Source organism: Ictidomys tridecemlineatus, chromosome 3 (assembly GCF_052094955.1).
Source record: "Ictidomys tridecemlineatus isolate mIctTri1 chromosome 3, mIctTri1.hap1, whole genome shotgun sequence".
NCBI classification, from domain to species: domain Eukaryota; kingdom Metazoa; phylum Chordata; class Mammalia; order Rodentia; family Sciuridae; genus Ictidomys; species Ictidomys tridecemlineatus.
The window spans coordinates 167,747,546-167,819,634 of record NC_135479.1 but is presented as its reverse complement, the minus strand read 5'-3'; the positions used below and the strand labels follow the sequence as shown (position 1 = coordinate 167,819,634).

The window sequence follows — 72,089 nt, the reverse complement described above, 5'->3', positions numbered from 1 at the left end:
TAACATTTTCATGTGTTTTCCTGCTACCTTTCTTTTATATTTATATGTACTTACTTATTTGAAAATTAGAATTATTCTGTATATAAAACTCTTTGATTTGTTTTTCACATAGTATTTTGTATTTATTATATCATTTTTAAGGATTGTACAATATGCCATCATATGGATGATCAGCATTTGCTTACACATACTGATCTTTAGGTATTTTGCTTTAGTCAATATTGTATATGATTGCAGTAGACATAATTATATGTGAACCTTAAGTTTCTGATTATTTCTTTCTGGTAGATTTAACATTTTTAGAGGATAAACATTTAAGAGTTTCATTAATCCATTATCAAATAATTTTTCCTCCAATATCTATGATAACCATTAAAGCAATTAGAATTCAATTTCATTACATTACAGAGAACACTGAATATTATCATTTTTTAATCTTGCTATATTATTAAGCAAAATAAATAATCTCACATAGTTGTTTGAAATGATAGTTAATGATAGTTCTCTGATTAGTAATGAAGGCAGAAATTTTTGGTATATTAAAAAATTGCTTTTTCTTTGAGAGTTTTGTTTCTGCCATTAATCTATTTTCTACTAATTATTCCTATTTGTTTTTATAACTTTGTATAGAAAAAACTAGAGAAATAGTCTAATTACTACAAATAATCTCCAAATTTGTATTTGACATTTTATTTTTTCAGATTTTTGAATATATATGAACTTAGCAATTTTAAACTCTTAGAATATCTCACATTTCTTTTAATAGCATTTAAGCTTTTTATGTACGTAAACAGATAAATAATTTAGCATTGCATTAATATGTGGTATTAATAAATAATCTACAAGGTTTTTAGAGCCCCCTCTCTTTTCCCTCTTCCTTTATATCTCCGTCTTCCCTGTTTTAACTTATTGTACTTTCCCTACTCATACCCTGGTATTAAACACTTTTTAAATAACCCTCCTTTTCCCTAAAGCATTTAATTTTACCATATATTCCAATACTATTAGAGATAATACATTACTTAGAACAAGCAAATAAATGATAAAATAAATATAGCATAAAATTTGCCATTTTATCCATATTTGACTGCACAGTTCAATGGTATTAATTACATTTGTAATTGTCGTAAGTACAAATATCACTATTACTCATATCCAGAACTTTCCCATCTTTCCAAATTGAAACTCAGTAACCATTAAAACAGAGTTCCCCGTCACATCTCCTCTGAAAATCAACACTTTATATTCTATTTCTATGAATTTACTCTTATGCCTACTCTTATGCCTTGTATAAATGAAATCATAAAATACGTTTTCTTTGTATCTGCCTTATTTCACTTAGCATGAAGGTTCATCAATGTAGTAATGCATTAAAGTTTTATTTTTTAAAGAATATTTGATTTTATATGTATACCACATTTTATGCATTCATTTGTCTTTGGACATTTAGGTCATTTCTACCTTTTAGCTACCATGGACAATGAACACTGATGGACAACAATAATCTTTTAAACAACATTGCTGCAGGGGGAGCACCAGGAATTGAACTCAGGCCCATTTGATCACTGAGCCACATCCCCAGAGCTATTTTGTATTTATTTAGAGATAGGGTCTCACTGAGTTGCTTAGCACCTCACCATTGCTGAGGCTGGCTTTGAATTTGAGATCCTCCTGCCTCAGCCTCCCAAGATTACAGATTACAGGTATGTGCCACTGAGCTTAAACAATATTCTTAATCACCATATATATATTATCATTAAACTTGTTTAGAAATATAATATGAACTTCTGACAAATAACACATGAATCAGCTTTACCCAACCATTATAAAGAAGCATTTTGCACTGTTTATGTTTCTCAAGAATTCAAAGGCATCTTTATGCATTTAATCATAAATTTCCTTGAAAATAGGCTGGGAAAATGTTCAGTAAGTGAACAAAGAAGTTTTAGACTGGAAACATGGATTCTTCCTCAGAACTAGGCACTCACCAAAGTCCAGGTGAAATGTGGTACTATTATGAAAGATGCTTCTCTTCCTTTGAGCCAAAGAAGGCTGAATTGTGTTTGAGGCTCATCATAAACTAACACCTTATTTCCCACTTTTTTCTCAGAAGTCAGGAATGGTTAAAGAAAATCACACCATGAAAAATGAGTTTGTCCTCACAGGATTTACAGATCACCCAGACCTGAAGGCCCTTCTATTTGTAGTGTTCTTGACCATCTATCTGATCACTATGGTGGGGAATCTAGGGTTGGTGGCCTTGATTTTTACACAGCGTCAACTTCACACACCAATGTACATCTTTCTGGGCAACCTGGCTCTTGTGGATTTCTGTTGTGCCTGTGCTATCACTCCTAAGATGTTAGAGAACTTCTTTTCTGAGGACAGAAGGATCTCCCTTTATGAATGTATGGTACAATTTTATATTCTTTGCACTGTGGAAACTGCAGACTGCTTTCTTCTGGCAGCAATGGCCTATGACCGCTATGTGGCCATATGCAGTCCTCTGCAGTATCACACCATGATGTCAAAGAAACTCTGTGTTCAGATGACCACAGGAGCCTTCATAGCTGGAAACCTGCACTCCATGATTCATGTAGGTCTACTCTTTAGGTTAGCTTTCTGTGGGTCTCATCAAATCAACCACTTTTACTGTGATATTCTTCCTTTGTACAGACTCTCCTGTGTTGACCCATATGTCAATGAACTTGTGCTCTTTGTCTTTTCAGGCTCTATTCAAGTCTTCACTATAGGTAGTGTCTTAATTTCTTATGTCTACATTGTTTTTACAATTTTCAAAATGAAATCTAAAGAAGGAAGGGTTAAAGCCTTTTCCACCTGTGCCTCTCACTTTTTATCTGTTTCATTATTCTATGGATCTCTTTTCTTCATGTATATTAGACCAAATTTACTTGAAGAAGGAGATAAAGATATACCTGCTGCTCTTTTGTTTACAATAGTAGTTCCCTTACTAAATCCTTTCATTTATAGCCTGAGAAATAAGGAAGTAAAAAGTGCCTTGCAAAAAATTCTGATAAAGATAACAATCTCAAGAAAGTTTAAACAAATGACCTCTACTGTAACTTAATGATTTAGATGCATCAAAACCTTCCACCTGAGAACACACAGGTAAAATTCATAAATTGGATATAAGTTATTTATCTACCATAATAGATATCTTGAACTCCCTCTTCTGGGTCCAGAGGAAATCAAAGGGCATAATTTTTGTTCTTCGGACGACACACACAATACCAGTAAATGCGGAGTTTTGTTTTCATGTCCTTAACAGGAGGTCTCTCTTGTTCATAATCTCCCAAATTTCTCTGAATGTTTCACTGTCACCCATCTCCATTTAGAGGATACCCCCTGAGAAGTTAAGTCTCAGAGTCCAATCCCAGCAAATAACACCTCTTCCCTCTGATGTTCCATTGTTTCTAACTCACTGAATCTTTAATCCCAGAATGATACCTCGATTGTCATTGTCATCCTGCTCTGGCCTCCACATCTTAATTTAGCAGTAAATCCACACTGCTCTTGCTGCTGTCTGAAATGGTAGGAAAGGTACTTATTCAGAATAGAATCATAGACTGGATTTATCTGAGAGTTATTGGTGTAAGTAGGAAAAAAAACTCACAAAATCAATCCTTTTAAAATATTGACCAATATTTTATAGCAAGTAGAGAAAAGCAGAGATTTATTTAGGACTTTAGTTTCTTGAAAATAAAAATAAAATACATGGAAATAAATATTTATCTTGTATTTAATCAATGGTTTTAATAACAAATATGGATTAAAATAATGAATGGATTAAAATTTTAAAAATTAAAATAATGAATGAAGTGTCAAGTATTTTCCTGAGTATTATTTTCTAGATTAAAGTATACTAACTTGATAAAAATTTTAATTTCAAGAAATGATAGTAATAGTAATAATAATATTGGGTCAAGTTTGTAAAAATATTCAAAGGTTCCTCAAATTTTATCAAAGGTTCCATTTATTCCTTTTGGTATGAATTATTCTCTATTGAACGTCTTACATTTGTTTCTTTGTTTTTTATTCACTTTGTTTTTCTAACTCTACCAGACCATTTATTAATTGGATTGTACATTTTGTTCAAGTAGTTCTCCAATGCTACTTTCATTAACATCAAAATATCTGTTCAATCTTTGTAAAAATCACTTGCTACTAAATTTCTGTAATGTTTACTATTAATGCTGAAAATCAGTAGGCAGCACATTTCACAATGAGTAAAGGTAGATACCAAGGTGAAGCAGGGAGGGATAGTTAAAAGCAAAGTAATTCTATACATGGTCAGTTTATTCAGGAATATTCATGTATTATGACAATTCTCACACATCCATAGCAGCACTGTCACTTCAGAGAATGGTATTTTGTGGGCTATGTGGTGAAAATCACCCTTTGGCTGATCAGTGAATATCATATTGTTTCACTGTATATGCAAAGATTAGTACTTGAACTACTTAGTAGTTATTTCTAATGTTGCTAACACTATCTTCTTACATTTTAATTATTGGAGTTTTACTTGAATCCTAGCTATTTCCTGTTATCTGGATGAATTTTCAAGTTATCTTGGTATTCAGTTTGGTGACCCTGAGAATATTTATTCTGCATACTCATCTATAGACTCCCCATTTAACTCCCTTCCAGATCTTTCTTCTTAGGAAGGAATTAGTCTCCAATTCAGTGTAGAAAAAGTGCTCTGAAATTGGCATTGCTTGGGGCCAAGTCAGTGAGCCTATCTCATGACATAAGTTTAAATACCATAGTGATATTGATGAAGCATTAGGGAGGCAGAATATAATGACAGTCTTCCATTCTTCTCTAAAGTCATAATTCTAGAGCCACAAACTGTTGAAACTTTAATTCTTCAGTTTAATATAACTCTCAGATTACATTTTTAACCTATCTAGATGAGACTGTGTTTCGGAGTAGAGAAAAATGTCTTTTAATGTGAACTTATTCTTGTATTAGATCAAATAAAAACTTCATTCCACCCTCTAATTTGCCATTCCACGTGTCTTTCAAAATTTTAAAACTAATATAGTCCTGAATTATTTCTATAACTTTGAGTTATCAATTTATTTATTTAAACAAACTTTTAACTAAATGTACATGTTATTTTCTATTTATTTTTTAAAGGATAAGCTTGATATTGGATTCGATTAATTCAGTCCTTCATAAAATATGTACAAAACTATCTGTATGACATGCAGTGACAAAAAAAGAGAGGAAAAGAGGTATGCTATGATATGAGCAACAAATTTACACAATAAATAAACAATCTTTATTTTAAAATATTTTATGTTCACTCAGATGGAGCAATAACATCCAGGACATATAAAGAACTCAAAAAACCTTAATACCTCAAAAAAACCAAATAACCCAGTTAATAAATTGGTAAAAGAACTGAACAAACAACTCACAGAAGAAGAAATATAATCAATCAACAAATATATGAAAATATGTTCAACATCTTTAGCAATTAGAGAAATTCAAATCAAAACTTCACTGAGATTCCATCTCACTTCAGTCAGAATGGCAATCATCAAGAATATAAGTAACAATAAAAGTTGGCAAGGATGTGGGGGAGAAGGTACACTCATACATTGCTGGTGGGACTGCAAATTGGTTCAACCAGTATGGAAAACAGTATGGAGACTCCTCAGAAACCTTGAAATGGAATCACCATTTGACCCAGCTAGCCCACTCCTCAGTTTATACCCAAAGAACTAAAAATCAGCATAGTACAGTGATGCAGCCACATCAAGATTTATAGCAGCTCAATTCACAATAGCTAAACTATGGAATCAGCCTAGATACCCTTCAACAGATGAATGCATAAAGAAATTGGTACATATACACAATGGGATATTACTTAGTCTTAAAGAAAAATGAAATTATGGCATTTGCCAATAAATGTATGCACCTGGGGACTATTATGCTAAGCAAAATAAAAAATCCCCCTAATACAAAGACCAGATGTTTTCTCTGATATGAGGATGCTAATTCATAATAAGGTGACAGGGGGAGTAGAGGTATTTTGGACTAGAGAGAGGGGAGAGGAGAGGGTATGTGGGTAGGAAGGCAGTAGAATGAATGGAACATTATTACAACCTGTATAACTCCACATAATGTACAGCCACATGAATGAGAATTTATACTCAATTTATATATGCTGTATCAAAATGCATTCTACTGTAATGTGTAACTAATTAGAATAAATTTTAAAATATATTAAATTAGACTAAATATTAAAATATATTAAATTTTAAAAGGATCACACTTAAAAATATGTTATGTGTATACATTTAATAGTTATATTCATAACTTCATTTGATCTTCTATACTTCATGAGTCACATTTAGAAGAGGTTGTATCTTTCTTCAAAAATTTACCTTTTATTAGTATCATCAAAACTTTACTTCATAACTTTACCGGTAAACCTTGGACTGATGAATAAACAACTTTCAAAAACTTTCCAAAGAGAATTTTACATGTACTTTAAAAAATATTTGTAATGATTTCATTTATAACAACTCTCTTACAACAAAAGCAACCTATTTGTAAATATTCTTAAGCAAAATATTTATTACTTAACTAATCAAACTATTAAAAAGCAAACACACAACCTACAACTCACACAAGGATCTTTCCTTCTTTACTGTGCCTAAGCCAGTACCATGCAGTTTCTTACATACTAGTTTCTTACATACTAGTCTTTTTTAGTCCTTCAAAGTCCCTTAGGGCCAATCTCTGGTTTATGCTGCTTTTTACCATTTCCTTATGAAACTGAATAGGAAAAGTTCAGGTTGATAATGCAAATTCTTCCATGTGCTCCCCTCTTACATTTTCTGGAAAGTAATAGTTAAATGGCAGTTCCTATTTTTACCCCAAGATTGACTGTAATACATGAATACTCTCTTGTTTTCCTGACTGTTCCACTGTTTTATGTTTTTAAACATCCTTAATCAAATCAGAATATGTTTTCTTTCATTTTTGTTTTTGTCCATATGTGTAAGTCTCATTCTTTCATTCAGCCAACCTGTTTTTGAAATTTACAATTGAACCACTGAGGTCTCAGGTGAAATAAAAATTAAATAAGACCTAATATCAACTTAAAAGAATAATATTTGTAATCAAGAAGATATTTTATGTTAACTCACATAAAATATTTTTCAAATATTAAAAAATGGTTTATTAGATACTATATTATTTAACAAATATATTAAGTCCAATACTAGGTATGATCAGGAAACTTCTTTTTTTTTATACCTACAATCTATTTGAGTCATTCCATACATAAGCAATTGGTTCGTGTTCACTGTCTCAGTAGGTACATCATGAAAATGTTAATTTATGCCACTTATATCACTGAATTAAAGGGCTCAAATTCACTATAAGGGTCTCTCAACAACTGCCCCACACTGACAAGATGAGCTGGGTTCAAAAGAGGTAGCTGCAACATTAAGCAAAGAAAATGACAAGAAATCACATAACACAGAAGTAGATTTCATGTCGAGGGTAGGACGGCTCTGCAACCTTAGGGTCAGCATCCACCCTGGACAGCGCTGAAAAGAGAGCACGTACCAGAAATCTCTTTATTTTTATAGGGGAGGGGGACCCACAAAGGAGATCCAATGAAATGTTCTTCACCAAATAAGGCAGGGGATAATGTTTCAAAGTTGGAGTCTTGCGTTGTGATGTCTTGTTTGATTGACATCTTGGCAAATCATACCCATCTCAGGTGCTGTGTGGGATCACAGGCAAAACAGAGGAAAGGCACACTTACGTTGCACAGCCCAATCAACACACAATACCAGACCTGTTATAGCTCCAATGCACATAGCTCACACATACAGCCCATGGATGGCTCATGAAAAAGGTCCAGACCAGACATGAAAGATATAACATGTTCTCCCTCTTAAACCAAATCTTTCTCTCTCAAAAATAATTTTCACAGGCTGGATTTATAAACAAATAGCCTATGAGATGCAATGTAGTGTGTACATTGTTACCCCTGGTAACAACTCTTATAGAAGGCAAAAGAAAGAAGCATTTCAATGCTCAACATCTCTAGCTATTAGAGAAATGCAATTCAAAACTACTCTAAGATTTCATCTCACTCCAGTCAGAATGGCAGCTATTAAGAATACAAATAACAATAAATGTTGACAAGGATGTGGGGGAGTGAGGGAAGCACACTCATACATTGCTAATGGACTGCAAAATGGTGCAGTCAATATGGAAAGCAGTATGGAGATTCCTTGGAAAACTTGGAATGGAACCACCATTTGACCCAGCTATCCCTCTCCTCGGTCTATACCCAAAGGACTTAAAAACTGCATACTACAGGCACATAGCCACATCAATATTTACAACAGTACAATTCACAATAGCTAAACTGTGGAACCAACCTAGATGTCCATCAGTAGATAAATGAATAAAGAAAATGTGGCATATATACACAATGTAATATTACTCAGTAATAAAAGAGAATAAAATCATGACATTTGCAGGAAAATGGATGGAGTTGGAGAATAGAGTACTAAGTTAGCCAATTCCAAAAAACCAAATGCAAAATGTTTTCTCTGATATAAGGAGGCTTACTTATAGTGGGGTTGGGAGGGGAAGCATGGGAAGATGGGAAGTTTAGATGAACTCTAGATAGAGCAAAGGGAAGGGAGGAGAGAGAGGGGGCAAGGGGTGTAAGAAAAAGATGGTGAGCAGGCGGCAGCCCGGAGCGGCGCAGCAAGAAAGGCTCCCCCCCCAACCTGGCAGACAGACCTGCCATCCCGGCTCTCCGAGCGGCCCCGCTCTCGCTCTGCAAACAGCCACCCCGACCGCCCCGCTCTTAGCCACGCGGCCGTAGCTGCCCGGCTCTGCAAACGGCCCCGGCGGCCTGGCTGGACGAGAAGTGTCCCTGCCTGGCCCAGCAGACGGCCTGTGCCCTCCTGGCTCTGCTAACGGCCCCGCCCACCCGGCAAACAGCCCCCCCCCCCCAGACGAGGTGAAAAAAATCTAACCAATCCTTTATGAAATAGCGAACTGGGAACTAAAGCCAGAGATTGTGTCAGACCAGAGACAAGCCAGTTCCACCCCTCCCTTCGGACACTCCGGCAAAGAGCCAGGGGCCCACCATAGCAGAGAGGGGAAGTCACCAGAGTTCGGCCAAAGAGATTCCTTCCCAGCGGAATCTACTTTAGCAGGTGTGTGACTCCCACCCACATCAGATACAAACAACAGGGAAACTTCAAAATCTCTCCATGGGCGTGACCGTAAGGACCAAAGGACTCTCGACCCCCAACTCCCCCTACTGCCAGTGACGTGGGCTTGACTGTAGGGGCAGAGGGAAGCAGAGAAGACTCCCCACCCCCAACTCCCCCAACCGCCAACTGAGAGGGCTAGACGGTAGGGGCAGAGGGAAACAGAGGACACTCCAGACCCCCAACTCCTCCTACAGCCAGTGGAGTGGTCATGATTGTAGGGGCTGAGGGAAGCAGAGGGGATCCTCGACCCCCAACTCCTATTACCACCAGCGGTGACACCAATGGTCTTTGCCACCAGATTCCGAAGGTGTGCCCACCAAAGGGGTCCGGAAAAATTAAATTATTGATTCCCAGACCACAGCTCCACAGCACTGGGGCTTAGATGAATGACAGAGAGAGTGCTCAGTCATTAGGGAAATAGAGCACTCGGTGGGGCTGAAAGTGTAACCAAATCCTTGGGGAACCGCCTCCTGTGAGCAGGACCTGGCTGGCTGGCAAAAGGAAGGGGAGGAGGGGCCATAGAAGTGAAACAAGGCTCTGGACCAACAGGATTGAGAGACTCCCAGGAGCCACCTTACAGGGATTGCTGTTGACACATTGAGGGCAAAACTCAGCCCGGAGGGCACAGCTTTGCCTACAGGAAGAGAAGAAAATGGATCTCTAAGACCTAATTTTATTTCTTATTTCATTTCATTTTTTTCTCTCCCTTTTCCCTCTCTCTCCCCTTCCAAGTTTTATTGCTCTTTCCACTCTCCTCTATGCTATCTATCTCTCTCCTTCTTTCTTTTCAAGAGCACCTTCCTTCCCCTTCCCCCCAACTTTCATCCCAAGCATTACGTCCTCCATTTCGTGTAACTGTCTAAATGCAAATAGGTGAATGTTTCGAGGCCGTCTATAGTGCTCCTAAATACCTAGCTCCTACCAACACCCTGATCCAATCGACGGTTAGTATCCCCCTTCAGTAGAGCAATCTTCTAAAGTAGCCAAGACATACTAACCCTTATACCTGCATAGCACCTAACCTAAAGTCCTAAGAACAAAAAACAAACCAGTATATGCATACAAAATCAGGAAGCCCTTTATAAATTGAATGAATCAGCTCTAAAGTACAATAAAGCCCAACATCTATAGGCATAATCTCCCACCACAAAGGAGAGACAACAGAGATAAACAAAGCCAAAACAAATGTATAGGAGAAAGCAGTTACAAAGCAGTCAAACAGAGCTTGAAAGTAACGTGAACAACATGAAAAAACAAGGGAAAAAATGATTACAGATAATTCAGGACAACTTAAATCTACAGGAGGACGAAGAAGCATCAGAAACATGGATAGGGAAAGAAATCAAGGCATACCTAATTCAGATGGAACGGAATTTTAGGGAAGATATGAGACAGCAAGTCCAAGAATTGAAAGTATATTTTGAAAACGAACTAAACAAACAAATTCAAACTGCAAAGAACGAGCTTTACCAGGAGATAGAGATCTTAAAAAAAACCAAACAGTAATTTTAGAAATGCAAGAAACCATAAACCAGATTAAAAACGCTAACGAGAATATTACAAATAGACTAGATCAAGTAGAAGTCAGAACATCAGATAATGAAGACAAAGTTTATCAACTTGAAAAGAGTATAGTCAACACTGAAAAGATGCTTAAATCTCATGAGCAATCTATCCAAGAGTTATGGGATCTCATCAAAAAACCAAATTTGAGAGTCATTGGGATAGAAGAAGGCACAGTTTCAAACCAAAGGAATGCACAACCTATTAAATGAAATAATCCTAGAAAACTTCCCAGAGAAGAAGAATTGAATGGATTGCCAAATCCTGGAAGCCTACAGGACCCCAAACATCTAAAACTGTAATAGACCAACTCCAAGACATATAATTATGAAGATAGCCAACATACAGAACAAGGAGAGACTATTAAAAGCTACGAGGGAAAGGAGGCAGATTACATTCATGGGTAAACCAATTAGGCTAACGGCTGATTTTTCATCACAGACTTTGAAAGCGAGAAGATCCTGGAACAATGTATTTCAAATGCTGAAAAATAATGGTCTCCAATCAAGAATACTGTATCCAGCGAAATTAAGCTTCAGATTTGACAATGAAATTAGAATCTTTCAAGATAAACAAAAGCTAAAAGAATTCGCAGCCAGAAAACCAGCACTGCAAAGCATTTTGGGCAAAATTCTACAAGAAGAGGAATGGAAAAATAGTGCCCAAAACCAACAGCAGGAGGTGTCTCAGTAAAGGGGGAGGAAAAAAACCAAAAAGTAAAAACTAGCCAAACTAAAATAAATAAATAAATAAACATGACTGGAAGTACAAATCATATTTCAATTGTAACCTTAAATGTTAATGGACTAAACTCACCAATCAAGAGACACAGGCTGTTAACCTGGATCAAAAAAACAAACCCAACAATATGCTGCCTTCAGGAGACTCATATGATAGGAAAAGACATACACAGGCTGAAGGTGAAAGATTGGGAAAAATCATACCACTCACATGGCCCTCGGAAGCAAGCAGGAGTGGCCATACTCATATCGAATAAAATTAACTTCAAACCTAAGTTAATCAAAAGGGATAAAGAAGGACTATATCCTATTAAAAGGAACTATCCACCAACAAGACATAACAATTATCAATTTATATGCACCAAATAATGGTGCAGCAAATTCGTAAAACAAACTCTCCTCAAGTTTAAGAGTCAAATTGACCACAACACAATAATTATGGGTGACTTCAACACACCACTCTCACCATTAGACAGATCCTCCAGACAAAAGCTGAATAAAGAAACTATAGAACTCAATGACTCAATCAATAACCTAGACTTAACCGACATATATAGAATATATCAACCATCATCAAGTAGATACTCGTTCTTCTCAGCAGCACATGGATCTTACTCAAAGATAGATCATATATTATGCAATAGGGCAACTCTTAGTAAATATAAAGGTGTGGAGATAATACCATGAACCATATCTGATCATAATGGAATGAAATTGGAAATCAATGATAAAAGAAGGAAGGAAAAATCCACAATCACATGGAAAATAAACAATATGTTACTGAATGATCAATGAGTTACAGAAGACATAAAGGAGGAAATCAAAAAATTCTTAGAGATAAACGACAATTCAGACACAACATACCAGAATCTATGGGACACAATGAAAGCAGATCTAAGAGGGAAATTCATTTCCTGGAGTTCATTCCTCAAGACGAGAAAAAACCAACAAATAAACGAACTCACACTACATCTCAAAACCCTAGAAAAGGAAGAGCAAAACAACAGCAAATATAACAGAAGACAAGAAATAATTAAAATCAGAGCAGAAATCAATGAAATTGAAACAAAAAAAACCCATTGAAAACATTGATAAAACTAAAAGTTGGTTCTTTGAAAGAATAAATAAGATCAACAGACCCTTGGAGCTCTTCCAAATTCATTCTATGAGGCCAACATCACCCTGATCCCAAAACCAGACAAAGACACTTCAAAGAAAGAAAACTACAGATCAATATCTCTAATGAACATAGATGCAAAAATCCTCAATAAAATCCTGGCGAATTGAATACAAAAGTATATCAGAAAAATTGTGCACCATGATCAAGTAGGATTCATCCCTGGGATGCAAGGTTGGTTCAATATACGGAAATCAATAAATATTATTCACCACATCAATAGACTTAAAGATAAGAACCATATGATCGTCTCGATAGATGCAGAAAAAGCATTTGACAAAGTACAGCATCCCTTTATGTTCAAAACTCTAGAAAAACTAGGGATAACAGGAACTTACCTCAACATTGTAAAAGCTATATATGCTAAGCCTCAGGCTAACATCATTCTAAATGGAGAAAAACTGAAGGCATTCCCGCTAAAATCTGGAACAAGACAGGGATGCCCTCTATCACCACTTCTATTTAATTTATTCCTTGAAATACTAGCCAAAGCAATTAGACAGACAAAACAAATTAAAGGCATAAAAATAGGAAAAGAAGAACTTAAAATATCACTATTTGCGGACGATATGATCCTATACCTAGAAGACCCAAAAGGGTCTACAAAGAAACTACTAGAACTAATAAATGAATTCAGCAAAGTGGCAGGATATAAAATCAACACGCATAAATCAAAGGCATTCCTGTATATCAGCAACAAAACTTCTGAAATGGAAATGAGGAAAACCACCCCATTCACAATAACCTAAAAAAAATAATAAAATACTTGGGAATCAACCTAACAAAAGAGGTGAAAGATTTATACAATGGAAACTACAGAATCCTAAAGACAGAGATAGAAGAAGATCTTAGAAGATGGAAAAATGTACCCTGTTCATGGACAGGCAGAACCAACATCATCAAAATGGCAATATTACCCAAAGTTCTCTACAGGTCAACACAATGCCAATCAAAATCCCAACAGCATTTCTTGTAGAAATAGATAAAGCTATCATGAAATTCATATGGAAAAACAAAAGATCCAGAATAGGAAAAGCAATTCTAAGCAGGAAGTGTGAATCAGGCGGTATAGCGATACCAGATTTCAAACTATATTACAGAGCAATAGTGACAAAAACAGCATGGTACTGGTACCAAAACAGGCAGGTGGACCAATGGTACAGAATAGAGGACACAGAGACCAATCCACAAAATTACAACATTCTTATATTTGATAAAGGCGCGAAAAGCATGCAATGGAGAAAGGATAGCATCTTCAACAAATGGTGCTGGGAAAACTGGAAATCCATATGCAACAAAATGAAGCTGAACCCCTTTCTCTCACCATGTACAAAAGTTAATTCAAAATGGATCAAGGAGCTAGATATCAAATCAGAGACTCTGCACCTGATAGAAGAAAAAGTTGGCTCCAATCTACATATTGTGGGGTCGGGCTCCAAATTCCTTAATAGGACACCCATAGCCCAAGAGTTATATACAAGAATGAACAAATGGGACCTACTCAAACTAAAAAGTTTTTTCTCAGCAAGAGAAACAATAAGAGAGGTAAACAGGGAACCTACATCATGGGAACAAATTTTTACTCCTCACACTTCAGATAGAGCCCTAATATCCAGAATATACAAAGAACTCAAAAAATTAAACAATAAGATAACAAACAACCCAATCAACAAATGGGCCAAGGACCTGAACAGACACTTCTCAGAGGAGGACATACAATCAATCAATAAGTACATGAAAAAATGCTCACCATCTCTAGCAGTCAGAGAAATGCAAATCAAAACCACCCTAAGATACCATCTCACTCCAGTAAGATTGGCAGCCATTACGAAGTCAAACAACAACAAGTGCTGGTGAGGATGTGGGGAAAAGGGTACACTTGTACATTTCTGGGGGGACTGCAAATTGGTGTGGCCAATATGGAAAGCAGTATGGAGATTCCTAGGAAAGCTGGGAATGGAACCACCATTTGACCCAGCCCTTCTCGGTCTATTCCCTGAGGACCTTAAAAGAGCATACTATAGGGATACTGCCACATCAATGATCATAGCAGCACAATTCACAATAGCTAGACTTTGGAATCAACCTAGATGCCCTTCAATAGATGAATGGATTAAAAAACTGTGGCATTTATACACAATGGAGTATTATGCAGCACTAAAAAATGACAAAATCATGGTTTTTGCAGGGAAATGGATGGCATTAGAGCAGATAATGCTAAGTGAAGCTAGCCAATCCTTAAAAAACAAATGCCAAATGTCTTCTTTGATATAAAGAGAGCAACTAAGATCAGAACAGGGAAAAAGAGCATGAGGAAAAGACTAACATTAAATAGAGACAAGTGGGGTGGGAGAAAGGGAGAGAGAAGGGAAACTGTATGGAAATGGAAGGAGACCCTCATTGTTACACAAAATTACATATAAGAGTTTGTGAGGGGAAAGGGGAAAAAAAACAAGGGAGAGAATTAAACAACAGCAGATGGGGTAGAGAGGGAAAATGAGAGGGAAGGGGAGGGGGGATAGTAGGGGATAGGAAAGGTAGCAGAATACAACAGTCATTAATATGGTATTATGTAAAAATGTGGATGTGTAACCAATGTGATTCTGCAACTTGTATTTGGGGTAAAAAATGGGAGTTCATAACCCACTTGAATCAAATGTATGGAGGATGATATGTCATGAGCTTTGTAATGTTTTGAACAACCAATAAAAAAAGAAAAAGATGGTGGAGTGAGATAAACATATACTTTGTATACAACCAGAGATATGAAAAAAATGTGCTCTATATGTGTAATTTGAACTGTAATACATTCTGCTGTCAAATATAACAAGTTAGAATTTAAAAAAAAAAATAAAACTTAACTTTAAAAGAAAGAAAGAAGCATTTGAAAGGGGGAGAATCCAGTGCCATAGAGATTTCTTATAGCCAAGCCAATCCCACAAAAGTCTTGGAGTTAGGCTCCAGATGTCTCATCAAAATGAAACGGAAGCAAAGAACTTTGAAGAAAAGAGACAAATCAGGTAAGAAAATAAAACTTCAAAGAACTGTAATTCATATCAAATAGAAAATTCTGACATCAAAAATATAAGAAGAGATTAAATGAAAGTAACATATAGGATACAAAAATGTACTAAATTCTTAAATTATAATAGCAGAAAATTTTTTTTAAATGATTTAAGGGTTAGAAGATAAAGCTGAGAAGTAGAACAAAATGATGGAACCGGATTTTTTAGTCATTTTTTCTTGGCAGAAACATCTATTGGAGCAACTATCCATGCAGGAAAAATACCTTTTAAAAAGCTAAGGAAACCATTTGAAAGATCACAAAACCTGAACATAGCACAAAATGTTACCAGGCCAATCCCTGAAGATTCCAGTCCAGACTGAACCCCATAGCCCAAATATTCAGGACTTTCCCAGTACCAGGTCTGCTCCTGTATCCCTAGTCCTCCAGTCAGCCTTTGTGCTTGTGTGGTCCCCACAACCTCAGACTCCAGGTCAGTACACATGGACTCAGCCTCTAGGCCAATTCCACAACCTCAGGCTTTAGGCTCACCTCAAAACCTAAATTTCTAGGTTTGAAACTATGCAGTGACAATCTAGCACAACAATTCCCAATTCTAGCCCCTCTTCAGCAGGTGCATTTTCCATGCCCAACCTTAGTACAGCCCAAGAGACAAGGCCAGGAACTGCAGCCCAGGACCCAGAACTGCCATTCATAGAGATCACCCCCTGCAACCTCAGAATCCAGGCTAGTCTTCATAGACCCAGGATTCACACCTAATTCAATGGACACTATCTGTAGATCAAACTACAAAAGTTACAAACATCAAGTCTATCCATGGACTTCACCAGTTCCAACCACAATCTGGACTTGTTGACTTCTAAAAGGTATTCCCTGTTGAAGTCATAATATAAAGACAGGAATAGATGACCACTTCTCCAAATGTGCAAACACCAATGCATGAATAAACAGGGAAATGAATAAACAGGAAAACATGACATCAACAAACAAATAAAATAAAGCATCATCGATGACTAATCATAAAGAAATGGAGATTTATAAATTACCAAACAAAAATGTCAAAATAATCATCTTAAAGAAACTCAAAAAGATTCAAAAGAACACAGATAAATGAATAAATGCAATCAGGAAAGCAATAAATGCAAAAATGAGAAGTATAACAAAGAAATAGAAACAATAAAAGAACCTAGCAGAAATCCTCAAACTTTAGATGGCTGCACTAAAGAGTTCCATAAAGAGCTCCGACTGCATACCCAATCAAGCAAAAGAAGAAATCAGTGAGCTCAAAGACAGTTCATTTAAGATTACCCAATGTGTTATTAGGTTTTCATTACTGTGAAAAATACCTGACAAGAACAATTCAGAGGAGGAAAGTTTATTTGGGGCTCATGGTTTCGGAGCTTTGATATATGGCCATCAAACTTCATTTCTCTGGACCCAAAGAAAGGCAGAATATCAAAGCAAAAAGATATGGTGGAGAAAAGTTACTAAGCTCATGGCAGCCATTGGGGGAGGGGAGCAGAGAGAGATAGGAGGACTAGGAACAGATATAGTTGAAGACTACAACCGAGTGACCTACTTCCTCTAGCAATGACATGACCCATTTGTCTAAAGTTCCAATCAAATTATTAATCCATCAAATGAATTAATCTACTGATGAGGTGATAGCTCTCATAATTCAATCTTTTTATTTCTGAATATCACTACATTGACTAACACATGAGCTCTTTAGGGGACATTCCTAGATCCAAATCCAGAAAAAGGAACAAAAAACAAAAATAATAAAAGAGTGAATAAAGCCTACAGGAATTAAGGGACATTATCAAGCAAACTAATGTACCTATTGTGGAAGACCTGGAATGAGAAGACATAAAAAAGGAACACAAAACTTATTTAAAGGAACAATGATAGAAAAGTTTCCAACTTGGAGAGTGAAATGAACATCTAGATCGATAAAGCTGAATGAACCACAAATACTTTAAATATAAAGAAATCTTCTTTAGGACACATTATAATTAAATTCTCTAAAGTCAAATGCAAGCTTAGAACTTAGGTACAGAAATAGGAAGGCAATTTGCTACATACGAGACTATTCATGATTTCTTAGTATCATTCTCAGTATTATAGCAGGCTATGAAAGAGATACATTCAAAGTGCTGACATTAAAAATCAGCCAACCATAAATATTATACCCAGAAAGACTATTCTTCAGAAATTAAGAAGATATAAGGACTTTATAAAGGAAAGTAAGAAAAAGAAAACTCAGAGGGTTTATCATCTCTACACCTGCCTTATGAGAAATGTTAAAGAGAGTTCTTCAAGTTGAAATGAAAGGATGCTACCTAAAAATGTGTAAAATATATGAAAGTATAAAACTCATTTGGAAGCTAACATTATAGTTTTAAGTTTTCTTAAATAAAAAGAGATAATAAATATTTAAGGATATAAAAATGCAACTACCCTGATTCGAACATTATACATTATATACATACATTGAATTATCTCACTATATGCCATAAATATGTTATGATTATTATGTTCAATGAAAATTCTAAAAGCAAAAGAATATAGTTAAATCCAGAATACTCTTATACTCTAAAAGTAGTGCATAAATTTAACTCTAATATAAAATTAAAATATTAAAGTACTAGAAAATAACTACAGCTATAATTTTGGATTTGGATATAAAAATATGAAAAAGTAACTATGTAACTTTGACAACATAACTGGTGGAGGAAAGAGAAAATAAAATTGATGGGGCTTATATGTGATTAAAGTTAAGTTGTTATTAGCTAAAAATAATTCATTATAAATGGAGGACATTTCATATAAGTCTCATAGTAAGCACAGAGAAAAAATAAAGAGATAGGAATTAAAGTATGCTGCTACAAAAAAAATCAAGTCACAAAGGAAGATATCAAGTGAAAAAATAACAAAAGTACTATAAAGTACAGAAAATAACTAACAAAATGAAATTAGTAAGTCTTTTCCTATAATAATTACTTTTAACAGGAACAATTTAAATGCTCCAATCAAAAGACAGAGTAGCTGAATGGATTAGAAAAACTAGATCCAAGTATATGATCCCTACACAAAACTGACTTTAGCACACTCTCAGGTTGAAAATGAGGCAGATGGGTCAATTATAATAAAATAGCATTTTGGATATACTTTAAGCAAACAAAATAGAGTTTATGTCAAAACATGACACAAGAGACAAAGAAAATCATTACACAATGATAAAATGGTCATTTCAACAAAAAAGATATGATTGCAAATATACGTGTATACATCAGAGAACCTAAATATTAATGGAACTGAAATAACAGAATGCAATACAATAATAGTAGGGGACTTCAATATCCCATTATTAACAATGGACAGATCATCTGGAAAAAAATTCAATAAGGAAACGGTGAACTAGAACAACATTATAGACCACATGTATCTAACAGACATACACAGAATATTCCAATAATAGCATTATACACAAAAATTCCTCTCAATCGCATGTGAAATATTCTCAAAGATAAACCATATGTTAAGCCACAAAGCAGTCCTAACAAATTCAAGAAGTGTGAAATAACAGCAAGTGTCTTTCCAATCACAATGGTATGAACCTAGAAAACAATAACAAGAAGAAAATAGGAAAACACACATATGAAAATCAGACAACACAGTCCTAAAATCATATGGACCAAAGAATAAATCAAAAGTAGAATTTTAAAATATCTTGAAACTTTTAAAAAATGGAAATACAGCATTCCAAAGCTTGTAAGATGCTGCAAAAGCATTTCTAAGGGGAGAAGTTTAACCAAAAGCAAGATGATCTCAAAAAAAGCAACCTAACTTTATACTTCAAGGAATGAGAAGAACAAATTCAAACCATTATGATCAAAGGAAGAAAAAATAAGACCAGACATAAATAGAAAACATTAATGAAACCAAAAATTTGGCAAGATAAGCAAAATCAACAGTTTTATCTGGAAAAAGGGAGAAAATTTTTAAAAAACAAAACTAAAATTGAAAGAGGAAATATTATCATTGATACCACAGAAGTCTAAAGAGAATACTATGGACAATTAAATGTGTAAAAATTTGATAACCTAAAAGAATGGAGAAATTTCTATAAACACATAACAAGACTAAATCATGAAGAAATTAAAAGAAATCTGAAGAGCTCAATAATGAATAAATAAATTGAATAAATAATCTAAACACAATTGTGGAGAAAAAAAACAAGAATTGATGACTTTGATGATAAATTATTCCAAGCCACTTAAAAGAATTAATGTCAATCCTTCTACAACTCTTTTAGAAGATTAAACAGAAAGGCATACTTCCAAATGAATTCTACAGGGCCAACACTATCATAATTATAGAGCCATACTAGGTCATAAATCATAAAGCCACTACCCTTCTTGAACACAGATACAAAAATTCTCAACAAAATACTATCAAACTGAACTCAGCACTTTGAAAACATTATGCACCATGATCAAATGAGATTTAGCCCTGGGTTGCAAGGAATATTGACATATAAATCAAAAAATATAGTATATCACTTAAAAGAATGACAAATAAAAATTATATGATCATATCTAAAGATAAAGGGAAAGCATTGACAAAAGACAACATATTTCATAATAAAACTCTCAACAGTTTAGGTATAGAAATATTGAGCCTCAACCTAATAAAGGCCATATATAACAAGCCCTCAGGTAACATCATATTCAGCCGTGAAAAGCTAACAGCTTTTCTTCAAAGATAAAAAACAATACAAGAATGTCCACCTATACCACTTCTATGTAATAATGACCTGGAGTTCTAGCCAGAGTCATCAATCAGGAACAGCAAATAAGGCATTCAGAGAAGGAAAGAAGGGCAGTTATCTCTGTTTGTGGACAACATACTCTTATACATAGAAAACCCTAAAGACTCCACCAATAAAACTATCAGAACTATCGAACTCATTCTGTAAAGTTGCAGGATTATAAAATCAATTTACAAAGCCAATAGTGTTTCGACGCATTAGCAACTGGAAAAAATAAAATAACAAACATTATGTTGTGGGCGTGAGTCAGGAGCAGAAAGACAAATACCACATGATCTCATAGGTAGAACCTGTTCAGTGTGGAACTCACAGAGCAGACTACAGGTTAGACACTGCAAGGGTGCATACCTATAATCCTGCAGGCTCTAGAGACTGGGGCAAGAGGATCACAAGTTTGAGGCTAGTCTGTAAATTCAGCAAGACCCTGTCTCAAAATAAAGAAGGGCTAGGGATGTGACTCTATGGAACAGTGCCCCTGAATTCAATCCCCAGTATGGGGTTGGGGGATGACAGGATTAGAGGGTAGAGGGGAGACTTGTGGTGATGAGAAATTTGAAAGGAAAAGAGGCAGTGGAGATATGTTGAGAGCCACAGCCAAAGGGGCCCCAGCAAACTTCCAGCTGCCAGCAAGCTTCAGATTGCCAGCTGATGATTGGCTCACAGTGGCCCCAGCAACATCTAGCTGATTGGCTCCTCTGCGGTGATGTTCATTGGGCTGTTTCCCTGCCCTTCAGACTGCCAGCTGATGGAGATATAAGTCAAATGATACAAATTCTCAGGTAGATCAAAAGAATAATTTCAGTTGATTTTCTTGTGCAGTATTGGGAATATATTTTATAATAATGTATTGTATTCTTGGAAACTGCTAAGGGAGTAGATTTTTGATGTCCTCATCACAAGAAAAGAGACAATTCATGTAATAATTAACAAGATTCATTCATTCCACAATTGACAGATTGTCAAAACTTCACATTATACACAATGTATGCAATTTTTATCAATTAAAAACAAATAAAATTGGGAAAGAGCTGCTGGAAGAAAACACTTATATAAACCTCCTCCCCCAAAAAGTGGCTCTTTCCAACCTCTGATCATACCACACTTTGTCCCCTGGGAGGTAACCAACCATTCATACCTTAGTTCTCACTTCCTCCATGAAGCCTTTGCTAACCACTTCTGAGTGAAAAAAAAAAAAAATTTTTTTCACTTAGGATTTTGTATTCAGATTGGGAGTAAGGATAAATTATGATACAGAATCAAATGAGTGAAAACCAGTGCACAATCCTTAAAAATTTTAGGAAATGGGTGTTTGCCTTACTAAGTCTCAAAGGATACACTTAATTTTTCTAATTTAGTATGTCTGTGATGATCAGAACATTGGGTCTCCAAGGTTGTGCTCTGATGTCAATGCCAAGTAAATCCCCTTAGTATTATTTTTAACATTTAAACCATTCTTTACCAAAGGCATAAATATAATTGACTTGTTTGTAGAAATATTCTTCTAAAAAATCAAAAGAAAAGTTTATTGCTGGAGCTACTTTAAAAACTAACATTGATCAGGTGATCATTTGGTCTTTATAAAATACTTGCCATGGAAATACAGGTGAGAAATAATTCAAACTCTTTTTGCTAGAAACACTAACTACTGAAACCATACATTTTTCTACATTCTTTAGGAGTACTTCCTTACAATTCTAATTTTTCTATTTTTTAAGATCCTTGATGTCTTCCCTTTAATCTGAAGTATTATGTAAACACCAGGAAAAGGACTACTATTCATTTGTATCATTTCTGAATTCAAGAAAAGCCTAAATATACCAAAAAATAAATAAAAGCATACTTTATAGTAACAATGGGATATGTCAAGTTTTAAAAATTTCTTTAAGTTATGTGGTTTGTATATTAAATGAAATGGATTGTTAGCCTCTACATTGAAATAGACTTTAAATGTTTGTGTTGGTCATTTCCTATGCATTAAACAAATTAGATTATTGAGAAATATACTATCAACCCAGTCCTTTAAATCTCCAAAATAATTTTAGGGAGGTTTCTATTTTCCATTTTGATTCTTAGGAAAATAAAATGTCAATGCAAAACTTATTTCTATCTGATCAATTATTTCATGTGACTTCAAAGTGGAAAATGTAAGTAAGGCATTTAATGAAAAACAACTCAAATTATATAGACTTCAAATATTCACTTTGAAAATATTGTCCTTAAATGTATCAACCCCAAATAATCTGAGAATTTAAATTCAATATTTTTTTAATTAAGAAGAAGAAAACATTCTATATCATGCCAAATATCTTTTCCTATGTTCCTTAAATTTGAAGTGTGGTTATGGTCAATAACTACTAGAAAACTGTCAATCTAGAAACGTTTAGGAGGGTCAATTGACCATCTAAAGAAATTAGGAAGCACTAAACAGTTATTCAATAAATATTAGGCCAATGAATAAAAATTCTCAGTTACTAAAAAATGAAATAAAGCATTCTCCAAAATGTTAGAATTCTTTGTCTATGGGACACGTGCAATGGGGTCAATAATGAAAGTTTATTTAATAAACATCCTGAAGTTTTAATAAATGTGAGCAGCATAGAATCTTGGAGATCATGGGAACTGTTGGGGTTCAAAAGAGTAAAAGTTGGTGCATAGGATATTGCTTTTCACATGGGCAAATGAAATTAGGAATGCATTACTGCAAGAAGTAAGTATATTTCTGAATGGTTGAGGTACCTGAAATGTTGTCAATAAATGATTATTATTTCTCTAAGAATTCATGCCACACTCATAGAAATAGATCAGGCACTTTGATGTTAACCATTATAAAATTGAAGAAGCAGAAAGTATTTGTTGGCTCTCCTCTGATTTTTATGGACTTATCAACTTACAACTATAGCAGTCCTTAGATTATGTAATTTGATTTACTTAAAAGTTTTGGTTTTCTAATTATAAGCATAATAGTAAAATAACAGTAGAGAATTGAAAGAAGAATAAAACATTAAAAAATTATGTACAATTTCATTAAACAAACAAAACTAGTATTAACATTTTGATGTGTTCCCATAGTATCTTTCTTTTACCATCATACATAAATGTTTATTTGAAATTTAGGATTATTCTGTATATAAATTTTTCTCTTTTGACTATTTTATCATTTCATTAAATATTCTAAGTAAACACAATATTTAAGGATTATAAAATACATCTTCAGATGGATGGTTAACAATTACTTAATCATCCTAAGTGGTTACTATTTAAGTGTTTTCAATTTTTTACAAAGTGACATTGTAATAACCATAACTATATATTTCATTCTAAAAGACTTTTTCTCATTGGTCAATAGTTGTGAACTTTTAGGAGTTTCCTTCATATAATACCAAATTATTTGACCATAATTGCACTATTTTATTCAATTTATGAAATAGCAGTCCTTACCAGGAATGCAAACATGATTCCATTTCACTGTATTCTACACAGCACTATAAATTATCATTTGTTTAAAAAATATTTCTTTAAACTCTTGGTAAGCAAGCTTCATGACTGTTTCAAATGATATTTCACTGAAGCTAAACATTCTTAATTGGATAAAAGAAATTTTCTTTTGTATCTTATCCTTTACCTACCTTCTAGTGATTATCCTTATTATGCATAGACTCTTCATAGAATAAAACTATAGAAACACTATCTTATGCATTACAAATAATCTCTCAATTTGTTTGACTTTGATTTTATACATGATTTTTGACATATGGTTGTAAAATTGAAAATTTTTTTCTTTCTAACCCTTAAGATTTTTTCAATATTTTTCAAAAAATTAAATTTTTTATGCACATGGAAAAATGAATAATTTTACTTTGCATGTACAAATGGTATTATAAATAACCTGGAAGTTATTTTATGATAACAAAAAGCATTTTTTGTCTTTCCTCTCCTTTATTTAATCTCCCTTTCTCAATTCACATTGCTCTTCCCACCTACCCCACCTCCAATAGCATTATAAAGCATGGACTCCACTGGTAATGAAGATAGTAAATTATCAGAAAATACAAATAAAATTGTTTAAAATTTATAGGAAATTTTTAGTGCATTCATATTACTATGCAATCACCAAATCACCATCCTCATTCATCTCCAGACCTTTTCTATCTTCTCAAGCTGAAACTATGGAACCATGTAACAACAATTCTACTCCTCCCTCTCCTTGGCAACTACCATTCTTCATTCTGTTTCTATAAAGTCACATACTCTGGGCAACTCATTTAAATTATATATAATATAAATATATGTGTGTGTGTTTACTTATAATATTTAATGAAATGATAAAATAGACAAAAAGAGAAAAATTTATATACAGAATAATCCTAAGTTTCAAATAAATATTTATGTATGATAGTAAAAGAAAAATTGTATGGGAACACATCAAAATGTTAATACTGTTTTGCTTGTTTAATGAAATTATACATCATTTTTTCTTTTTTATGTTTTACTCCTTTCAATTCTCTACGGTTATTTTACTATTATCCTTATAATTAGAAAACCAAAACTTTTAAGTAAATCAATAATATATATCAATAAATATATATATATAATGACCCATATGTCAATAAACTTGTACTTTTTGTCCTTACAGTTTCCACTGAAATTTTCATGTTAGGTAGTGTCTTAATACTATATGTGTATGTGTGTGTGTGTGTGTGTGTGTGTGTGTGTGTGTGTGTTATACTCCTTTTGTTTCAGTTTTATTTCACTTAGCATAATGTCTTCAAATTTCATGTAGGTTGTGACAAGTGTCAAATTTTCATTTGTATTGCAGACTGACTACTTCATCATATGTATATAGCATGCTTTATACATTCATCAATCCATGAATATTTGGGTCATTTCCACTTTTTGGCTATTGTGAAAAATGGTGCTATAAAAATTGGTGGACAACAATAGTCTTTTAAACAACATTGTTAATCACCAAATATATAGTCATTGAACTTAGGAATGCTAATACAAATTGCTGACACTTAAATTATGAATTATCTTTACCCAACCATTATAAAGAAGCATTTTGTCCTATGTTTCTCAAAAATTCAAAGGCATCTTTATGCATTCAATCATAAATTTCCTTGAAAATAGGCTGGGAAAATGTTCAGTAAGTGAACAAAGGAGTTTTAGACTGGAAACATGAATTCTTCCTCAGAACTAGGCACTCACCAAAGTCCAGGTGAAATGTGGTACTATTGTGAAAGATGCTTCTCTTCCTTTGAGCCAAAGAAGGCTGAATTGTGTTTGAGGCTCATCATAAACTAACTCTTTATTTCCCACTTTTTTTCTCAGAAATCAGGAATGGTTAAAGAAAATCACACCATGAAAAATGAGTTTGTCCTCACAGGATTTACAAATCACCCAGACCTGAAGGCCCTTCTATTTGTAGTGTTCTTGACCATCTATCTGATCACCATGGTGGGGAATCTAGGGTTGGTGGCCTTGATTTTTACACAGCGTCAACTTCACACACCAATGTACATCTTTCTGGGCAACCTGGCTCTTGTGGATTCCTGTTGTGCCTGTGCTATCACTCCTAAGATGTTAGAGAACTTCTTTTCTGAGGACAGAAGGATCTCCCTTTATGAATGTATTATACAATTTTATATTCTTTGCACTGTGGAAACTGCAGACTGCTTTCTTCTGGCAGCAATGGCCTATGACCGCTATGTGGCCATATGCAGTCCTCTGCAGTATCACACCATGATGTCAAAGAAACTCTGTGTTCAGATGACCACAGGAGCCTTCATAGCTGGAAACTTGCACTCCATGATTCATGTAGGTCTACTCTTTAGGTTAACTTTCTGTGGGTCTCATCAAATCAACCATTTTTACTGTGATATTCTTCCTTTGTACAGACTCTCCTGTGTTGACCCATATGTCAATGAACTTGTGCTCTTTGTCTTTGCAGGTTCTATTGAAGTCTTCACTATAGGTAGTGTCTTAGTTTCTTATGTCTACATTGTTTTTACAATTTTCAAAATGAAATCTAAAGAAGGAAGGGTTAAAGCCTTTTCCACATGTGCCTCACATTTTTTGTCAGTTTCATTATTCTATGGATCTATTTTCTTCATGTATATTAGACCAAATTTACTTGAAGAAGGAGATAAAGATATTCCTGCTGGTGTCTTGTTTACAATAATAGTTCCTGTATTAAATCCTTTCATTTATAGCCTGAGAAATACAGAAGTAATAAGTGTCTTGAGAAAAATTCTGAAGAAAAAGTAATCTTGAGAAAGTTTAAAACAAATGGCATTTACTGAAGCTTAATGTTATAAACGAAGCAATAACTTTCAAGCAGAATGGCAGAAAATAAGCACAAATGGTAGGTAAATAATTAAATTATAATGCAATCAAATTGTGAAGCAAAATGTAAAGGGTGAGAAATCACAGAAAGGAATAACTGTGCTGAATCTTAAGAGATGAAAACAAAAATCAAAAGCTGCCTTTGAACCTATTTAAGAATCAACTTATGCTTCCAAGCTCATGGACTGTGCAGCTTCAGTGATGAACTGTACCCAAAAGACAAAACCAAACTAGTACTTACAATGGCATTTTAGGGCAACACAATTTATTTAGTTTTATATGTAGTGCAGAAATAAATGTGTCAAATAAAAGTGAACTGTAATTCAAAATTGAACTCATAGAATTAAATAATTAAATACAGAAATGTCAATCTTCAAGAGAAGATATTATTTTAGAGAGTTTTATCTACTCATGTGTATTTGTACACATACATACCTTTATACTTGTGTGGGTGTATGTATATGTATATGTGTGTGTATATATATATATAAAACATACACACAGCAGATACATAAAGTTCTAGACAGTGAAACCTCATGTAAAATTTAAGGAGCTTCCTTGTCAGTATGTCAGGTCAAAACTTCTCTTGCCCCTTTCTGAGAGGAAGTGAGGAAAAGGTATATTATATAGAGATATGAGGAAGAATGTTCTTGTTGAATTGTGGAAATGACTTATTTTAAGTAATTCTTATTTTTTCTTTTCATCATTGCAAACCCTGAAAGTATAGCATGTGAATAGGACTGAATGATCTTAATGTGACATCATAAAAGAATTACTTTCTAATTATTCTCTCACCATGTACATATTTAGACCCAGCTATACAGACGCAGTGATCTGTAAAAGCAGTGATCTCCTTATTTTTTAAGGAAGTATATACATCAGTAATGAAAACATCAGTTTTCTCATCTTCTTAAATAATAGAACACTGAGAAGATTTTCATTGATAACTTCTGGGTCAAGGAGGACCCACATGGAGTAAAACAAAAACTCCCCTTCTCACTTTCTCTATTGATGCTTTGAGGTCACATTTAAATTCCCAAAAGTCAACTGTCAGGTTGATGCAGTGCTCTAGGCTAGCCACCTACCAGAGGCTGATTTCATAGAGAAAATTAACATGTTGAGTCTGTTAAAAAGAAGCAATGGGAAAGAAGATATATTTCCAATTCTAAAATTCACTAATTAAAAAATATATCTACTTAGTTTCTCTTTGTAAATTCCAAGAAAACCTAACTTAGACAGTTATATACAGTCATTTCAAGATTTCTTTGGTTAGTTCAAATTAAACCCTTCAGTTTAGAATTTTTCTCAACATTATCTCTTTCCTTTTATGGTTGCATTTAAGTGTAAGTTCTTGCCTTACATTTGGCATTTGGTACATGTGTCCAAGGTGTAGTCCTCTTAGATGATGGATCCTAGCTGGCCCTCTGGGGTCATCTCTTCATGCCACTGTCATTTTGAGTATCCACATCCATGTCTAGTCCTCAGGTTTCTCTAATTTTCAGCTAAAAATCTGCTTGTCCAAGTCCACAAGGCTTAAATTTTGAATTTTGCTGGTTTGGTCTCTTTAGTTTGTTCCCTAATTTCTAAGTAAATTCCCCTGACCCTCTCTCCTCTGAGTCCAGAAAAAGATGAAGAACATTGATTTTGCACTTCTAATGTCACACAATGACACTACAATGCAACAGTTTGAATATTTTTGTGTTTCTCCATGGAAGAAACTATTTGTACAAAGGTTCCTCCCAATTCTCTGGGTATTTTCACTCTAGCTCCATTCCCTGGAAAACCTCTGGGAGTTTAAGACACAGAGTCACATCTCAGTGAATACCAACTCTTTCCCTCTTTCAATAGAACTCTTCTTTCATTTATCTGAAAGCAATTCTTATTTCTATGATGATTCCTAGCTCTCACATCATTAGAAATGTTTCCTAAATCTGCTTCTGTCTGAAATGGTAGTAAAGGTTACTGGAGAAAATAATTACAGACATTATCTGAGGATTACTGTGTATAGAAAGAAAGAAATCTTATCAAATAAATACTTTGAAAATCTTGACCAGTATTTTATAGTAAGTAGAGAAAAAAAATTTTGTTTAGAACTTTATTTTCTTTTAAACCAAATTTGGAAATACATTATCTCATATTTAACCAAATTCTAGTTATATTAAAATTTATTAAAATTATATTAAAGTTTATTAAAATTTTAATAATTTTGAATCTATTTGTCATTTGGGCTATACATTTTGTTCAAGCAGTTCTCCAACACCATTTTAATTAATTTTATGCTATCTCTTCAATCTTCCTAATCATTTCACACTAAACTTCAGTAATGTTTACTAAAGCAGAAAATCAGTGAGTAACACCTCAGCACAATGGGTGAAGCAGGGAGGGATGTTTATAAGGAAAGTAATTCTATATACATGGTCAGTTTATTCAGGAATATTCATGTATTGTGTCAATTCTCACATATCCCTAGCAGCAGTGTCACTTCAAAGACTGGCATGTTGAGGGCAATGTGGTGAGAAAAATCACTCTATGGCTGATCAGTTCCATATGGTTTCACCATATATACAAAGATTAGCACTTGTAGTTATTTTTATGCTTCCTACACTTTTTTCACATTTTAATCATGAGAGTTTTACTTGAATCCTTGCTACTTTTTGTTATCTGGCTGAATTGTCAAGTTATCTTGCTATACAGAGATGGGTGACCCTGAGAATATTTATTGTACTTTTTACCTTTAGACTCACCATTTAATTCCTTTCCAGATCTTTCTTATGATATTGGTATTCAATTTATGCTCATTTCCCACTCATTTCCACTTCTACAAAAGTGCTCTGCAGAAATGCAAATCAAAACTACCCTAAGATACCACCTCACTCCAGTAAGATTGGCAGCCATTAGGAAGTCAAACAACAATAAGTGCTGGAGAGGATGCGGGGAAAAGGGCACTCTTGTTCATTGCTGGTGGGACTGCAAATTGGTGCAGCCAATTTGGAAAGCAGTATGGAGATTTCTTGGAAAGCTGGGAATGGAACCACCATTTGACCCAGCTATTCCCCTTCTCGGTCTATTCCCTAAAGACCTAATAAGAGCATGTTACAGAGACACTGCTACAACGATGTTCATAGCAGCACAATTCACTATAGCAAGATTATGGAATCAGCCTAGATGCCCTTCAATAGATGAATGGATAAAAAAAATGTGGCATTTATACACAATGGAGTATTACTCTGCATTAAGGAACGACAAAATCATAGAATTTGGAGGGAAATGGATGGCATTAGAGCAGATTATGCTAAGTGAAGCTAGTCAATCGTTAAAAAACAAATACCAAATGACCCCTTTGATATAAGGGGAGTAAACAAGGACAGGGTAAGGACGAAGAGCTTGAGAAGAAGATTTACATTAAACAGGGATGAGAAAAGGGGAGGGGAGGGGAGGGGAGATAGTAGAGAATAGGACAGATAGCAGAATACATCAGACACTAGAAAGGCAATATGTCAATCAATGGAAGGGTAACTGATGTGATACAGCAATTTGTATACGGGGTAAAGTTGGGAGTTCATAACCCACTTGAATCAAACTGTGAAAGATGATGTATTAAGAACTGTGTAATGTTTTGAACGACCAACAATAAAAAAATAAATAAATAAATAAATAAAAATAAAGATACTGTGTTTATCTACAACTAAAAAATAAGTATTTAAAAAATAAAAAAAAAAGTGCTCTGCAGTTGACATTGTTTGTGGGACCATTCTGCTTTATCAATGAGCTATCTCATGACATGATTTTGAATGTCATATCATAAGTGATGTTGATGAAGTATTAGAGAAACAGAATATAGTGGTTGTTGGCCATCCTCTAGAGTCATAACATTAAAGTTTTAATTCTTCAGTTTAATATGATAATCCTCAGATTATATTTTGACCTGTCTAAATGGACTGTATCAGGCCTGTGTGAAGGGCAGGAAGACAAGCTCTGAGTTTGAGTTTAAAGTACAAATGTAAGGAAATGCCCTGGAGATTTAAATCTTGTGAAAGAAAATCGAAAGAAAAATTGGCATGGGAAGAAATCCAGTGCAATATGGACCTCTATCACACACAAAACACGCGTTCACCCTTACAAATGCCCGAACAAACTCATACTGATCCAGCCACAGGATCAAAGTAGAGTATGTTGGAACTTTTTGTGGAGAAACTTCTTTACCATCCCACCATGACATATTCCAGTAATTATTGCTAAAATAAACCTAAATTAGGGTTATTTAAAACAACAATAGCTATGTTATTATCTTTCATGTTTCTGGCCTTGACTATGATCATCTAGGCATGTTTCACTCAACATGTCTTACATAGTTACAGTCGGATGATGACTAGGACTAGAGTCATTTCAAAGGCTTCTTCACTTCCACGAATGGCAGTGGTTGTTGTCAGATAAAATCTCCATCAACACGTGTCCTCTCCTTGTAACCTAGTGTTGTGGATTGTATTTTGTGTCCCCCAAAAAACATATGTTACTGTTCTAATCCCTGGTACCTCAAAAATGGTACCTTATTTGAAGAGAGGGTCTTTACAGGGGTAATTAAGTTAAAGTCAAGTCATTAGGATGGTCCCTAATAAAATACGACCGGTATTCTTTTTGTAAAAGGGGAATTGGTGCACACAGAGAGAGATGGGAAAAGACAACGCAGGAAGACATAGGAAGAAGAATTGAATTAATGCATCTATAGGCAAAAAAATTCCAGCATACCATTGGAGATTAAGAAGAAGCAAAGAACTTGCCTCCACAAGCTTCAAAATTCCAGGAATATGGCCCTACCAGCACCTTGATTTCAGACTTCTAGCCTCTAGAACTTGAAATAACAGATTTTTTTATTGTTTCAACCTATGTACTTAGTGGATGCATTGTTATAACAGTTCTAGAAATGAATAAACCTGCATTTCCTTGCATGATGGCTACTGGATTCTGAGAACAAATGTACCAACTAAACAAGAAGGAAATACATATCATTTTTCTTGTCCAAGTAAATATAATTTAATAAGTAAAATTCAACATACTCAAGAGGTTTAGACTATTGCTCTCAAGATACTATAAAAATACCAACTTCAGAAATGATTCAAGTGTGTAATAACACAGTTAATCTTTATGTTTAGCCTTTTCTCTTGGTACAATTTAAGTATATTTTATATATTCCCATTTTGTATAACTAATACATGGCATTTTGAAGACCCAGTTTTAGAAATCACATAAAATCATTTTCGCCTCACTTTCATTATTGAGACTGTCATGTTTTATCCATATTCAAGGAAAGGAGAAATAGATCCACTGATGAAGAAAGTATCAACATCACAATATAAGAAAAGCACATGGATGAGACTTACTATATTGGTTACATCTTTAGTTAATACAATCTTCCGTATAATAATCTGCTTCATTATAGTAATGATTTTACTATCTGTATCCCATAATATTATGCTGTAAACCTTAAATTTATTTAAAATAAAATGAAGATTCATTATCACAAAAAAAATACAATCTTCCACAACTTACTAAAAGTTTACAAAGGAGCTGAGAATGATCACAGGACAGGAGTGAGGATATAACAGGACTGAATTTGGATAAAATATATTGGTCCAACTAAACTCACCTATTCTTTGTAAAAATTCTGTCTTCCCCTGAATAAATGGAAGGTGGCTGTTGTGAAACAAAAAATAAAGCAGTGAAATCCAAATGAGTTTGGCTTTTTAATATATAAGTTCCTCAGATGTTCTCAACCTCCCACTCCACCCCCATAAACCAGGAGTCAACTCTTATGGATTATTTAAGTCAATAAAAACTCCACATCTTCACCTTCACTATCAATATCACCAAATTTACTTGGATATATGTGTCCTTCTTATACTAAGCTATATGTAAATCTTACCTCATCTAACACTCACTTGAATACCATAAGTAGAATTATTATCTCAAGTGACAGGTGAGAAAATGAAGTCCTCGGTGACTGAGTCACTCATGTCCTTCAATAGTATGTGTAATCTGACCTCATTCTGTCTAAATACAAAACTGGCATTCTCAATTATCACATAATAAATCACAAGAGTCACTCAAGAGTTGCACAAAATTGTTGACTTCAGCCCCGGTAGTCCCATGTAGTGCAGAACAACATGATTTTTTGTTTGTTTGTGTTTCATTTCATTTCAAAATCAAGATAATTTTTTGTTTCTTGTTGTTGGGGAGGGATAGAACTCAGAGGTGCTTAGCCACTGAGGCACATCCCTAGCCCTTTTTAATATTTTTTTTAGAGACAGGGTCTCACTGAGTTGCTTAGGGCCTTGCTAAGTCACTGAGGCTGGCTTTGTACTCATGATCCTCCTGCCTCAGCCTAGGATAATTTTTTTTTTCAGAGTAGAAATTAGAAGTTTATTAAAGAACAGCAGAAAAGACTTCTCCCGGAGAAAGAAGGGGACCCAAGAGGTGGAATCCTAGGATAATTTTTTATAAAAGCAAATTTTAACTTTTCCTGAAAAGTGGAGAGAACTGCCTGACAACAATTAGTTCTTTCTATACCACCTGCCTGGCCCCTCTGAAAACGTTTTTGTTTTTTTAAAAAATTAAATTGTACATTTTAATGTACAATTGTAATTGTACATGTTAATGGGCGTCACTTTGACATTTCCATACATGAATATACCTGTATTAACCATGTCTACCTTCCTTTCTTCTACCCCCCTTACCTTCTCTTCCTTCACTCTCCATATCTGCTCTCCACCCCTCCCATTCACTAAGTCCCTTTTCTACTTCCCTCAAAACACTAGAATGTAGAATTTTGCATTACAAAATATTTCCTGTCATCATGCTTTATTATTTCAATACCTACTTTCAAGTAAATACATTTACCATGCTGCTATTATAAATTACAGAGTATACTAATTTGAAGAATTTTTCATTATCTTAGTTTATGTTTTACAGTGAAAATAAAAAAAGTCTCAGAAGGGCTACTTCATTAATTCATTGACAGCCACATATATGGAAACTATATATCTATATATAAAGGGTTATGAAAAACAAAAATAGCATAAATAAGATAAATACATTAATTAATATTTTTAAAATCTCCCCGAGAGTCAAGAGATAATTATTGAGCTATACTTTTTTTTAAAAGAGTTTTTTTTTTCAGAGTTTAGGTATAAACTTGATAGCAATATGGTAGAAAACAGTCAATTTAATACATTTCAAGCAAACATATATTCCCCTTTATTACCTATGAATTTAATACTTAAGTCATGTTCAACTCTTCATGTTTTGCTTTTCCCAGTGAATCAAAATCAACTTCAGAGAACAGAATCTCGTTAGTCCTGTTTGAGTTAACAAGAAAGGCAGCTTCCTTTCATAAAGAAAGCAAATGCTAAAGTACATATCATCAAATTAGTATGATAATTTTGGAAAAATGAATCATATGCTGATATTATATACTGGTATGTTTTGTTTGACACTCCCTTTAGAAGATAAGGATAAAAGAACACAAATGAAATAAAAGATAAAAATCCAAAAATTTCTATTGGGAAAAAAATTTTTAAACATACATATAAAGATATGTATCAGTGTGGAACTAATGCTTCACTAAACCAAAGAGTGAACATGAGAAAAAGTAAAAACAGCCTTTGGCTGGGACATGCAGATGGGCATTATGGGACATTCTAAACAAACAGGTGCCCAAGATTACTGCTCTGTCCTTCAAAAAGTGGGTGGGGGGAGACACCTTCTGAATGTTTCCAATAAATCTGAATACAGACTAAATGAAGTACTTTAGGTTACCATAATTAGAGACAACAGGACAGAGAAAATTGATTTATTCATTTCAAAAGATAATCATATGTGGACTAGCTCTATGTGTATCTGAAGCAATATGGTAGCCCAATTTCAGTAGCTCAAATTTGAGGGCCAAACTATTCTAGCCAATGTGCAAGTACATGCTATGTATGATAAGGATATTAAATTGAGACCAATATGGTCAAGAGATTTTTATCTTTATCTTGCCCAACAAGAAAGTAAGAGCAAAACTGAATGATTAGGGGTGTTGTTCATGAACTCAGAAAGAAAATGTATTATATACCTTTCATATTTGAAAAAATATTTATGAGCATTTTTGTTTTATTTCTAGTAGCAGCCTATGTTCCATATTACTTATATTAGGGCAGATGTGCAATCTATATTCTTAGGGTCTATTATAATGCATGGCAACAGCTGAGGTGGTCAAAAATTACTTAAAGAAAGAAAGAGAGATAAAGAAAGGAAATAGGAGGGAGGAAGGGAGGGAAGAAAGGCAGGCAGGCAGAAAGAGAAGCAAAAAACTGAATTAAGGTCTTGAAGTTCCAACTATTACCTTCATAACTTACCTGGATGGTGTCACTTGCTATTTCAGTAGCCCAAATGAGCTCATCTATATTGCTAGGTCTTCAACAGAAACAACACAAAGGAATGAGGCACATATTAAGGAAACCCTTAAGTTTCAGATAATATCCCAAATTTGAGATTCCTGGAAGACCAGACATCCTGAGGAGTCCACAGGAAGAGACATTCCTAAGAGTAGGTGGGAGGAGGGTCCTGAAACACATTTTCTTCTAAGTTTATGTTGACTGAACTAGGAGTGTAACTCTTCAAAACCCCATGACATGAGCACTCTCTTAGTTTTACATTGTCTCAAAAAACAAATTCATCGTGAAATTTATCATGACAAGAATTCTTGCAGAGAGGTCAGCTATGAGATTCTACCAGAGACAGTACATCTTTGGCATGATTTCCTCCGAATGCTGAGTCTTATCCTTTTGTGTTACTGCTCTCAATTGTCTTGTCTTTATCCCTCCCTACAAAGCATGTTAGATTCCTCTGTGACTGCCAAGAAAATATGTAGTGATTATAGTCTCTTATTATGAGAAATTATATGGGGCTACACAGTAAAAAGAATTGCACAACTCCTACCATTTAGGAATGTATGTAATGCAGGCTCTTTAAAAAGGAAGAAAATGATATAGGATATTTGTAGTATATTAAATACAAAAGAGTAAACTAAATGGAACTTCATTCTCTACAATACTTCCTTCTTCTCTCAACTTCTTCTTCTGTGTAACTAACTTCATGTTTAAATATGTAGCCGCTATTTAATAAACATTGATTTTTGAAATAATGTTTTACTTTCCTGAGAAAATAATTTTCACTTGTTTGAGGACTGATGGGAGGAAGCACTGAAGCTCAAAATTAATAATTATGTGTATATATATATATATATATATATTCACATGGCAATCTATAGGTAAATAAATGTACATACATATCTATGTATACAATAATACATACATATATTTACTTACATCTGAAAAATTAGTATTATAGTATCAGACTTAAAGAATTAGTTCATAGAGGAAAAAAAGGTCAATTACATAATCTAAATATTATTTTCATACATTATTCAATAAGTATTTATTGAGCATTTTTTAAAATACCAGGCATGTGTTAATCATTGTGCATTATAAATCAGATTAAGATTTCTGCTCTCATGGGTCTCATAGTACATTAAGTACCAAGCTTCCAATTCTGTAAATATCTTGATGAAATGGACACAAGTACATTAAAATAGATTGAAAATTGTAATCTAGAGCCTATATATCTTATATTTTCATATACATATGAATTATATATCCAATGCTCTAATTATTCACCTATTACTTCTCTCCAAAGAACAGAACTCTAAAAACATAATAGTTCAGTTTACAGTTTGAATGTACTCATGCTGAAATTTAATTGCCACTGTGAAAATATTAAAAGGTGGAGACTTTAAGAGATGGCTAGGCCAAAAGGGCTCCATCCTTATGGATGGGATTTATGCCCTTATAAAAATGGCTGGTCTCACACTCTTTGCTTTCCTTTGATCTCTCCAGCTCTTCTGTTTTTATGCCATAAAAGGAACAGCACACTTCCCCTTTGGTGGATGCAGCATTGAAGGTGCCATCTTGGAAACAGAAATCAAACCCTCACCAGAGAGTGAATCTGCTGACTCCTTGGTCTTGAACTTTACAGCTTCCAAAACTTAAGAAATAAACTTACATTCTTTATAAATCATCAATATCAAACTCTGTTATAGCAACACAAATCAGAATATGACAGATTGAAGTGGTTAGCACAATCATTGAAAGATCTGAAGTCTTACACTAGTGCACTCATTTTAGAGAAACAGGGAAAAATAATAATGTAAGCTTTAAAAGCAAATATTCCTTCACCTCGAGATGCATGAATGGCGAGCATGAGTAAAGAGACTATTTTTAGTAAACCTTCACTGGAAGCCAAAGACTCTCCCCAACACCACTGAAGAGCAGAGCCACAAGATAAGCTCCAATAGCCCAGACCTGACCCACAGGTTAGGCAAAAGCCACCGTCCTCCTATGTACTGTGTTGACCTCCAGATAATAATAGCTATCATTTATTGAGCTCTTGTATTTCAGGATCTGTTCTAAAACTTTGCCTATATGCTTTATTTAATCTTCATGATACCTTATTGAAACAGAAGACATTTGACCTTCTTTTGATAGATACTGCCATTCCATGTCCATATTCAAGAATTTCTGACTTATGCAGAGGTTAATGTCAAGCACTCATTCCTCTTTTCTTCCTGGTTATAACCAAGAAAATGAAATGACAAGCAGACAGCAATCAAAATATCCACTTTCTTTATGGAGGCCTAATGAAGCACCCCAAACTACAAGCCCTGAAAGTGTACCCCTCTTTTCCATGGTTATGCTTACCTTAGTTTGTTACATGCAAACCCCAAATGAACATTATTACCTTCAATCAAATGCAAACTTTAGAACCAGTCACTAGAGTGCATTGGGTCTTGTGTTAATCAACTTTTCATTGCTTAATCAAAATACCTGAAAAGAACAACCTAGAGGAAAATATTTATTTTGGCCAATGGTTTTATAGAAGATCCAGTCCATGGTCAGTTGACTCCAAGGCAGAAATATCAATCATGGCAGAAGAGTAGACAAAGGAAAGCTGCTCAGCTCATAGCAGGGACCTGAGCAGAAGGAGCTGGAGACAAGATAAACCCTCCTTGGCACACCCCAATGACTTACTTCCTCCAACTGGATTCCACCTCCCAGTAGTCCATTCAACTACAGATGGATTAATTCACTAATGACGTTAGAGCCTTCATTACCTAAACGCCTCACCTCTGAACCTTGTTGCTTTAAGAATATGCTTTCAAGATGTAAGCATTTGGGAATTCATTCCTGAATCAAACCATAATAGGTCTGCATTAGGCCAACTTCATAGATGTTTTATTAAGCTTTTTTCTGCTGTGACTAAAGGACCAGACCAGAACTGTAGAGGAGGAACAGTTTATTTGGGGGCTCAGAGTTTCAGAGGTCTCAATCCAGACACCAGACTCCATGCCTCAGGGGCTCAAGTGAGGCTAAACATCATGGCAAGAAGAGTATGGCAGTTGCAAGCAGCTCACATGATGATCAGAAAGCCACTTGCCAGATACAAGTACATACCCCAAAGCCATGCCCTCAATGCCCCTCCTCCTTCAGCCACACCCCACCTGCCTTTAGTTACCACCTAATATCATCAGGTGATTAACTCACTGATTGGGTTAAGGCTGTGATAACCCAATCACTTCTTCTTGCATTGTCTCACACTTGAGCTCTAGAGGACAACTCACATCCAAACCATAATAGACATTTCCAGGCAGCAGTGGTATAATGAATCAGGATCTGTCTCAAAGGGCCAGTCAATATCAGTAAAAAGTGCTAGAAAGCACAAGACAGAAGTAGCTGCTAGAAGGCAGGCACTATGCCAGATACATTTGCTCCCTAGGCAGGCACGATGCCAGGTCTACTTACTCCACTGTCTTTCTAACAATCTGCCCAAAGAGAGAAAATCCTAGTGCTTTGAAATGTTCCTTTCAAACACAGTTGCCCCCTGGAATCATTTGAAAAGGCTGAAAAAATTGCAAAAAACCTAACCCAAGCCAACTAAATCAAATTCTATGATACATGACTAATTTTTAAAGTTGTCCAGAAAATTCTAATATGCAGTCTAGGCTGAAGAGGACCATTTAATAGCCTTGGTAACCCTATCACCTTATAATGTAATCAGTCATAACTATCGTTTTTGATTGACTACTTTATGCTAAGCAATCTTCACTACCACAACTCCGTAAGACAGGTATATTAATATTTAACCACTATACACTCTGCTGCTCCAGTGGATTCCCTGATCCCAGCAATCTCTCCAATCAGGTAACAATATATTCCCTATTTTATAAGGTGCAAGCAAGGGTTGGAGATACTGGAAGAATTCATTCTAAGATTTCCTTACGGAGGGTATAAATTCTTCCCTTGGAAGTTGAGAAAGAATTAAGTTTCCAAGAACTTTTATAAAGAGATTTGAAAAATGTGAGGTATGGAATAATAAACAGAGATTATTATACTTCTCAAGCAGTTATTAATAAGAAGCATAATTTTATAGAACAGCTTTTAGTTTTGAACAGGCACTTTTGGTATTTTGAGACAGGAGTAAGAAAACTGAACAACACAGTATATGAATATAAGGCTAAGAGTTTTGTAGGAAGACACCATGATTATGGGGGTAAGAGAATCACAGATGTGTATAAACATATGATGACAAGCTAAGACAAATTAGAACAGAATGCTGGTAGACTGGGAGGGATAAAAAGTTGCAGGACAGGTGAGGTAAAGTTCACACCCTGAAACACCAGCACTGAGTCAGTAGTAGATAAAACATGATGCATTACTCAGTTATTCAGCTATTTTAAAAGACAAAGACAGAAGGGCTGGGGAATATAACAGGGTGGCAGAGTACCTGCCTAGCCTGCACAGGGCCCTAGGTTTGAACCCTAGCACTGCAAACAAAACACAAAAACAGACTTTCTTATTTCACATTTTTAAGCCTCTGCAAAAATAGAAAGTAATATAAATTGGATCTTACATATACAAATTTCCTGATGATGTGTTAATACTTATATGTAAAATAATGTATCGATTTTGCTAACAGAATATCTGGCATTATCAAAGATTTACACTTCTTCTAAACAATAGGGGTAATCATTTTTGTTGTTTTTCTTGCATTTTATGATTTCTACATTATGAATTTGCAGGACACTGCATTTATCTATAATCTGACCCTATGGGTAAATGTATCTGATTGAAATGACTTCAAAATACATAATGAACAATAGAGAAAAGAACTACACATAGATGTGTTCCCTTGGTTTACTTCTTTCTTTTCAAGGTTGGAGTTATCATTCCCTTATGAGAAGAGTCCTGAAAGGACAAAATATTCCACCCGTCTGTGCCAGGTAAGACCTGCATCTCATCTGTGAAATAACTGGCACCTTCAGAGCTTTTACCTATTTACTGAGAAACTTTAGAAATGTAGTTGGCCAAATTTGGTTAATTCAACAAGTTTTCAGTTTAGATAAAAGCTTACCTGAGGATTAAATGTTGAAAAGTCCTCTTATTGAGTATCTTATAGTCAAGTGAACAAAACTAGCTTTGCAAGTTTTAACAGTAATGGGCTGCAATTTGGTGATGTTTCTGGAATAAAAAAAGTCAAACTCTAAATTGACTTTTAAACTCATTCTTCTCAATCATGTGAGCAAATGATTAAAAGAATACACCTGTAAGTCATTTCTTAATTCTATCCTCCCTCCTTCAACATGTATATACAACAGCCCCTAACACTTAGAACACGTTTTAACACAATACTATTAGATTTTTAAGACTCTAATGTATTATGATATAGTTAGTGACTTAAGTATTAACTGAACAAATGAACTCTTCTAGAATTAGTCTTTTTTATTATATCAATTTTGGGTGTTTTACGGATAACAAATTTTGAAGTACATTTTACTAAAAAAGCATTTAGAAGACATTCATCCATATCATTTAATCAACTAGGAACCAAAAAATTAATGCTTTAAAACATTTCTTAAGTTGCCACAAAACTTGTGTCTTAAAAAGTGTTTGGTTTTTTCCAAAGACTAAATGAAGAACATTAACAGAATTTACTTTGCCATTGATTTTATCTATTAGATTGATCAAAATGGTTGGATATCAGCAGGACATGGTGGCACATGCCTGTAATCCCAATGACTTGGGAGCCTGAGGCAGGAAGATCACAAGTTCAAAGCCAGCCTCAGCAACTTAGCAAGGCCCTAAGCAACCTGAAGAGAACCTATCTCAAAAAGAAAATAAATTAATAAAAAATAAATTAATTAAAAGGGGCTGAGGATGAAACTCAGTAGAAAAACACTCCTAAGATAATTCCCCAGTCCAAAAAAAAAGGGTATAAATGGTTGGATATCAGCAATTTCATATGGTTCAACATTATTAGAAAAACTTTTTTCACATTAAATGAAATAATATGGTCCTATGTATTACAGAGAAATGAAAGTTTTTGCAAGACAGCACAGCCTCAGCTACTCTGCAATGTACTAAAAAATCCTAATTACAACACATATTCAGCAACAGAGATTATGGTGCTATCTTTCCAAATTCAAAACTATTACCACTGAGACTGTAACTAACAGTCCAATTCTCACTTCATTTCCACAGTGCACATTAAAGACTGATTTTGGTGGATAGGCACAGATTAACTCTGGGGGTAAAGAGACAGAAATACTGTTTAAAATAACTTCCTAATACAAAAATGTCATGCTGCCAATAATTTTTAAATCCCATTCCCAAGGGTTTGGTTTGTTCACTTAGTTTTTCTCCTGTCCACTCCACAGATGCTGGAGAGCAATGAAACATCAATAAGAATAGGCAGAAACTCGAGTAACCAGCCATTTCACAGCAATTTGCTACTGAGCAATGCTGACCTTATTGTCAGAAGTTATTTAATATAGAATACAAACATCCACTAATAAATAACTTTATAGGAAACTAGTCACATTAAATGATGTGTAGAGTTTACAAAACTAGTTTGAAAACAGATTCTGAACAAAGATTGACTTATTTTCTAATGGAGGAGGCTGCCACATTTTCTGAAACATAAAACCAAACATAATACATAAAGACAAATCTAAAGAGTAATAATGCATTTTTCACAGAGAACCATTCCAATGTACTGAGATTTAAATCAATTCACTCGATACACAATTCTTTTGAGTCTCTTCTCATTTTTATTTTTTAAAAAAGACAGACTTAGGATATGGTAAGAAATTACTAAGGAACAATTTTTTTTTTAAATCTGTCAAATGCTACAGTAATGGAATAAATAAATAAGATTTTTTTTAAGTTCAATGTTTATAGACATATTTATAAAAAAATGACTGAATTAGAAGACATTAAATAATGATGATATACACCAGGGATTAGGCAAGGAAAGGCACGTCATTTCACCACAAGAAATAGAGACCATAGTTGGAGTTTAAACTGACAGCCACAGCTTTAGATCTTGTGGTAGTATTCCCAGCTCTGTAGGCTCTATATAGTAGAACCTTCTTTATGGTACTTAGCTGGAATAAACAGAAAGCAGTTGGGAAATTTCTTACTCTGTGATCCTAACAATGTTAAAAAGAAAGCACTCTTTTAATAAGCCTGGTGTGAAAGAAAGAAAGAAAAAAATTAAAAATGGTTTGGTGATACTGAAAATCCTATAAAGGAGTTTTAAAAAACAGTAATACAATACAGTAAAATTAACCCGTTTATCTCACTGAATTGGAACTTTTGCAATTATAAAGTTTAATTTCAAGTAAACACCGTATTTTTCACTTCTTTTCTTGTAGACAGACATGGTGTAAATATAGACAGCTGCCATATTTCACCTCAGATGAAGCAATGTGCCAAAGTTTACAGAAAAGGATCTTAGATAATTTTCCAATTTTATGAAACTCTTAAATTTTTTAAAACAGCAATAATATGCCTGGCTGACTGGCTATCTACAACAGCAAAGTTCTGACAATAAGAAGTTTACCAAAGAAATTTATTTCTGGTTCAACAGATAGTTACTGTACGTTTGGTGAAAAGTCTTAATAGACATAAGCAGAACTTGCTCTGGGTCAATTTCCTATTGCAGATTTTCTGTCACAAATTTGTGTCAAGCCTCTTTCTTTCTAACTAGATTTTGAACCTAAATTAGTTTGAGAAATGGAATCACTGAGTAAACCACATAAATTTTAGTGGTATTTATTGTATATTTAGTCATTTGTGTGTATTTAAATAAAATGGATTTTCAGGATAAAATGGTATATCCACAAAAAAATAAAAAATAAAATATTTGGGAGGGACGCAAGGGAAAACATAGATATCAAAAATATTAAAACGGCAAATGTAAAGCAGGCCTGTTCATGCCACGCGATATGCCTTCATTAAGGTGTACTCTTTCCGGTTGGTGTGAGCAGCCCAGATGAACAGAGCAGAAGCCATGAACTGTAAAGGAGCAGAAACACAAGCCAGGCAGAATGACCATCCAAATTCACCAGACACATTCTCAGGCGGCTCTAGTTTCTGGTGGAGTAGTTTAATTCCAGCAACGAAACAACTTACTGTGCCCAGTGTACACAAACCTTGGGGGGAGAAATTTAGAAAACAAAACATAGCTGGGTAAGAGCACAGCAAAGAGTTTTTAGGCAATATGACAGTGCATTAATATGTGAATATTTATGAATTATAACTTTTTGGTCTTTAAGGAGACAGAAGAAGCTAAAGGTTAAATATAATAATAAGACCCACCTGCAAGGAGATGGAGAATGCCTGTGGCAATTGTGGGATACAAGCTTCGGCATATACAAGCACAAAGTCCAATCAAAGCCCCAAAGCACATCAAACCTAAACTAACAAAAGGTAAAAGGAACTGACACCGCCAAAGATCTGGTTTTAAAAAGGAGAGAAAGAATAGAAATGTTACCATGATTTCAGACCATTTTCCCATAATGGTAATTTCTGTTACATTCTAATTAAATCCTTTCTCCAAAAGTGAGGAAGAAGTATTTTAATGCTGAGACCTCTTTGCTAAAACAAACTGTTTATATGCCATGTAATGTTTGTTCTACACATGATTTGTGAATTAATCCTCCCCAAAACTCTTTAGATAAGATACTATTACTATTTCTATTTTATAATTGAAGAAATAACTTCAGAATAAATAACTCTCAAAAGTGAGACAGGAAGCAGGAAAGTCAGGATTTGTAGGAAAAAAAAATAGTCTAAAACTACAGAGCTGATATTAAAGTCCTTACAAGATTTTTTCCCCTATATCAGAGATTAAATTCAGGGGTGTTCTAACATTGAGCTACATTCTCAGCCCTTGTTTCTATTTTTTATTTTGAGACAGGTCTCACTAAGTTATTCAGGCTGGCTTCAAATTTGCAATCCTCCTGTCTCAGCCAATAGCTGGAATTACAGGCATATACCACCAGGCCCAGCCTCCTTATAAGATTTAAGGCAGGATTAACAAGTAAAGGAATGGAAATTATAAATGACCTGTCTTCAAAGCTATTGGAAGAAAATACATAACACATGAAAAGAAAATACATAGAGTAGATCTGGAATACACCAGGCACTCAAATGCAGTTTTAATCACAATAAATTTTCTTATCAACATTAAAAAAAAAAGTGATAGGTCTCACAAAGCATCTCATTCCATTTTCAGATAATTTTAATTATTAGTAAATGTATTAATATCAATATTAGTCAATTTCTACTTTCTGGTACTAGTTTTAATTTTTTCAAACTTCACACAGTTTTTTCTAACTAACCTCTCTTCAAACTCTGATAATAAACTACTGCCTAGGAATTCTCACTATAAAATTGAATAACTGGAGTTTATTCAGTTTCCTCTCATAAAAATGGTCATTCTTAGGGGAAAGCACTAGTAAGTCTCTAATATTCTAAAAGCTGAAATTCAAATCTAAAGACAGTACTTCATGGGCAGCCTGGCCATTAAGGAATAGAAAGTTCACAATGAACACTTTTTTTTTTTTTTAAACATCTATACTTTTGTTACCACCACCCCACCACCTTAAGATTGAATGAACACTTTTGACAGTCCTGATACTCAGTGATCAATTTAGAGCTTGCAGTTAACTTTTTTTTCACATGACTATTGAACATAGGTAGTATAAATTTAACCCTTGGTAAATTTCCTCTTAATAAAATGGGCCTAAAACATCCTAGGAATATTCAGATTTCATCATCCAATATATTAGCTACCTCCCTGAACTTCTAATCATTTGAAATTTGTTAAGTATATTTCTACCTTCTAAAATATATTATCAACAAAAGAGAACATCATTGGAATAGAGTTAAGAGAATTTATTCCAAGTTCATACTATCTACTGACACATCATATTCCAGAAATACATTTCAACCAAACACAAATAAAATTATTTCTTTGCCTCCCCAACTGTCCTGCTGAGATCAAAGTACTCACAGGTCCGAAGTAGATCAATTCCACTATTGTGGTTTCCAGGATCAACAAATTTCTCCATGAACTGCTCATTTAATGTGAAACTCATGCATTTTGTCACCACATCAAATGACTCTGGAACAAGAACAATGATTCCTTGTTGTTTTCATTATAAACATTTCATAATAATCTCTTTCATTAAATATCCTCTGAAGTATAAAGTGATGTAGAAAAGATGTTCCCAAGGAGTAAGCTATTTTTTGAGCCATGAGTAACACACTAGTACCTTTGATGGCCAATGGATGCCCCTGGTTCTCAGTGATAGGCTGAAGATAGAAGCATGAGGAAGATTAAATATTAAATATATATATATGTATATATTTATATATATTATATATATGTATATATACATATATATAAAATCTTCCTCATTCTTCCATCATAAATATGTATGTGTATACACACACACACACACACATATATAATCTTCCTCATTCTTCCATCATAAATATATATACATACACACACACACACACACACACACACATATGAGAGAGATTGAGATTCAGAGAAAGGGAGTGAAATGAATAGCAGAATAGTAGGTAAAGATGAGGAAGAAGGGAGAGAGGACAAAGACCGAAATAAATAAGTTTGATCTTCTCCCCCAAAATGGTTAACATTTCAGGGGGTGACAATTCTATCCTTCCAGTTCCTCAGACAGGAAACTTTTAATCATTCTTGCTCATATATACTCCAACAGAAAATCCTAGAGGATCTTCCTTCAAATCAAATTCAGGATCTAATGTCACCTCACTGGTCTGATTCACAATCATTGCACACCTGAATAAATGCAACAACCTCCTAACCAATCCCCTACCTTTCACCCTCCCTGCTGCCTATCTGTTCTTACCATATCAGTCAGGGTGACCAGATCATGTCTCTCCACTGCTCAAAGCCCCCTCAAAAGGCACCCTATTGTACTAAAAAACTAAAGTCCTCAATATTCCTGGAGTCCTAAACAATTTACACCATTCCCAACAATCTGTCTCTGACAGCATAATCAACTCTGCCCATAACTCATCCAGCCAGTGGACTCCTTACTGGTCTTTGAACATTTCAAGTATGCTCCTGCAGCAGGCCCTCTACAGTAGTTGTTCCTTTCAACCTAAATGATTCCCTCAACAAATTCTGATTACCCTTTGTGGCTAATTCTTTCTTCTAGTCTTTACCAACATCTTCTTTTCTCAATGAAGCTTGTGCCACCGTCCTTTTGAAAATCAGAATCTACGTTCACTAATATTCTCCAATATTCTCTTTCCCTCATATTTAAAAAAATCCCCTTTATTTTGCTCTTTTTTTCCACAGCCATGTCATCTTTCAACATACTATGTAATTATTTATTCTGTTTATAGTGCTGTACTTTGTGATTCTAATTATTGCTTGTCATCCCTTTTTTGGAATACTTGGTCCTCCAAACTGAGGCCCTGGAACACAGAGGCATTCAATCAATATTTGTTGAATAACAAAAGAACTGGTAGAATTCCAATATCAAGTGCTCCTGTGTCCTCATGAGTACAGTGAATTTTAACCAATTTTTTACATACTATTTCCCTTTTTTCATGACATACTATCATTCTTCTGATATATAACTCAAATTTGTTCTGCTACGATTTAAATACACTGCTTCCTCACTAAACAGAAGTACCATAAATGGGGGGGAGAGTTGTTCCTTACGAAGAGCTCTAAGTCTTCTAATTTCACTAGAAATTAAAATCTTTTGAATGTTAAGAATGCTTGCTAAATAAAACTGAGAATCAACTTAAGATTTTTTTTCTCAATACAAACTTTCTTTTTAATATTTTTTAGATATTGATGAACCTTTGTTTTATTCATGTATTTATATTCACTTATTTATGTGCTGAGAATCAAACCCAGTGTCTCATATAAGCTCTACCACTAAGACACAACCCCAGCCTCTATAATTCAAACTTTTTAACCTACAACTTATGTATAACAGTATTGTTTTAAAATAGTCTCAAATATATACAGATTTAAAGGTAGAGCTGGTCAAATTTTGTCCTCTAAGTATAGGACAGATGAAGGATATTCACTTTAATATAGCTAAGCCAAAAGGACAATCAATAAACATTGAACTGATTTTGGATACTAGTCCTCTTACCAATTACCAAATATTTAAAGCCTTCCACTCTACTTTTCCAACTATTTTCTCATAACATGTGAGATTAAAAATATTTTAATGAGTTAGCAAATAAAACAATTTAAAGTGGCTTTCCAAAAATACAAAGTTACTCATCTAACCAATTATTAATGAGTGATATGAAAATGAATAGAAATTGGGAAAAGAAGGTGGTGGGAAGAGAAGCAACACATAAGATTTATTTCTTTCCAATACATAATTGGGAAACCATTGAGAGATTTTGTCTGTGACTGTGTAAGAAAAGGAGAGAGAAACTGAAATAGAAGAATACCTGTCCTTTCTGGTGGAGCATACCAATGTGTGTTTTTGGGTACAGTGATACACCGTCTCCATAATCCTACTGTGCCACTATATCGGAAAAGCGCATCATTATAAGTCTTTTCATCTGCCTCATCATTAATGAAGTCTTCCCAGAGGCTTTTATTCAAATCACTTGAATTTTCTTGAACTGGACTTCGATATTCATACCAAAAGTCTGTGCCAATTGAGGCTGCCATGTAGATGGTGGAAATGAGGCTAAGCACACAAGCAATTACAAACGCTGTAGCAAAACGGTTATCCATTCTGGCACTCAGACTGCTCTGTTTAAAAGTTGAAGAAAGAAGAAAAATTAGACTTCAAGAACAAATAAGAAAGATTATTTTGAAAGAAATTATCTTGAAATCACCCTTTACCCTATTCCCCATCCCTTGTTTCTTAAAAGTAATGTATAATCATAAGGAATTGAAAAATTTTAAAAAGTAAACATTCATAACTTTAAAACAAAACTCATTCTCATAAAAATACTTATTTAATGCTCACATACCCAGGATGCTACGGAGACAGAAGTCTTGTTCTCTAGTCTATCACCTGCATACTAAAACAGACAACACTGAAATGGACATACACATTACAGATACAAACAATAGACATGCCCATGGTCAGCAGTGTACCGTGCACACATTTTAAATATCAGGCTGATTTTTACACTAGCTTTAAGTGTCTTGGGTTTGAGTGTGGGAAAAGACAGAAGGAAAGGAAGCACTGAAAACTGGCCCCTCCCAGTTTCCTCTGAAAGGTGAAGCCTCCCAATCAGGAACCACTTGGAAATCAGAGTTGAAGATGTTAACCCAGAGGGAAAGGTTGTTCTAGGTGTATGCAATAGCAAAGAGAACAATAACATATAATAATGCTAAATAGCAATCTCCCCAACATTAAAGTTAAGCCAAGCTTCTTTACACTGCCAAATACTCCGCTCCTATCTAGTCTCCCCAGTCCTTATTCTGAATTTCAACTGCAACCTTGGTATTTCCCTAAATCCTGAAGTACAACGTGGATCCATAAAAACCAAAAGATCCCTTCCCAGCAAGAAAGAAAACTCTGAACTGGGCAAAATACGAACACTCCCTAGGCGTGGACAGGGCTCTATGGCAGTAGTAAATGGCCGCGGAAAATGACTCAAGGCGGACTGATCACGCTGAGTCAAATACTGTCAAGCATATACCAAGACCGCGCCAAACACCTTACAAAGGTGGACAAAAACAGGCTCGCAAACTGGCGTTGCTGAGTTTGGAAGCTGGGAGGTGACTCAGTAAGGTCAGCGCAATTGGGGTATATAACAATATCTCAAAACTTGGATGTGTATTTTAGGTTTTTTTTAAATCCCCTTTCATCCTGGTGCTCTCAAATGACCTTAAAGGGTCCTGGTACAAGGAGCTGTGATTCTTTGTCCGCTCGACGCAGTCGCCCCGCGGGCCGCACCCCATAGCCAAAGGAGGCCCAGGCAAGCGCAGACTGGGGCGGGGCGGGGCAGCTCAGCGCGCCCCCAGCCTGGGGCCCCAGGTACCCGACCAGCTCCCCCGCCCAATACACCGCACGACCCTGGGAAATCCCCCGCCACGGTGCGCCTAACAGAACCCGCCCATCCCCAGCGCCGCACCGGAAAGGAGCCCCTCTTCAAACCGCCGGGAACGCCGAACGGCGACGCGACCCCCGCGGGCGACGCCGGCCCCGCTCACTCACCGCCCATCCTCTTGCTCCGCCAGCTTCACCCTTCAACGGAGACCACAGCACCCTACTCTCCCCGCGCCTCCTCTGACGCACTTCCCTACAGAGCCCGCCCCCACCATAACTCCCGCGCCTCCGCCTTCGCCTCCACCCCGGGCCGGGCCGCAGCCCGGAGCCGAGTGGACTTGTGGGATTTGTAGGAAGGACGGAGGCAAAGCTGCCTAAGGCGGCGGAGGGCACGCCGGGCGCCGCGCGGCCCATTGTGGGGGATGTAGTTCCGCTCGGTAGGCGAGGCGGTGTGCCCAGCGGAGGTCTCAACTGTGTCTTTTGAGAGAATGGGTGAAAGTCTAGGAGGGAAGGCGGCCTCTCTCGGGTCGCAGCTACGCAATGATTGTGACCTATGTTACTAAGGTCTGCTTTGAGTCCTGTGTTTTCAGTATTTTACCATCCTCCTCCAAAAGTAAGTACTGTATAAAAGAACAGCAGAGGGATTCTACTTCTGAATTGTTAACCCCTTTTTCCCACTGCCCCACAACCACATGGGAGCAGATCTTTCTGGCTTGATTGTTTATGTTTAGACAAAAAAGAATATGTCCTGGACGATATTATGCGTCTAGAATATAAAGATAATATTAGATTACAAAAAAAATAAATATTTATAAATAAATATATATATATATATTATTATATATATAATGTTTTGGGCTGCTTTCTTTTTATGACAAGTTATATTTATTTTTATTGTGGTAAGGTTTTTTAAATATAAATTTCAGTTGATTTCTTAAAATATTAAATATTGAAGATATAATGTGTCAAAAAATGATTAAAAAAATCTAAATAGTATGAATAAGACTGAAGCTTAGGGAACATCATCTGAAATTTATGATGACAGCCTTGGAGATTGTGTGGCATCGAAGCAACAGAATGATTTTAAACTGAGTATTGCACAGAAGTTTATCAACATGAAACAGATACATATTTTATGTTTTAATTCTTTTTTTTTTTTTAGAATGGTGGTGTTACTGCGAATTGAACTCAGGGGCACTCAACCACTGAACCACATCCAGCCCTATTTAGTATTTTTTTTAATTAAAGACAGGGTCTCTCTGAGTTGCTTAGCACCAGGAAGATAATATAGTTGCAATTTAAGTAAACCAAATAACTGAGGCTTGTTTGAACTTGAGATCCTGTTGCTCTTTCCTGCATCTTTAGTTTTTTTTTCTATTTTTTATTTATGCTAATATATGTAGGTGGATAAAATAAATATTAATAAATTAATGGAATTAAATTCCTGTTTCTCTTTCCTATTCTGCTATTCAGGAAACATTAGCTGGTCCTATATTTTTACAAATATTAAAGATGATTTAATAAATCATATACAGATTATGAAATTTACTTTAAAAACAAAGTTGAACTAAGCTGCTGGTTTAATTTGTTAAGATATTTCTAGATTTAGCAGGAAGATAATATAGTTGCAGTTTAAGTAAACCAAATAACTGAGGCTGGTTTGCACTTGAGATCCTCCTGCCTCACAGCCTCCGTAGCCACTGGGATTACAGGTGTGCATCAAAATTTTCTTCAGTTCTCAGTTATGGTCCAAAAATCAAAGGACTCCATCATCAGGGTAATCTTGGTAATAACTTTTATGGATCCATAAGTGAGGCCGAGACCAACAAATGACCAGTTTCACAACACTGAGGGGCATCAGACTCAAGGAGCAGAGTATCTTCTGAAGCCCCTCTTTACCACCAATGACTTGGAACTTAGCCACTTCACAGAGGAAAGATGGAAGAGCCAACTTGAGGTCAAATTTCTACCACCCTGAAAAATTGAAGGTATATCTGTTTTTCTATTGTAGATATGTTTCTTTCACCAGAGTTGGTAAACTGATAATACATACTCATTAGCTAAATAAAATAAATAGCCAAATATATTATAATATTCAAATATTATAATATCTACTGAAATGTCATGTATAGCATCTAATCAGGAAATAATTTTGTTACAGGCATCAGCTAGAAAAATGGTAGAGGTGCATAGACAAATGGCTGATGTGTAATAAGACTTGTGATTGCATTTATGCACCACAAAATGCCTTCATTTTGTCCCTGATTAGAAATCCCCTACTTTCGGACCTACCTCTCCACTGCAGTCCACATGGAAAATAAACCCAGGTAAAGGGAATTTTAAAAGAAAAGAAAGGAACAACAACAACAACAAAAAAAAAAAAAAACCCTCAGTTTATAGATAGGGGAACTGAGGCCCAGAGAGAATAACTGAACTGGTAAACTTGAGCATTTGGCTAAGTAAATTAGTTTTGTGACTTGGGACAATTTACTTAGCTATCTCTAAATCTTGGTTGTCTTTTTTCCAAAATAGGGATTTTTTGACAACAGTTATTCCTTGTGATCATTGTGAGGATTAAATGAGAAATTACATATAAAACGCCTAGCACAGGAACTGAGGCTCAGTAAAGAATTACTGAATTATTATTATTTGCAAATATTTGTTGAATACTTACAACATTTAAGTAAAGACTATATAAGGATATTTTCAAAACTCCTGATTCCCCCTAAAAACTGGAAATAAACCATTTATGGAGGTAGGTGTTTTTGCTCATTTCTGCTGGTTAGCCTGTGGACTAATTGCCAATTAACTGGGAAAGATTTGTCAGGACAGCCCTTGTGCCATCCTTGCTTGTCCATAATCAGGAAAATTCAAGGCTTGGGTTCATAGCCTACATCATGGCTCAGGAAGTAAATGTTTCTGCAGGAAAATGCAGAAATGAATTATACTTTCACCCTTCACGACTGCAGAATGCCTAGAAAACACTCAGGACACACTTCAGTCACCAAATTAGTGTGGGCATGGAAGTGTCAGTATGTTTGAGGTTTCATCCATCCTGACCATTTCAGCACAGAAAACCTACATTACATCCTCACAACCACACAATTGTATTTCTAGTTTTTCCCTGCATCTTTGTTTTTTTTTCTATTTTTTATTTATGTTAATATATGTAGGTGGATAAAATAAATATTAATAAATTAATGGAATTAAATTCCTGTTTCTCTTTCCTATACTGCTGTTCATGAAACTGTAGCTGGTCCTATATTTTTTACAAATGTTAAAGATGATTTAATACAATCATATACAGATTATGAAATTTAGTTTTAAAAACAAAGTTGAATTAAGCTGCTGGTTTGGGGCTCGGGATGTGGCTTAAGCGGTAGCACACTTGCCCAGCATGCGTGCGCCCAGGGTTCAATCCTCAGCACCACATACAAACAAAGATGTTGTGTCCGCCGAAAACTAAAAAAAATAAATAAATATTAAAATTCTCTCTCTCTCTCTCTCTCTTTAAAAAAAAGGAAATCATGGATTTTTAGCTAAAAATTATTTTTAAAAAGCTGCTGGTTTAATTTGTTAAAGATATTTCTAGATTTAGCAGGAAGATAATATAGTTGCAATTTAAACCAAATAACTGAAAACCTGGGTATTTGGATTTATAACTAGTTTTTATTTTTTTTTAAACATAAGAAATTTATTAGTTGCTCAAAACATTACATTGATCTTGACATATCATATATCATGCATTTGATTCAAATGGGGTATGAATTCTTATTATTCCCCCATGTACAGATTGCAGGATCACATTGGTTATAAAGCCACGTTTATACATACTGCCATACTTATAACTAGTTTTTATTATGTGCTTATGAAACAATTCTTCACACAAGAATTCCCTTCAATACCAAATTCCCTAGCATCCTTAAATTTGATTCAATTTTTAATTGCTTGTTGTTAGAAACTAAAAATTATTTTTAAAAGATATATCAAAATTATGGTTTTTTCCTATATTTTGTACTGGATGTTTTCCTTGTGAATTTTGGAGTTCAGAACATAGGAAAACAGAAATATGTGCAAGCTCTGGGTTCTGGCTTAAACCATCCTCAAAAACCTATATCAGTCTTAGAATTCCCTTATATGTAATTCACTACAGAACAGTGGCAAAAATCAATCTAGGATAAGGCACATCAAAAAATCTATCTAAAATCTACCCTGTTAGGTGCCTCAAAGTGTAACAAACGATAGTTGTTTGGATGTTCCTGCTTCTGAATAGTAATGAATGACCATTTGTACATGAGAAGTTCACATTCAAATTGTCCTTTATTTTAAATCATCACCGTGGGTCTTTGGTTAATGATGTCTATCTGGGCTCCAGTGACCTCATTAGGAAAAAGGTTATACTGATGATCACTAATATTACTTGAAGCTCTAAAATCACATATGATTTTTAACTGCACTGGAAGAAGAGGAATGTGACTACGAAATATAGTTGTCATAGAGTCATAGCCATAGTGTTTCATTAGGGAATTTGTATATACAACACTTCCAGCTCAGGCAATATACAAGCAGCACAGACAGTGAGAAATGCAGATGGACAGAGGAAAAAGAGGAAGGCTATATGCATTCTAATTATAAAGAACATCACAGCCCTTGCTCCTTCAAACATGAACAGCAATCATGGGGATGGCCGAAATTATGAAAGGAAATATTTTCTTGATTTATTTTGTCATTTATTAGTTTATAAATATTAATGCTGAGTCCCTAAACAAAATTTTTGCAAAAGGTAATCTTTAATGCAGATAAGGAACTAATGTGATTGACTACTTTATTTATAAACTAAAACAAGATCTTCATCTTCTCATCACCATCAAATTTATTATGAGGCCATGGTAGATATACTAACAAGATACACTAAGTGGAAATATTGGTATAAAATAACCAAAAATATGCTGTGCTAACTTTGAAGCATCTCTCCACACTTGTTTATGATGTGATGAAGACCCCAGGATTGAACAGAAAACAGAAGCTACTCAACAAGTTTGCAAAAGCTCCTATTCATTGGTTTTTGACTCAGAACTAAAGCATGATTCAGCCCAGGTCTGCATGCCAGACACTGTGCTGTGTTGCCAGGGATACCAACATAAATAAAAAATTTGTATTATGCATAATATAAATCCAGATTGAATATACTCTTATGAAGAATCCTTAAGTATATGTTACTAGAAAAAATAATTGCTATCTATGTAAACATGAGTTAACATGGGAAATCATCCAATAAATTAAGTACAGAGGGTGCACTGATAACAGCAAATACATGCCATTTAATTTGGCATATGTTATTACACTATATAGTACTAAATTGTTCAAGTAACTGTGAAAATAAAAAACAACTAAACTCCTACAGTATAAATAATTTTCTCAAACTTGACTGCTTAAATGATTCACACATTATGATTCTCAATAGGACAAGAGTTTCTCTTTCTAACAAATACATGTGTAATTGCACTGTCTTCCTACTAAGGTTAATGAGAAATAATTAGTTTGCTTCATACTCTTTTCACTTATTATGAGACATATCACAGTATGTATATGAACAAAAGGTGTGTATGAAAAAGAAATCCAGAGATTTCTTTCTGCTTTCCTGTGTGCATATAATCTAGTGATATACTCTCCACCTTATTATGGGGTCAGAGTTGTCTGATAAGGAAGAAACTGAAGTAATATAATCACAATGCCAGGTATCACAGCCTTACCAGGGTAGCTCTATTCGTACAATATTTTGTCCTCTGTAAAGCCAGGCTACAGCCATGTAATAGATGATAATGGATTCACTTGGGCATATGTCTCAATGAAGAAAACTTCTCTTCTTCTACAACATCTGATCCAGTTGTGAACATATATCAAGAATTGGAAATACAATAGGCAGGGTGCAGAAATCCAGATTAATTCCTAAATTATTGTGAGATAAAGGGTAAAAAACTTTCATGAGTTTCAAATTTTGAAGTAATTTTTAAACCTTCTTTAAAATAGACTAATACCAAAGCGTAACACATTATATTGGTTAATTTAGGTGATTAAGAACAGTGATTCTAAACTTTAGTGTGTATAAGATTCACCTTGGATGCATGTTAAATATAAAGTCCTAGACTCTGTCCCCAGTAATTCTGATTCTGTAGATCAAGGACAAGATTTGTGAATGTATACTTTAGTAGGTGTCCCAGGGTTTTTAAAATGGGTAATATGGTCTGGCGTCCACCAGTTCAAAACAATGACTCTGAGAGTCCATAAAGACTTTAGTTGCCTTCTGCTAGAGTTTAGCAGGGAGAGAATAGATGTGCCCTGCTTTTAAGTTACTCATGATCTGCTCAGGGGGTCAGGTGCCAAGACAACAAACCACCTGATAGAGATAATAAGTACTTTATAAGCAGCATTTTAAAAGTTCAAAGGTAGATGCAATTATCTCTGTCTGGGGTTGGGGAGGAAAATTAAGTGGATTTTTTTGGGAAAACAATTCTTAAGAAGTGGCATATGGGCTGTTATTCAGTTAACTAATATTTGTTATTTTTTAATAGCTTGTTCATATTGCCTTTTCATATGCTATGGATATCTGTGTGTGAATCAAAAGGCAGACAGTCTTAAAAATGGCCTTTGCAATCGGCTTTGAACTATGACCTCCCCTTCTTTATATAGCCACCATATACTGTGGCTTCTCTCTTTTACTGATATTGTACTTAGAGTTATGAAAAGCTCAGAACCATGCTCTGTGTCCCTTTTTTGGCTAAAAATGGTTAATTTGTTTTTTAATTTTGGTCTATACTATTCATGATATATATAGTCATATTGCAGCTTTTACCACCAAATATCTTACTTCAAAGTAACTGCATGTGATAAAGCACACCACTTTATCTACAACTGCTTCAATAAACTGCTGAGTAAGTCAGATTTATTTGAGATAGTTTACATCACCAGCCACCCAACTTTAGAAATGCAAAAGAAATTTTAAGACCTACAGAATGAATGCACAATCTAATGTTTTCCTCCAGAGTATGGGTATAAACTCTTCTCTATTTTATACTTTTATGTGGAATTTTTGAGACATAAGGATTAAAAAAAATCTTAGACCCAAATCAAGCTTATGTTTTTCAAATAGCAAAAGAACTTCTGATTGCAAAATTCTAATATTACAATTAAAGTACAATTACAAATAAAAAATGTATATGATTGGCACTTGAACACACGCACATTTACATGTAAGTACAGTGTTTAAATATTTTGTTACTTTATTAATGTTTTTCAAGTAAATATTGTTCTACTTCAAACTATTTGACAGATGAATTATTCTATTAAATAATTAAGGCTTACCCAGTGGAAAAGATTTCTGTCCCAGAAATGTCAAGGCTATTAATTAGTTTCTCTAATCTGCAGTCTATATTTAGCGAAGGATATGCTTCCCCTCCTCACCTCCTGCTCTCCACAACAACACTGGAATTAGTGAATAGCCCAAAGAAGACAGGCCAAGGTCCATAAAGCAACTCCAGAGTGACTTCATGGGGCTGTCCCAGGTCAGGGGAGCCCTTATCCTTCTTCTAATCTTACCTCTCTTGCTTGTGACTGAGATGACATTGTATCACATCAGGAGGGAGAGAAGAGTATAAAAGGCAGGATTATTCTTTTCAATATTCCAATTACTGAAAAAAATCAAAATTTTACAGAAAAGACTTTAAGTGTTTAACAATTATATTTTTATCTACATGCATACATTCTTCTATGTAATGGTTATACCCACCTGAAACTGGAATTTTGGACATTAAATGAAATGCAGAGAAGGAAAAGGGGGTACCAGAGAACCTTGAGCCATTTGGCCAGCACAGCAATGAAATTAATAGAGACAATTTCAAATTTTGTTACTATGGCCTTCGTATATAAAAGAAAACATGTGAAAACTCTGTGAATGGAGTCCTTTCTGTTTCATCCTGTTTCTCAAATGTTTTAATTATACCAAAAATCTTCCCTTTTTAGAGTGCCTCTGCTGGCAGCTCATTTTTGATACCTTGTGTCTGCCGCCTGATCAGTGGTTCCACAACTGAGGTTTGCTGATGTGTGGAGGTATTTAAGGAACAGCCAAAAAAATATTTCACCACTACAAAAGTGTGATATAATGAAGGAAAGGTCAGAGGAAATCTGGAATCTGATGAAGGGTAATTATTGAAGGCTAGTAGGAGAAAAATCAATTCAAGGACATTAACTCTTAACAAAAGGGAACTTCGTTGGTTGAGGTACAATATCAGAGAAGCGGGTAAAAATAGCAGTTTTTGATTTTTAAATGTGTATGTGGGGTTCACAAATAACAATGCCTGCCAAACAAATTAATTTATAATTATACTAGATCACAAAAATGAGAATTTTCTGAAGCAAATCTAATAAATTAACATTCCCAAGGCACCAACTGTGCAGGAGTTACTATGCTAGCTATGATGAAAACTTTGAAATAATAGTAAAAATAAAAGATTGCAGGCTTTTGGAGATTTCTTTTTTTTTTAATCATTGAACCAGACTTGGTTGATTATGTATGAAATGAAAGCCGAATAAAATAAGAAAGCTCTAATGCCCTAATTTCAATCATAATATTTGCCATAGGTGCAGACTGGTATGACTTGGCAAGCTTGCAATGCACTCTTTATGAAATAAAAGACTAATATTCTTCATATATCACCAACAGTGCAAACACAAAAGTGTATCTTTATTATGAACACCTTCCAGATCTAAAAGCAAAAGAGTATCTTAAAGGTGAAACAGAAGGCTAGATCAAAAGAATTCAGTATCAGAAAAGCAAAGATTTTTAAAAGAGGTAAGAATTTAAAAGTTCAATTCTTAATTTCTGAATTTAAACAAAAAAACAAATATGTTGAATAAAGAAGTTAAAAAGCAACTCAGTCTCATGGGCAAGTGCAAATAAAGAAAACCACAACCACAACCAACCAAAACCAATCAGAGTGGTGTTCCTTGTGGGCCCTTTCTGAAGATTGGTAGAAACTGCACTTTTTTTTAAATCTGTTTTCATGCTTGTCCAAAATCTTTAAAGGGAAGAAAAAAAAAACAGCACTATATAAAAGAAGCTCCTTTGAGATTTCTAAAATTCATACCAAAACCTTCTAGGTAAGGGAACTTACCAGATTTGGTATCTGATCTTCAGTGATGGACCCAGAAGCAACCTCGGTTTATTTGGATTATTACTATGCTACCAGTCCAAACTCTGATGGCAAGGAGACCCACTCCCACATTCCTTACACATCTGTCTTCCTTCCCATCTTTTACACAGCTGTGTTCCTGACTGGAGTGTTGGGGAACCTCATCCTGATTGGTACATTGTATTTCAAACGTGGCAGCCGACGATTAATTGACATCTTTATCATCAACCTGGGTGTCTCTGACTTCATTTTCCTTGTCACATTGCCTCTCTGGGTGGATAAGGAAGCATCTCTAGGACTGTGGAGGACAGGCTCCTTCCTGTGCAAAGGCAGCTCCTACATGATCTCAGTCAACATGCACTGCAGTGTCTTCTTGCTCACTTGTATGAGTGTTGACCGGTACCTGGCCATCATGTGTCCAGCCATATCCAGGAAATTCAGAAGAAGAGACTGTGCATATGGAGTCTGTACCTGTGTCTGGCTTGTCTCCTGCCTTCTGGGGTTACCGACTGTTTTGTCCAGGGAGCTCACATTGATTGATGGTAAGCCATACTGTGCTGAGAAGAGGGCTACTTCAGCAAAATTGACATGGGCCCTGGTAGCCTTGATATTCACTTTTTTTGTCCCCTTGCTGAGCATTGTGAGCTGCTACTGTTGCATCACAAGAAAGCTGTGTGTCCATTACCAGCAATCAGGAAAGCATAACAAAAAGCTGAGAAAATCCATAAAGATCATCTTTATTGTGGTGACAGCCTTTGTCTTCTCCTGGCTACCCTTTAATACTTTCAAGCTCCTGGCCATTATTTCTGGATTGCAGCCAAAACTCCATTTTTCTTCAGCTCTTCTCCAGCGGGGCATGGAGGTGAGTGGGCCGTTGGCGTTTGCCAACAGTTGTGTCAACCCTGTCATTTACTACGTGTTTGACAGCTACATCCGCAGGGCTGTTGTTCGCTGCCTGTGCCCTTGCCTGAAGAACTATGACTTTGGGAGCAGTACTGAGACATCAGATAGTCACCTCACTAAGGCTCTTTCCAACTTAATTCACACAGAGGATTTTGTTAGAAGGAGGAAGAGGTCTGTGTCACTCTAAAATGAGTTGTGACATTTCAAGACTTGTTGGTGCTCGTCAGGAATAATTTTTATCAGCAACCAAGAAGAAAAAGCATTAAAGATAAGATTCATATTGTTTGATTAAATCCAAGGAAGATTTCATTTTTAGAATGAACACCAAAATACATTGTGAATATAATAAGCCACATACTGTATTTTCAGCTGAGTGACCTTATTTGAACCTTGCAATCAAGTCAACAAGACAATTCTCATCTGTCCTTTGAACTCTTAGATAAAGGCTCCTGCTTGGACCAGTTGCTGTCTTCATGATTATTAATTTACTTTATCACCTTTTTTTCTCAAGAACTATGATATTTCAACCAGACCTCCCTTCATATTACCTTTAAAAGATTCTGGCCACACTCATCTGGTAAGAAATGTGGTGGCAGTGTAGGTAACAAAATATAGAGTAGACCTGTTCTCTATAATTGATTGTTCCTAAGTTACTAAGATATTCTGGCCTCAGTCTTTAAAATCTGTTATAGTATTTCTTCATCATCTTCCAGTATAGACTTTTAGCCTATGCCCATTTACAATAGCTTTGGACTGTCAAGAAAAAGCTCATGAGGAAAAATCATTTTGAAATGTGTTTATGATTTAGGATTTTATCACTTGGTCATCTAGAACATAGTAAAAGTAAGCATATTATATTGTTAGAAATGCATGTTGTTATAATGCTCTAGTAACTTTTTAATGGGGTTATTCCATGCTCTTTATTTTCATTGCCTTTTAAGTTAGGATTTGACTTTGCTTTAATTTTATGTTTTAATTACCTGTTGTCTAGTCATCAAATGACAAATGTTACTTCTAATATAATTAGAGCTGGACAAATACTTAGACCCACCCCCATACAGATTATTATTTTGTTTTCAATTAAAATATTAATGCTGTACATTCCCTATAGTGCTGAGAGCCAAGCAGACTGCGGCACTATAGCATCATTTGATTGATATAATCTGAAGATGAAATCTATTAACACTGGAAGACAGGATGATTCAAATTGAAAAATGTCTACAAACGTAATCAGTGTTTTTATATGCATTTTTCCAAATCTAGACACCCTCTTGGGTTCTTTACCTAATAAAATATTTAACAAGTCATTAGATACCCATATTCCTTTTAAAGACTTTAAGATGGACAACATGTAATTAGCAGCAACCAGAAAAGGCTTTTCAGCAGCAAGTATACTATTGTAAACATCTTTGGAGTAAAGGAAAGAGTGGATTGTTTTTACCCCACTGATGACCCAAATGAATTACCATTTTATTTCTAAGTATTAGATTAGAAATAAGGAAAAACTTAAAAGTATTTTCAAATCTCAAATATTGGACATTGTCTTATATCATAACCTGTTTAGAAGTTGAAACAGTTATTGGTTATTTTTTTTAATTTCTCTTAAACCTCTCTTTAAAAAGAGATATAAATGTCCTATACAAATATTATTTTATAAGTATTTATGTTTAATACTCAATTAGCATTAATACCAATATTCTAACAGCCTTTTAATAAGTTATGATTATTGGAAAAAAAGATAGAGTAAATCAAACAAGCAAAGCTTCTTGGAAAACTTCAAAATTGAATTTAAAATAAGTGAATAGATCTCCAAAGGTTAAACACAAATAAAATATAGAAGGCAGTAGACATACATTTCTTTAAAACAATCAATAAAAGCACTATCATTAACCATGAAAGTTATTGCCTTTTAGAAATATTACTTTAAAAAATAGATGATTCAATCAGATATTTGTTGGAAAATTAGAAAATCTAGTTTAATAGTTTTAACTTCATTCTTAATGTTGGGACATTGAGAAAGTCATTTTAATCTTTCATACCTAGCAGGGAATATTTATGTCTATAGAATTCTCAAAGATATTATAAGATTAATAAATATAAATAAAATCTTTTAAATATTGAGTAAATATTTATCATATAAAGCAACTGAATTTCGGTTAATCAATTATTGAGTGTTACTTAAAAATTACCAGTCTAGAATATCAAATGATGTTTAATCACTCTCATTTAACAAATATTGAGAACATGTCTTACTTTGATGCCTTTTGTTTTTGCCAGTAATAATCAAAGTGCAACCAAATAAAAAATATATTAAATAAATATGGTAATTATGTGCTTTAAAAATGGTTAGTATATTTTATATTTATATTGTATCAATTGTGGAAGGAAAAATAGGTAAAATTTTATAGATAGTATAATTCTCATAGAAAAAATTTAAAATCTTGGCTGAGTTTATTGTGTATCATATGGATACAGTATTCATATTGCTATGACATGCAATTATATTCTTGTAGCATTAAAAGTTTATTATTGGGGCTGGGGATGTGGCTCAAGCGGTAGCGCGCTCACCTGGCAGGCATGCAGCCCGTGTTTGATCTCCAGTACCACATACAAACATAGATGTTGTATCCGACGACAACTAAAAAATATATTAAAAATTCTCTCTCTCTCTCTCTCTCTCTCTCTCTCTCTCTCTCTCTCTCTCTCAAAAAAAAAAAAAATAAAAAAGTTTATTATAAATTTTTAGTTGTGTGCCATTTTGTATGTTTTAATACCATAATATTTCTCTGTTTAATATGAATTTAATTCACATACATATGTAGATGCAGATATATGTAGAAACATGGACATATATTTATAATTTCAAGAATTTTATCTCAAACTGCTCCAAGGGCTAGTTTGTGGCAATTTAATGTCAACATAGAACAAATCAACACTCAGTGCCAAGAATTTTCAAAATATTAATCTAATATTCTAACATAATCATGCCTTGCAGATTACCTCCAAACTTAGAAAAACAACAAAATGAAATTTATTGATTCAGAGGGAATGTCTAATAAGAAAAGCACTACAGGGTTGGGGATGTGGCTCAAGTGGTAGCGCACTCACCTGGCATGTGTGAGGCCCTGGGTTCAATCCTCAGCACCACATTAAAATAAAATAAAGATATTGTGTCCACCTAAAAAAACTAAAAAAGTAAATTTTTTTTGAAAAAGAAAAGCACTACAGATTAACATTACATATTGTTATTTGCTAATGCTTTCCAAAGCTACTCCAGGACTTAATGACAAATATAGAAGAATAGTCATCTATGAAGCATTTCCTAAATAATTTTCCCTGAATTTATTTTTCCCAGAACACTCTTCTAAGCCCTGGGCAAAGTTTTGTCTGATAATTTTCAAATAAATGTTACCAAGGCACACACAGTCACAAGCATACATTTATCCCATTTTGATCATAGTGAAAGATTAAAACTAACCTGATATTCCTTGAGAGTCCTGTGATCTGTCCATACTAACAAGTCAAAACCACTTGTGTGTTGAACAGAAGTTATAATAATGGTTTTAGAGGGAAGCTATGTGCGTGACTGAGAGTAATCTATAATAAGGGGTCATAAGTTAATTTTTAAATAGATGCAGAAATGCACAGCATGATGGTAAAGTGATTAGAAGAAATCTTTTTCTATGATTCATCTTAACTCCTCAAATCACTCTCTCTTCTCCTTAGCAATCTCAGAAGTGAAAAATGACTCGTTGGGTGTGTGTGCCCCAGAGAAGAATAAGCCTCTGTTTTCCTACAGAGCTCATTCAAAAAAGCCAAGCAATACTAAAATAATTGCAAATTTATTTCTAAATCCAGGCCATCAGTGTAGGCTGTTAGCAACATGATGGCTCCTGTCTCATTAGAAAGTGAGGTGCCTTCAGGAAAAAAATAGCAATATATTTGTGAAATATTAGCAAAGTTGCTGGCTATTGCAAATTCCCTTTTGCCTTCCACAAAGGCTGATGGGCATTGGATTTCCCCCTGCAAATAAAAACTGTAGTTCTTTTCTTTAAGTTAACAGTCTTTGTTTTTATTAATTCCAGGAGTAAGCAGTAATGACTAGGATTTATATTTAAGTGTGCAGGGATAAGCAACATTATCAGTGACCAGGTTTTATATCACAGATGTAAACATACCTTAAGATGAGTTGCCCTCATCCCTCTTATTGTCTTTGTCATTTTCTTAACAGAGCTACATTTTCTAAATGAACTTGATAAATGAGAATTGCAACCTAAGATAAAACTACAACATCAAAAAGCAAAAAACAACTTCTACTTTGTTCATCCAATGTATAAGACTACTAATATAGATTCTTAGGACCGAGTAAAATATAAACTCATATAAAATGTACATTTATTAACCTAACAGTGAGAGATAAAGTATTCTGTTAGTTCTGAAGACATTATTAAACTAAAAAATTCTTAGTTCATGTATCTGAATACCAAATCTCTAAGATCCAAAGGTATTTTAAATACATGAAACTTATAGTTTTGGCATTAAGTGATGGAATTGTGGCTAAGTTACACAAATGGCCCACTTAAAGCATTTGTGGTACAAGTTCATATCATGTTTGTGATTCTTTGCATACCTAGTAAAGGATGTCACCAGTCTGACATTATTTAGTGATTTTCTTATTTGCTAATTAAAAAGACTCAATAATCAACTAATTTCCAATTGCACCCAGGTTAACAAGAATGTGGCTTCATTAGTGAACACTTCATGTTTATCAACATTGATAAGAAATTTAACATGTTTATCTGAGTTCCTATCAATTCTGATTATTAAGATTTCATTTCCATCTTACTATCAACTCACAGTAAGGTTAAAAAAGTTCTTCTTGCTGGCATATTTGTGATCTGTATCAATAAATGCGCTCTGCTATTTGCTCTTAATAATACATCCGACAGAATATAGAAGGTGACAAAGACCTCAGCAAACAACTCTGCTCTTTCACTTATAAAGACCCTTTGTATTTAATAATTGTCAATTGCAAAACCTTCATAAATCCCTAAATTTGCCAATTCCATGATAGCATATGATCTACTCCAGACATATTTAGCAGAATGTAAAATTCCAGAGCTACTGCCTCATGTATAGGAAATAAAAGTTGAATTAAAGTGTCAATCCTAAGCATTCGATCTAACTCACTAGCCAAGTGACTCATTCCTCATTGCAAGGATTGGGTCTGTGGTTTGAGTTTATGCTTTTTATGCTGTAGACCTGTAGAGTTCCTTGAAAACCGTTAAAAGTCTCACACGTGAAACTGAATGCAAAGTATCTCTTGTGTGCAATACATTATGACAGCTGTAAGTTTGTTAAATCTCCTTATTGTAACTGGTAAATTTAAATTTCAGTCACCTCATTCAAAATGGCTTCCTTTCTCTTATACACATGTACACACAAATACACACGCATACCATGGACAAGCATAACCAATAAACTTACATTGGATTTTGTTACTAATATTCAGACTAAAGTAATTAGTTCAGCTAAATATGGCTATTTTATATCCAGCTAACAGAATATATAATTCAAGGAGAATACAAAACAAAGAAAAAATAGCAAATAGAAAACACAAAACATAATAACATGTATAAATATATCAATATTTACAAAAAGAATAAATCGATTAAAATTTCCTACTGAAAGTTTAAAGAAATACCCTGCAACACAATCAGTTTTAACTACCTGTAATCTATTATTCATCCAGATTTTATTGGATTTTAATTTTTAAAGAGGTAGAAGTTGTTTCTTCCTGGAGTTTACAATTCACATACTTGCTTGTCTGTTTAATTAAAGAATGAAGTACTGACTCTCAAGAAGAGCCTAATATGTAAAAAAAAAAAAAAAAGAAAATTAAAGTCAAGTAACTTTCTTTAGTCTTTTCCAATGCTTAGGGGAAAGCCCATACTTTGTCCATATAGAAGTCATTTCATGTAACTGCCATTTCAGTAAGGTTATTTCCTAAATGTTGCATTTCCTTAAAGAAGTGTTCACATTGACATCCCCAACTGAAAATACTATCACTGTTCTTAAAATTTTTAGACTCAATAGATTATTTAAACACAAGTACACATCTTAAACAGCATTTGGTTTATATTTATTTTGAAACGACAAACTTAAAAAAATATGCAAAGTAAAGTAGATAACTTTACAAGAACCTTGCCCAGATACAGTGATTTAATGAGATGCCCTCTCCTTTACCCTCAGTTTAGAGCAAAACCAAAACTGACAACTCAGGTAGAGAAGTAGTAAATGAGAAATGAAACTTAGCCTGTGGTTTCATTTTTTAAATAAAAATACAAATTCAAAGGACTTCAAGGTTGATGGAAACTGCTACTTTATTTCTAATGGAAAAGGCACTCATGAAATGCAGACCTGACTCTTGTGCATTAATGAAAACAGTATAAAATCAGAAAAATTAGTAAGGAATTGAAAAAAAGTCAATGCAGAACTTCACAATTTATGCAGTCCTTAGGATTTCAAATCATACTGATTTCATTTCTATAACTGAAACATCAAAAATATGATAAATAAACTTAAGAAAATATTCATATGATAAATAATCAAAGATGGCCAAATTAAAATAACAAAATGCAATTTCTACCTATAAAGTTGGAAAAAGAAATTGGACATTAAATACTAAGTCCAGCCAAGATTGTCACCGTAGAGTATGAGAAGGAATTATTGAATGTCATTTAATTAATCTTTCTAAGGAAATTTTTTTTAAATCTCTATCAAAAGAAATTCCACTTCTAGAATTTTATACTAGACAATAAGTATGACAATGTGCAAAGATATTTGTATACACATTTTTATTGCAGCATGGTTTGTAAAAGTAGAAAAGTGAACTTTTCAACAACCTGAACATCCAGAATTGACTGAATAAGATCTGCATCTATTCTTACAACTGAATAACTATGCAGCCATTAAAAACACTATAAACTGAAATGGAAAAAATCTTCCTAAAAATTTAAATAAGATTAAGTTTTAAAAGTAGTCTAAAAGAGGTACAGTGGCACACGCCTGTAATTCCAGTGACTCCAGAGATGAGGCAGGAGGATCGAAGTTCAAAGCCAGTCTCAGCAACAGTGAGGTGTTAAGCAACTCAGTGAGACCCAGTCTCTAAATAAAATACTAAATAGGGCTGGGATGTGGCTTAGTAATTGAGTGCCCCTGAGTTCATCCCTGGTAAACCCCCCCCCAAAAAAAAAGAGTATCTACAAGATGATCACATTTATGACTATTTCATTTATATAAGAATGTAAAAATAACTGGAACCCTATTCACCAAAAACATTCTTCATCACTATTTGAAGATAGGGGTGATTTTCATTTTTTCTTTCATTATTTCTTGTATTTTCCAAAAATAACATACATTATTTTTATAATAAGAAAAAGAAGCCAAAATTTAGTTCATTTTTTAAAATGCAGTACATAAGATAAAAGTAGAGGCTAAAGTAAATTTGTTGCAAAACAAATTCTGAACAGGTCCTGCTGTTTTTCCTTGTACTATGCTTTTCGTCTGTGAGTATAACCTCAGCATAAGCTTGAGACCTGCCGTAATGATCTTTGGATTCTCTCTAGGAAGGACTTCTTTCACCCTTATAAGTATCTAAATTGCTTAAAAGCAAGCAACAGTTTGAGAACTGCTATGCATTTAAAGTTTTAAAATGGTGATGACCATTCTAGCATTCAAATAGATCTTCATTTCCCCATGCTGTCCCTTAGCACAATGCATCCTAAGTATCAAGTCTCCTGGTGCCATGTCTATCTACCAGTTAGGAGAACACTGCCCTAACTCTGGAGCAGTGGGAAGGGAGGGGAGCCCTGTCTTCACATTTGAATATCCATATTCTTGTTTGTTCCATATCAGGCACTCTTGATTGTTGAGCTAAACTGAACATACTAGAAACATCACACCATTGGCTAAAATTAAAGTGAAGAATTCTCAACCAGTAAATATTAAAAATTTATATTTTTATTTCATTGTGTTGAATTTCTTTGGCTTCTGGTAATGTTGTAACTATGAGGGATGGAGAGTCTATTCCAATCCCACATCTTTTAGAACCAATCTTACCACTGTCCTTTAACTTTTTAGATCATTTTAGCCATGTTGTGATTTTTAAAAAAATAAATGATGCAGTAACTTTCACTTGATTCCCATTCAAATCCTTCTCTTTTGTTACATTGATTTTTTTAATTAAATGAAATATTTTTCTGAATTTATATCCAAAAAAATAGATATAATCACCATGCAGAAGTCAATGGTGCCTCTGGCTATTACTAGAATATCAGACATCTTTCTACAAACTCCATACTAGGTAATATGTAACTTACATGACTGTGAACTTTTGAGAGGAAGTGAGAGGAATATTATGGAGTCAAATAATCTATTGGAAGAAATTGGAAGATGAGCTCCATAATGGCTATGAAAACATTATAACCAGTATATTGCCTTACTGGCATTTCCTGAAAAAAAGCAGAGAAAATTTTATGAATTATATTTGAGAACTATTTTGGTTGAAAGCAATATAACTACATTTTTAAATTTAGCTCTATCTCTAGTGCTAAAGCAGAAAATGTTTTAAAAAGGTGATCAGGGGATATCCCTGTGACTCTTGTCTTTCTTATAAGTTTCTGTAAGTTTTTCAGCTATTATTAATACAGATGTGTATTACATACAACTAAGTCAGAAATCATATATAATTATACATAAAAAGAGGGAGGGAAAGACTCTACTGAGACACAGTTTTGCTCAGAACATAGGAGAAAATGCTAGCTATAGGCAAGAATTTCTTTCTTCGAAGGTCAACAGCTTTTCTTGGCTTCAACATTTTTGATGACAAAGTACAGAAAAATCCACAAATATAGATCTGCAAATGTTTAAAATGCTCTATCAGACCCAAAATTCCAAATATCACAAATATATTATGCAACTTTTTTGGTAGAATCAACAATTTTCTTCTCTTGAACCTATAATCGTGCTGCTCACAACACTGCCCTCTGGAATAGTTAGCAGATTTGAGCCTGGTGGGCAGGGGAGGACAAAGAAAAAGTGGGAAGTAGGAAATAGCATCATCATTGCTGCTAATTTCCTGTTTATTTTAGTTATCTAAATATGTTTAAGGTTTTTTTTCTTGTTTGTTTTGTTTTGTTGATGTTTTGTTTTGTTTTTGAACATTGCTGAGAATCAAATTTAAGGCCCCATACATGCTAGGCAATCACTCTGCCTAATTTATAACTCTGGTCCTGATTTTTGCATCTAAGAAGACTAGCAAAACCAAGAGGCTTCTTAGGGAGTATTAGAGCAGGCAGGTGGAACCCCAAAGAAAAACACCTGCATCTGAGGACATCCAACCCAATGGGGAATTGAGTAAATGTACCTGCTGCACACCCTGCCCCATTCCCTCCACTAAGGGTGATCCTGCCAAGAGTAGCAGCTATGAATGGTTCACTACAGCCACTACCTGTCTTCAAGTAAATGAATAACCTCCATATAACTCTAATTTTCTTTTATCTATTTCCGTCATGCCTCTCTGCTTTCCTTTAAGGTCAAAACAGCATTAGTGGTTTTTAACAATTAAATGGCTGTATATGCAAAACACAGAAAACAAGAAACAACAAAAAACCCCTCCTACTGGTAGAAACAACATATTTGAAAATTTCCAATGTTGAGATCCAATTAAATTCAGACATGAATTCAATTAAATTTAATGTGCCAACTTTCAAATGGAAATTTGGTTCTCTGCATTTTAAAATGTGTAGGGCTGGGGATGTGGCTCAAGTGGTAATGCCTGGCATGCGCAGGGCACTGGGTTGGATCCTCAGCACCACATAAAAATAAAAGATGTTGTGTCCACCAAAAACTGAAAAATAAATTTTTTAAAAAATTCTCCCCCCCCCCCCTCTCTCTCTCTCTCGGAAAAAAAAAATGTGTAGCAACTGTTTATTCTAAGGCAGCCATGTCACAGTGTACATGCTAAATAGAATTAAAGGTTCATTTATGTAATTGTTACAGAATACAACACAAACATTGTTCTCAGAGGAATCATTAAAATGGTCTGATCCAACCCACTATTTTTTAAATGGATAAAAATGAATAATTTATTTATAAGTCAAATCTTGTTGTGTTTAAAAAAAATGAACTAGCATACATATGATGACAAACGTTGTTAGAATGTTGATATGTGACGTTCACACTGGTAAATAGCTACTGCCCTAAGTCCTTGGAGTGCCCCATGCAGTCATGGTCCTCTACTTTCCTAGGAGCCCTTGGACCTTCAACATTAAGCAGCTAAACAATCACCACATTATAAACAAGAGCCCTTTGGGATTCAGGGTCCTGCACTGAGAGCTATGTCCTGCAGGATTGGTTGGTACCTACAAGTGCACACAAATTATATAATTTTCTGGGGTCACCCCTGCATGCAGTCAATGACAGAAATTTAGATTTCTAGCTTTAGTGGATACTTGGTTGATCTGGCTCCCTTTCTCACACATTCTTTTTTCTAACAAATATTAAAGGATTGTCCAACCCTCCACCAGGAAATCTGTCTCCTTTCTCTCACCTAGCTCATTTATTTTGATAAAAGTTGAACCCACCCTCTGCCCCAAGACAAAGACTTAAGAATTTCAATCCCCCCATGCCCAGGGTGAGCATGTGCTAGACTAATTAGGATGTTAGGAATACAAAGTCAGAGTTGCTCTCTCTCCCACATGACCCAGTGAAACTTGTAGCCTCCTCTTTAACAACAGGAGATACAGTCTTACAGTTTACATTACTGACTGTAAAGACAACAGCCAAGAAAACAAATCAACAGAAAACATAGAAACCTGGGTGTCTGTTGGCACAGCTGAGCCTGTAAATCAATCAATCCTGGAGTCTTATACCTATGCCTTCTGAGAACCTTAACTTAAATTTTTTATTTTGTTATTTAGGCCCACTTAATTAAATTTTCTTTTACTTAAACCTCAGGGAGCTAACTCATACACTATTCCTCAGGAAAGTTTTTATGAAGATTGTTCAGTACAATCTCTGTTATGCCTCAAAGTTAGAGACCAAAGTAAAATTTATCAAAATATATGGTGAAGAGCACAAATTCAAAGAGAAATTAATAGTTATGGTCCCAGAAAAGAACAACTCAATAAACAAAGTTAAATAGATAGACCTGGATCACTTAACAAGAGGATTTGTGGAGGAATTGTTAAAATGATCTGATTCAACCCACTATTTTCATGTTTTATTCTTATTTACTTCTTTTAAAATTTATTTAAAAATGTATTCAGTGGGTCAATCTTTCTCTGCCCTTGCCCAAAGAACTTGGAAGGTCCATTAGCTTAGTCTTTGGAAAGAGTTTTGAAGTCATAAACCACAATGTCAATTCAGAAAATAAAGATCAACTTCTGTTCTTTCCTTCCCCTCATCATTCACCTACTCACCAGCTGCTTAGGGAAAGGTGGAGTGTGGATAAGGCTGCCAGATTTGGTAAACAGAAATATAGGATGCTTAGATAAATTTGAATTTCAGATGAATACAAAGTTACTTTTTTTTAGCATGAGTATGTCCTAAAGATTGCTTTAGACATACTTATAAGAAAAAAAAACATACAGTATTTGTCTAAAAGTTCAAATGCAACTGAGAATTTTTTATTTCATTTGACAACCCAGGTGAGGGCAGGAAGAAAAGATAAGTGGATTTATAGTCCTTACTTTGTTGAGTGACTTCATGTTCTTTGGGCACCGCAGACGGTAAAGGTGACTCATGTGGGACTCTTGTAAGGATTCTTTGAAAATTCATTGCATCACAGGAGAAACATCAGCTCTCAAGACTGAGTGATACCTTACAAGCATCACCAGGAGGTCCACCCTTCTTTAGGCTCTGGTCAACCTGTAGGAAGGCTCTACAACCAGTTACCACCTCCTACAATCCACTCATTGTCCATGGGAAACAATAAGCCATCTTTGCTCCCATGTAGCAGGGAGCTGCTGCCTTGATGACCAGGATGCTAAAGAGCCAATTTTTCCATCAATAATTCCCAGTTGGAAATATTTCCCAGTATGTCAAGGACATACTGGAACCATACACTAAAATCTCCAGGTAGTGCCACTGAAGCCCCTATTTGATGGGCTTGGTGTAGGGGGTACTAACTCTTCCAAGTGGAAAAGGTTAGGGCCCCGTAGCATAGCTACTAGTCACTCCTGAGGAAATCTCACAAAACCCTTCTCTTTATTTTCTGAAGGAATACAAGAAATATGAAATGTGTTCTCAGAAATTATGCTGTTTCCATCTACATATTGTAATTTAGCAACCTACTTGGGAGCTTTGCATTTATTTTATCTTGATGCCTAGTTGAAATTTCAGTTTTAACATTCTGTTATATATGTTTCTTTTCTGGGAAACTTCTCACAACTTTTAATATAGCTTGACTAAAGCAAAGCTGGAGGAGGCACTGAACTGCTTTCCTAGGCTGACTGTCTCATGTATGACCTCTCCCCTTGACTATTGACTT

General features: G+C 34.7%; 4 protein-coding genes across 10 annotated transcripts; 3 read left to right on the top strand and 1 right to left on the bottom strand.

The window, feature by feature from the left end:
* Positions 1 to 2,119: 2,119 nt before the first annotated feature.
* On the top strand, positions 2,120 to 3,088 carry LOC110597353 (olfactory receptor 5K1). Its single transcript, XM_021721549.2, has one exon. The coding sequence runs from the start codon at positions 2,120 to 2,122 to the stop codon at positions 3,086 to 3,088; it is 969 nt and encodes a 322-aa protein (XP_021577224.2).
* A 22,875-nt stretch (positions 3,089 to 25,963) lies between these two features.
* LOC106145179 (olfactory receptor 5K1) lies at positions 25,964 to 26,890 on the top strand. The gene has a single exon (XM_013362754.2). It carries the CDS (start codon positions 25,964 to 25,966, stop codon positions 26,888 to 26,890), a length of 927 nt encoding a protein of 308 aa, XP_013218208.2.
* A 15,815-nt stretch (positions 26,891 to 42,705) lies between these two features.
* Positions 42,706 to 49,748, bottom strand: Cldnd1 (claudin domain containing 1). Of its 5 annotated transcripts, none has more exons than XM_078044405.1 (6): positions 49,614 to 49,747; positions 48,418 to 48,468; positions 47,884 to 48,193; positions 45,419 to 45,529; positions 43,720 to 43,857; positions 42,706 to 43,553 (listed from the first exon to the last, which is right to left on the bottom strand). In XM_078044405.1, exons 3-6 carry the CDS (start codon positions 48,173 to 48,175, stop codon positions 43,333 to 43,335), a joined length of 762 nt encoding a protein of 253 aa, XP_077900531.1. In that variant the 5' UTR covers positions 48,176 to 48,193; positions 48,418 to 48,468; positions 49,614 to 49,747; the 3' UTR covers positions 42,706 to 43,332. The 5 variants fall into 5 exon arrangements, with proteins under 5 accessions (XP_077900531.1, XP_077900533.1, XP_077900534.1 ...); XM_078044407.1 differs by having other exon boundaries at positions 48,418 to 48,461; positions 49,614 to 49,723; XM_078044408.1 differs by having other exon boundaries at positions 48,418 to 48,483; positions 49,614 to 49,717.
* Positions 49,742 to 62,236, top strand: Gpr15 (G protein-coupled receptor 15). 3 transcript variants are annotated; one of them, XR_013436929.1, is made up of 3 exons: positions 49,747 to 50,058; positions 50,608 to 51,433; positions 58,765 to 58,883. XR_013436929.1 is itself a non-coding variant. In XM_078044404.1 (2 exons), the coding sequence occupies exons 1-2, from the start codon at positions 49,986 to 49,988 to the stop codon at positions 59,721 to 59,723; spliced, it is 1,032 nt and encodes a 343-aa protein (XP_077900530.1). In that variant the 5' UTR covers positions 49,742 to 49,985; the 3' UTR covers positions 59,724 to 62,236. The 3 variants fall into 3 exon arrangements, 2 of the variants coding, with proteins under 2 accessions (XP_077900530.1, XP_077900529.1); XM_078044404.1 differs by lacking the exon at positions 50,608 to 51,433 and having other exon boundaries at positions 49,742 to 50,058; positions 58,765 to 62,236; XM_078044403.1 differs by lacking the exons at positions 49,747 to 50,058; positions 50,608 to 51,433 and having other exon boundaries at positions 56,781 to 62,236.
* The last annotated feature ends 9,853 nt before the right edge of the window (positions 62,237 to 72,089 follow it).

Excerpts from the sequence above, each read along its gene's own strand:
- LOC110597353 (XM_021721549.2), top strand. The coding sequence starts at position 2,120 with ATGGTTAAAGAAAATCACACCATGAAAAATGAGTTTGTCCTCACAGGA.
- LOC106145179 (XM_013362754.2), top strand. The coding sequence starts at position 25,964 with ATGGTTAAAGAAAATCACACCATGAAAAATGAGTTTGTCCTCACAGGA.
- Cldnd1 (XM_078044407.1), bottom strand. Across the intron at positions 43,858-45,418 it reads AATTGATCTACTTCGGACCT|ATCTTTGGCGGTGTCAGTTC; the intron begins GTGAGTACTTTG and ends TTTTAAAACCAG. Across the intron at positions 43,554-43,719 it reads CATTCTCCATCTCCTTGCAG|GTTTGTGTACACTGGGCACA; the intron begins GTGGGTCTTATT and ends TCTCCCCCCAAG.
- Gpr15 (XM_078044403.1), top strand. The coding sequence starts at position 58,641 with ATGGACCCAGAAGCAACCTCGGTTTATTTGGATTATTACTATGCTACC.